Here is a 68,910-nt window from a genome sequence, read left to right on the forward strand (position 1 = left end):
ATTGATTTGTTGTGTTAATGTAGTTTGTATTGAAGTAAAAAATACTTAGGGGCGTTCTTTTTTCGGATTTTGAGAGGGGGAAAGTTAGTCAATGGGATTTTGGTTTCCATTGACCCTAGGTGGGAATTCCCACCTAGGGGGAAAGTTGCTAACACTTGAATGGGACAAAAATGCCCTTTTTAATAATTGATTTTTATGGCTAAAATGGTCATTGCATTATTTATATGAGAAATAAAAGAACATGGGTAAATGCACTTACCCGGATAAGTGTTTCCCAGGAAAAATTTACCCAAGTAATTGCATTTACCCGGATAAGTAACTTACCGAAATGCGAACGGGCCTTAGATGAATTATACCTATATGCATTTAAGTTAGTTTATATACTAATTTAATTTAGATTAATAGTGATTGGAGATAAAAAAATAAAATCAAAAGAATTTTCCCTATTTTGTTAGTAAATATATTATCTAATTCAATTGTTTGTAAAGAGATAGATTCCATTTTTCTATTAATAGTCAATTCGTAGTTGATTATCCAAATAACCATGCTAGTGATGTACACGTGTCTTGTTACCATCAAAGAGATAAAGCATTTGTTTGGAACCATTGTCGTTGCTCTAGAAAACGGCTCCACATCAGCACCACGTAGAACTAAGAAACGAGCATTTGTTTGGAACCGTTTTTTCATAAAAAAACAGTGTTTCAAGCCACACCTCAGAAATCGGGAAGGCATGGCTTGGATCAACGACAAATTTGGCGTTTCCTGGAGTTGTAGCTTGTTGATGCCAATAGGGCAGTGATGTGACACTGGATAATGAGTAGAAATGCAGAAAACGTTTCTTGGAGCATTGATACCAAATAGAAAAAGATGTTGTTGCTCTAGGAAACGTTCTACCTGGCAACAACAATTCAAAAAAAAAAAGGCACCAAGAAAAAAATACTTTCAACCCATACATCGGCAGAGAAAACGGTGCTACATCTGTAGCATCAATGTCAAACATATACAAAGAATACTTCGAAGAGCAACCGGTTTTGAAAACAAAAGGCAAGAATACAAAGATGGTCAAGACTAGAGAGAGGGAATCTATGCATCTTGACAAAGAGGAAAAAGAAAAGGAGAAAAAAGAAAAAGAAAAGCAAATAAGTAAAGAGAGAAACACATACATGATTCACATGATCAATTAAACTAATTCCTCTTGGTCGAACACCTTATCCATGCAGGCATGAGCTGATTATTTTTAAAGCCTGGCCCATTTAGTAAGTTTTTTTTTTTTTGTATTTAGTGTTATGCATCATTAAAAACTTCCCTCTAATGCCTTTTTCTTAAAATATTGGCTACGAGATTTGATTCCACATAAGCCTAGAACAAACTATATAAAAAAATTAAAAAAATATATATGATGTGAAAAAGACATGATATCCAAATAGTTCTGATGCCTTTTTCTTAAATTATTGGCTACGAGATTTGATTCCACAAAAGCCTAGTATAAACTATATAAAAAAAATAAAAAAATCTATGATGTGGAAAATACATGATATCCAGATAATTTCCACACAAAAAATTTGTTAAATAATACTTGATTGGATAACATATTTTTTCCATATCATATATCATAGTTGAACCCAAAAAAATAATATAACAATTAATACAAAGTCGTGGGCTTCATATTATCATTATTGTCAGGCACACAGAAACAGCATGGTCCGACTATGAAATAACGCAAACATCCGATGCATATATAATAATAAGCTACGAGAGGCAGAGGTGGAGCCACTCCTAATAGAGTAATTGCCCACCACTACCGTACCATTCAACCACGTAGCATACATAATATATTAATCAAAGACCACACCAAAATAAAACTAGGAATAGGAATAGGATGGACCCTCTTCGTCTTCGATCGCCACATGCCATCCATATATTATTTAATAAGGCAGAGGACAGAGGAAAAGCCCAGCCCCAGATGCAGTTGACTAGATGTTGTGGATTGGCTGTTCAGTGACTTCAGTCGGTGCAGCAACGGTACAGGATGTACTTTTCCATGGGACGGGTGCACTCGGAACAAGGCACCGTCTCCGGGATTCTCCCGACGGTCCCCGGGAGGATGAGGCGATTGCAGTGGTGCTCCGTTGGGTGGCTACGGAGATGATCATTGAGCGCCGGTATTACCCCGCCTTTGGTTGGGATGTGCACCTTCCAGTCGTTGTACTGTGAGATGGAGGAATAAATTTGGTCGCCTTTAGATCTGCTCATCTCCGCCGTTCCCCTACTGATTATTGCCCATCCTTGGTCGCTGCTGTCGAAGCTCAGCATGTTCATGATCTCGTGCATTATGTGGTCACTTTCGGAGGTCTTGCTGCTGGGCAGATGTTGTTGTATCTTGTTGTCATTGTCGGTGGTGGTCTTGCTGGGCAACTGTGTCTTTGAGTAATACATGCTCTGCAACCGTGCCCAGAAGAACCAGATCAGTGTACGTTCTGTCCAATAGTTACCGAGATTTTTCGCCTTGATGAAATCAATTATCCTCGACAATGGTAGCCTTGGCTTGCTCTTCCCCACGTACACGAACTCTAAGGGAATATTTTCTTCTTGTGCAACGTATCGTGCTGCTGCCACAAATTTCTCAATCCATTCCAGATCCTCACCTCCATACAAACATACGTATCGCCCTTCCGCTACCTGAGGAAGTAAATCAAATATAGCGATCAGATAATTATTTATTTTAGTTATGATATATAATAAAAACATGATTCAATATATTACCCAATTGAGAATGGTGGGATCAATCCCGTCCACCACAAAATCAAGCCTCCAAGTTTGTTCCTTCCACAAGCTTTCCTCCTTGGCGGTGGTGAAAGGGAAGGCCAAACTTCCCCAGATCCATATCATGTGGATGGCATTGGGACAGACAACCCTACCTTGTGGATCCAACGCCACTAGGATAGGCTTCTTGCTGAAGTGCCACACCTCCTTGATGTACCTGATGACAGCCTGATCGATCAATGAGGGGTGGTTTACAGAGTACCAAGGCATGATCGATTGTAGTCGCTCAAAGTCGGTTTGCCTGCTGCTTTCATTCCATGGGACCGACTTATCCAACACCGGAAGCCAAACCACTTCGAACTGGCTCTCTGGCCTGGATGGTTGGTGACGGGATTCCAGGTACACCGTCTCCAGAATGGAAAGCTCGTCGCGGGAAATATCAAGGTCCGATATAAGCAGTAGCATATTCTTCCTCCTCAGAATCTCAAGGCCAACCTATTATATATATATATATATATATTTTTTTTTTTTTTAATTTGCCATGAAATGTGATCAGTCACTGATATACAGTTCATGGGCTGGCTTAGAGAGAGAGAGAGAGAGAGAGAGAGACCTTTTTCTTGGTGGTACCATCAAAAATTGGTTGCATATCATCTTTGGAGTAAATGAGCGCTCTGAGTATTTTCATGTTGTCAATGTGGGGTGTCTCGAACAGGCGAACAAGCGTCTGAAAAGCTTCGATGTGTCTCTTCTCATCTGCACCATCATATTATATATACAATCATGATTTTATTTCATGCTTAATTAGTAAAACAAAACACCAGAAGGCATATTGTCTTCATATATAGCACGTAGTAGGATGTAATCACCTATGTGTTGGTAGCAAAAGTGGAGTTGCTTCCTGAAATGGTCTTTTATGTTGTTGATCTTGTGGGCCAAGCTGGACAACTCCCAAGCCTCAGCTGTCGATGGTATGTACCTAAATTGAAGTCCAGAAACCAGAATTTATTAAGTAGCTAGTGGGGAAAATGAAGGAAGCGCTGCATTGGCAAATTTATTAATTGAGGAAGGAAGTTAATATTGAAAGGGGTGATGAACTAAGTTAATATGGACATTGCATGTATGTATATATATATATATATATATATATATATTATAAAACATACTCATGACCCAAGCCAATGAGGCCATTGATCTGAGTTGCGCAGGCCACAACACCTCTGACCGTCCAATAAGCAGCGGTGGGTATAAGGCTCATAGCGACGGCCATGGGCGATGTGTCGGTGGAGATGTACTGGGTAGGTAGCTCCTTGAACTCGATCAAGCACTTGGTTAAGTCCAGCATGGCGTTGATGAGGTTCCTAAGCCCCTCGAACCGGGGTTTTAAAAGCTCCGAGTGCTCCAATATATCAGGGATTTGCTTAAGGAGAGCGATCGACTTGGCCAGCGGGTTTGTGGGGTAAAGCTGAGCCACCAGCCAGAACTCCCCATAGTTAACTGCGAAAGCTGCTAATGAGAGAACCACCTTTGCGTCCCATGAGTAACTTGCCAGTGTGCTGAATATGGCTAGCGCTGTCGCATGTGCATCTGTTCCACCGGAGCACTTGTACAATAGCTGTTACATTCATTCATTCATATTCTTCATTTCATTAGTACCACCCAGAAAATATTTTACTTATTTATTAACCAATCCATCGATCGATCAAATGTATTCAATGCTAACCTCGCAGGAAATCTTATGTATGGTGTACGCCAATGCTTCGAGCATGCCGGCGAAGCCAAGGTGGTGGGTCTTGTCCACCAATGTATCAATGTGGGTGTGCGTATCAGCCGCAACAACCTACAAACAATGCAATCTCATTTGTCATGGGAGATAATATAATCTCTGTATTGTAATCAAATCATCAAACAGATGGATGGTGGGAGAAGCGAGGAGGGAGAGTAGAGCAAATACACACATGTTGGACGATGCCGTCTACGACATTAGTGGTGGTAGTGGCGGTGGGTGGTGAACGATGAAAGATGTCCTCGACGATTTGGAGGAGAGGTTTGACATCAACCTCTCGACCATCGTGAGCATGGGTGCCCAGTATTTGCTTCATCATCGCATTGTCGTCCGATGTCGAGAACAGATTCCGCTCGCCCCTCGGCAGTTGGGCAGACAGGGAAGTGATCTTTGGAGCTGCTGCGTGGAACGGAGTGGTGGTTGACATTTTTTTTATGAAAAATGAAAGAATGGAGAACGAAAGATCACAGCAGTAAAGAAGGATAGAAGGAGATAAATGAGTCTTGTTTTGGGTGTGGTGGTTTCAGGTCTTGCCAAATGGGCTGCTTATATAGCCACAAAATTTTGGAATAAAGCGTTGGCTTATTTGTATTAACTTCTTTGCTTCCAACGTGCTTTAACTGTAAAGCTGTGTGGATTAGGAATTTAGGCCCACCATTTGCTGGGCCCCCTCAATCTATACTCTTTACAGTTCAAAAGCATTTGCCTTCGTCTCTCGAGGCTCGAGCTAGCGCCGGACCCAAGCCCAAGCCCCAAGTTGATCTATCTCAATCTGTCTCGTCTGTTCGCACTTCGCAGCATATATTGCCCAGATAGTCCCCATCGTCTACGGTTGTCTATCTCCACACAGCAGCCTTGCTCGACCCTTTTCTTTCTTTCTTTCATTTTTTTTTTCCCTTTTATCAGAATTTAAATTGATATCGTTTAGTAGTTTCCTTTTTTATTTTCTCCAGCTCCCACAGGTTCAACGTTTTGGATGTATGCATATTTGATTACCTGAAAAGGGCATAATCACACGTTGAAAAAGTTACCGGCACGGCGAATGATGAGATGCCGAAAGTTGGAAAAACACTTCATCACTTTACTCTCGCTTATTCCTTACTTGTGACTACAGTTGCCTACCTACACGGCTACACCTACTGCATCACTCGTGGGTGACCGGCTCTGCTCCTAACACAGTATTATTTACGGGAGATGCCCTGTATGAGGAGCAGATCCCATTCGTGAGACTTCAAAAACCGTTTTGGATGATGACCACCCCGATCTAACCGTTGAATTTCATCGTTCAATTTGATCAAATAAATCATATTTTTTTATTATATCAAAACAATAAATGATTTCAGATTATCTTGTGGAGTAACTCTACATTAAAAAAATAGCGACCCTAAAGCAATTGAGAATTCTTTGAACCAATTTGGCTGCCAGCACCCGGCCAGTCATAGTCTAGTTTTTCCTGACACACATCTGAATATGCAAAGAAAAAGAAACAGCAGTGACGAAAAGAATGAAAGACTGGGAGAAACAGTTGCTTGCTTCAAACGCTGCAATTAAAAAGGTCATTTGCTTTTCAAATAGCATTGTCAGATCTTCATGTCTCAAGGAAATTTTTGCCTATTCAATTAGTAGTATAATTTTAATTTTCTTCTTGATATTTTCCCCTTTTTCCTTCAAGTAAAGAGGACTAATTTGGGCACTTCCTCTTCTTGAGATCCCTATGTGAAAGAGATAAATAAACCATTCTTTGTATTTTGTAATTATAAGCAAGGTTTTAAAAATCGACATGGAATCCGAACTATTTTAGCCATTGGTTTTTGGGTCGATGGTTTGATTGTCCGATTCGAACAAATGGTTCATTCCAATTGAAAAAAATAAAAAAAAATGGCCAAAAATCATTAAATGGGTTAACAGTTTGACCACCCAAGTCAGTGGATTACTGATCAAGTCAACGGTTTTTTGTCAAAGAATAGAGCAAGGTTTAGTCGAACGCTTTAGCTGTTCAGCAGGTTGTGGAACCAATGATAAAGTCCCATGCCAAAATTAAATACATGGGGCCCATGAATTTATTACTGGCGTGGAACCTCGTTATTGATTCTACAGTCCAATGGACCGCTAAAGCTTTCAGCTAATCTGAACTCCAAAAAGAGGGTGAAACGGAATTGATTGCTTGAACGATTTCAGGACCGAATGGTCTGACCATCCAGTTCAATAACGATTTGAAAACTTGATTATAAGGGTCTAAATATGTTGTTGCTTTTGTCTTTTCAAACTAAAACTGCATTTTCTTGTCTCATGGTTAGGGGTGTGCCCAAATCACTAAATAGTACATAATACCACATTATTTAGTATAATTATTTATAAATAAAATCACATAAAGTATAGGTTTAAAGAAAGAAAACTTAACCTTAATTCTCGGCTCAGTTAAAAAAAAACGTATTAAAAAGAAAAACTTCTCTATTCCTATTTACAAAAGGGCCATTACATGCGATAAGCGTGTAACTTTATTTTTATGACCAAAGGAGGAAAAGCAAAAGAAATGAGAGGAATGGTCCAAAGCTCTTGGCTTTAGAAAATTCCAAAGCGTTTTACGATAATATTCCACAATCTACCTTATTAAATAAAGTCCCAGAATGATTAAATAGGCATACAGAGAGATCAAGAACAAATCTTAAATGGACAATGTACATCGCGTTCTGGTGGGGGCTTGGAAAATTTGCTTCTGAAAGTCGCACCCCGAGACCGGGGACAACAGCCAAAGAAACGGTCCATTAAGAGAAAGATAAGAATAGGACTGTTAATGAATCAGGTTTAAGTTGGATATAATTTGAATTAAATTCAATTTGAACAGATTAGATGATCCAATAAGATATTAAATTGGATCAGTCCAGTCTAAAACAATTTCGGTATCTGTAATAGACTCATATTGGACCGGATCTGGATGCACCAATATCTGGTCCATTGGTGGACCTAATGGCCCATTCTAAGCCCGAACACCGTTTAGCATAATCTACCGATGGTTGGTAATGGTATTACCGTAATACCGTATTGCCAAACCGAGCCAAACTAATGTAGATGGGGCAGTCAGCCTTAATTCTTCCGGGATTGGCATCATTTCCCGAGACCATAGAGGAGAGTTTGTTTTTGCTCATCGGATTTGAAGATCACTCACTTTGTTATCCAAGGGGAACACTCAAAAGATCACAAACCTCCTGAGTCCTGAGATTGAAGCTCCGTGGCGAATTCACACAATCATCACCGATTGCAGGACTCTTCACATTAACCCCTATATCATCATCTCTCATATGACGGCCCATTAGCTGGCGAAGCATACTTATAATGTCTCTAGAACAATTTCTTGGTCTTCACCCCCTGAATTTTTAAACAATTGAGCAGGTGCAACTCGGGTTGTCGTGTTGGTGCGAGTTATTTTACACTGCTTTGCTCTCTCAGTCTTCAAGCCTGGCCCATTAAACTTTGACAAAAGCCCAACCCGACCCGTCCAAATTGTACACTTAAAGAGCTTTTGGTTTGTGTCGGTGCGGGTTCAGTTTACTAGTGTTTGGCAAGGATACATTTGTGCATTAACAATGACAGAAAACACAGTTTTTAAGGCATGCTTGCATCTAAAATGAGATGAAATTTTACATCAAAATGTACATTTGCCCTCAAGATTGATCGAATATTAAAAAGGCATATTTCTGCATTGGGATTCATTTTTACATTCAGTACAATTAAAATTCGTTTGGTAAGAAAGTAGATTTATCACTGCAAAACTAAACCAACTTTACATTTATATGAACCAGAATGTATTCTATATATTTACATTTACACTCTTCCCAAACAGAGTCTAACGCTCTGCTATTTTTTGGATAAGGTAGCTCCGGTTACCAAATAAGCCTGAACCGATCCAAGCCAAACTAGGCCAAGTTTTATAGATATGAATGCAAAGTTCATCTAATAATGGCCACTCAAATTGGACTCGTCTATTTATAGATGAATGCAAAGCTTTAGCTAACTAGTCCTTTGACCACTCAACTTGTATTCATCTATAGAGCTTTAGTTTTCACAACTAGTCCTTTCATTCATCTATAAATAGAGTATACAGAGACCCATTTGTAGTTGCATGGATAAATCTTATATGTAGGGGTGGATTCAAATTGAACCTGGTTATTTGAACTTGGCTTAGCAGTAAAAAACATGGTGTTTGAATTCAAGATTAGCTTGAAGACATTCAACTCAACTCAATTACTAACATGTTTAATCTCTGCTCAGCTCGAACTCTACAATGAGCCAAGCATCATATAAAAATTAAAATATTTTATATATAAAAATTATTTTATTATTATTATTATTATATAATTAAAATCTTTCAGAAAAATTAAAAATATTATATATGATATAAGCTTGATTAGCAAAAAAAAAAACCTTATATATTGAGTTCAAGCTCGATTTGAAACTCAGTTTAGATCGAAATTGGGTTTCTAGCAGGCCAGAAACCCTCATCCCATTCTCAATTGGAAAAACCATGGTTTTTAAAACCAAATCGGTCAGGGGTTTGGTTACCAAGTCGAACGGTCCGACCGTTCAAACCAAACACTCAGCCCGTTCTGACAAAAAAATAAAAAAATAAAAAAAAATGGTCAAAACCGTTTGAACGATTAACTGCCCGGTTCAGCGGTTCGCTGACCAAAATCAACAATTTTGAGGGAAAATCTAATTTTTGAAGAAAACGGAACCAGTCACCTGACCAGTTCCCAGTTTTTCCGATCCAACCATCTGATCCGGTCTAATTTTAAAAACCATGGGAAACCCCATCGCCGGCTCAATGATGAACACCATCCATTGTATCTGACGAAATAAATAAAAGACACCGCAAAGGTTGCATCAATGGGCTTGAACTTAGAACTTGAATAGACTGGGTAATAGAAACTAGACCAATTAATCTCTTATTGGTCTACCCGATCTCTCCAAAATGATTTTGATTTGAATAGGGTCCAACTAAACCAAAACCACCATTCGCGCCCCTATGTTCATCGTCTGTCCAATGCGTGCAGTGTGATGCCACATCATACAGCCGAGATAAACGTTTTTTGCATTTTTTAATATTTTTCTAATTAAAAAATTATAAAACCTTTGGACAAAAATTAGAAGACCACGGTTGTGACATCATATATATTGTGCATCTTGAGCAGGAATTCATGCCTCGAGTGGGCAGTGAAGTGTTTTTCTTGAAACACTGCTCCAAACACTTCTTGTAGTGCTCCTTAGTCAACCTCTTGACGATGTCCAACTCATAAGAGATCCCATGATTAATCAGCAAACATTACAAAATATCAAGCATAGCCAACACTCATTTTATAGGCGATAGTGTATGTGTATGCGTATGTGCGTGGACCTCTAAGCTTAGTGTATTGGTTTTTCGTTGTGGTTGATTCTTGGGGAGGCTAATGGGAGTTAATATTTTAAATATAAGATTTAATTAGAGGAATTTAAACCAGAAGAAAAAGTGGTTGTTCAAATTACATCTTTATTCTTACAATAGGGATTAAATTAAAAAATTAAGACTATATTTGTTTGAGGTGTAAAAACAAATTTACACCGAATGTAGAGTGAGAATCGGTTTGATGAGAATGTAAAATGGGAACCGGTTGTTGGCCCTATTTACACTCATCGTGTTTGGAGGATCAAGTTATTTAAACGTTTCACCGCCTACCCCTGTCTACCCTTGCATCTTGTCAGTGCCTACCCCTGCCTACCTAACTAAAACGTTTCATAGACCCATCATGACCCTGCCTACCCCTGCATCGTGTCACTGTGCCGGTGAAGGAGAGAGAAAAGAAAAGTCAGAGAGAGATAAGGGAAGAAAAAGAGCTTGAGCTGAGCTGATTCAAGAATCACGACAATGACAATGGCGATTTCTCATGGATTTCTTTTGATAATTGGCGTTTTCATCACTGTTGTGATTATATCGTCCTTCAACGTTGATTCTCTGTGCTCTAAGATGGTGGACACGCTGGTGGAACCCAGTTTACCATTGCAGCGTTGAGAAGAGGTGTGAGTTCTGATGCATTGCTGTTTGGTACAGATGGAAATTTCTTACACCGGTGAAGAATTGAAGCTTGCGGCATGGAGGCTAAGCAGAGAAGAGGTACAGATCTGCAACACCGATGGTGGACTGATCGGAGAAGGGGAAAAGGGGGAGACTTGTAGAAGTTGGAGTAGTAGGTATGAACAGGCGGGAGTGAAATGGGGGAAGAAGAACAAGGGGAGAGAGAGAGAGAGAGAGAGAGTTTTGAGAAGATGGAGTTTTACATTGATTTTATCTCGATGGTAAATTTCCACTGATTTTTTATGTAAATTTTACTTAAAGTGGAGTTTTACACTCATCTAAGATATAAAATAACATCTCATCCAAACGTTAATAAAATTGAACTGGAGTATAAAATTTACCTCGATTCACACACATTTACGTCTTAAACAAACACAGCCTAAGGTATTTTAGTCAAATAAAGGCTCCATTTGGATAGTAGACAACAATGGTACCGAACACATACTTATCAGATTTCCTCTTCACACCCATATAAACACGTTGCAGCCACACATAAATGTTTTCAGTCATTGGTGTGTGGGGTGGGGGTGGGGAGGTTTCTCAATGCCAGTGCCGTGAGTTGGGAGTGAGGATGCATGGTTATCTGAGGAGGAAATCTGTATTCGGTTTTCTAACTGATTGTTTTTGTTAGATATATGACTTGAAGCTCAAACCATGCCCAAACCTTCCAACCCTTCTGGAATGTAATAATTAATTGAATGCTTAAAAATATGTTGAGTTCACTGTGGAACAATTTGTCTATGACCAAAGGCAGTTTCTCTTTTTTCTATCATTTTCTCTCCCATGGGAGGCCTACGATGGGGTTGAATTTTACGTAGAAATTTCCTTCTGTCGTGTGAAAATAGGATTAATAATTATTTCGGTCTGCTGGGTCGAGCCTCCCCACCTTGGGTTTTAGTTATTTTTTTGGTTGGATGTTTATATATTCATGTTCGTCCATAAAGGGACTGATTTTAGCTCGTCCAAACCGGTCCATATTTGCCAAAGACCTCGTGTAACATTATGCTGATTCAGTCCTACTCTCCTAGTTACTAGATAGTACATACTCCCATGACTGGGAGAAAAAACGGTGGACACATGCTGGACTGAACAGAATGCGTCCTATGAGCGTTTCAGAGCACATCCCAATCCCAACCGTGTATTGGGAATATCTCCCAATAACAAGTAGTTCTGTGGGGCACCAATGTGATCTCCCCCGTTGACCTGGCTTTCAAGTTTCAATTCACTTTAGAATTGGATGGATTTTAAAATAAGGTCCGACTGTGTAGAGAAATTCTGATTTTAAGGGCTGGGATCTTACGAGACAAGGCGGAGCCAGATACATGAAGGCTCTATCATTAGATTGGTTGGATGGAACAACTAGAGACTACACACTAGAGAGGGATGATTAACATTAGCATACTCCCTTCTCCCTTCTATGAGAACATTAAATAAAATGACGTACACCGGGGGACAAGTCCATACAATTACAAATACTAGCGTGGGAAAAGCAAATTAAGGTTGCGCCTCTGTTTTCATACCATTTCATTAATTTGGATTTCTGAAAGCTTCACATCACACCCATCAAACACATGTTATAAGCACAATTAGTTGTATAGTTATGGTTACAAGTAATTAGAAGACAAGACACATCCACTACTACTTTTTCCTTTACAGATGTCAATGTTGAATAACTCCAAAATGACATCTGTGTATACATATTACAGAGCCATCCAGTTCCAGGTCGAGTCAGTCGGTCCCAATCCCATTGCACCGAAACAGAATGTTCATCATCTTCATTGGACGCTGGCATTGTTCACAAACGACAGTCATCCCTTCAGTGGAGCCTTCAGTGTAGGGAATGATATTAGAGCGGTCACAATGCTCTGTAAAATGGAATGGATCAACAGCATTTCTTATTGCACCGAAGATCCCCAGCTTCTCTATCTTTTCCCCCCACACATGAAAAGACTTCAGGCATTCCATGGTCTCGCTTCCTTGAAGCTTTATGACGTCTGTGCCTGGCCCTTCCCCGATCACCACCCAGCTGTTCCCATTCGCATCGAGACTAAACAAGGACTCAACCTCTCTTAGAATATGATCAACATCAGGAGACCTTTCTAGTCTCAGTTTTGATCTTCTTATACTCTCCAGACGAATCCAAAAGAAGTTCATCTTTGGGCAGGAGAGATAACCGCCAACGCCAAGTCTTTCTGTACCAATGATGTCTAAAATACTTGTTACATGGTCACTGAAATTCCTCTTACCAACATAAACCAGCTCTACCTGCACACCTGAACTCTTCATCTCCTTTATCGTGCTAGTGAATTCTCTAATCCACTCTATGTCATCGCTTCCATAAAGAAAAAGGGTTCTTCCTTCTTCTACCTGAGATCATTTGAATTCTATGAGAATAAATACAAACTCTCTCTCTCTCTCTCTCTCTCTCTCTCTCTCTCTCTCTCTCTGAATGCTGATAAAAGTTGGATTAGAAACATACCCTCTTTGATATTAGGGGGTCGATTTCCCCCATGATCAGTTGCAATGACCAACTTGCTTCCTCCCAGAGCTCCAGTTCCCTCTCCGTTGAGAAAGGATATGCAACGGGACCCCAGATATATATCATATCGATTGCATTTGAAGAGGAGACCCTCCCTTTGGAATCCAACACCATAATCAATGGTTTCTCTGCAAAACGCCACTGTTGCTTTATGTAGTTCACCACTGCCGAGCTAAGCAACCACGGCTGACGTATAGAATACCACGGCAAGGAATCTGATAAATGAAGGAAATCCTTTTCTTCTGCATCTGTCCACTTGTTGGAGGATGGAACAGGCACCCATACGATCTCATAACACCCCTTGAACTTCTTGTGCTGAGGATGACTCTGCGTCTGCTGCACAAGCAAGAGTAATTCCTCTAGTGGGAGGATCTTTGGTTGTGAGACCAAGAGTACAACTTCCTTGTTTACTAATTCAGACACCCCAAGCTGTACATAACCACAATGAAGAAGATGGCATTAGGAATTAAAATACATATGATTTAACTTGTATTAGAATACGGATTTGATTTTGGCAATAGAAAATTAAATGTCACATTGCTTTGGCTAGTTAATTACTCTGTTTAATTGATTCATAGAAACTGGAAATTTCCTTGGGAAAGAAAAATAATTTAGATGGACAGAAATGGACCGATGCTGCGCATGCAGTTTGAGTCTCTGGTCAAAACAGGAGAATAGAAAAATTGGACACTGGATTTAGACAAACCTTTGTTTGTGATGAGCCATTCTTCAGTGGAAACTCATCCTTCAGAGAAAATAAAAAGCCAAGTACCTCCTGGTTGTCGATATGGATCTCCTTAAAAAGATGCAAAAGCTTCTGACAGGTCTTTGTGTCTGTACAAGATCATGAAGTTTTCTATGCTTATCAGTACATATAAAAACTTGATTCTACCAAGCACCTATACAATTGACATTGATTACAGGATCAACTCTAAGGAGACTGGCCACTTATAAGGGGTGATGCTGGGCTAGTAATTAAATCATGGATCCACAGTACTGAGTACTGACCTATCTGTTGACGACACAAATCCACATGCTTTCTAAGGTTATCTCGTATGTCGCTCACTCTATAGACCAAACTAGAGAGTTCCCACGTTGCAATAACTGTTGAAGTTGAGTCCCTGAAGAGAGAAAAAACCATACATTGTTCAGGCATGCTGCATTATATTAATGGGGAGCTAGCTTCTCCAATTTCCATGGCTAGATTAATTGCATTAGCTAGCTAGTATATAGTATTAATTAATTAAATTACAACAGGAGTTATGCCAACGAGTTAGTACTTAAGCTATTGAAACGAAATCAACAATAAAATAAAATGGTAATTAAAACCCATATATCTCTGGATAGGTTGAGAGGAGTGAAGGGAAAGAACATGCACTTGCTCAACTCTCATGGCCATCAAGTCAATGAATTGAGAAAAGCACGCGATGGCACTTCTGATGACCCAGTAGGCTGCTATATAAATCTGAGATTTCGAAGTGCTCATTTCCTTGGGCTCTAACTCCACATGCCCAAGTGGGAGACCTTCAAAGTCGACGATGCACCTTGTTAAGTCTACCATGGTTTTAACAAGCAAACTCAATGCTATGAAACGTGGCTTCAAGGCCTCCACGTTTTCAGGCAGTTGCTTAAGCATTGCAACTGACACAGCCAATGGATCGCGAGGGCAGAGTTGCATATTGAGCCACAATTCCCCATAGCTTGTCGCGATTGCTGCTATAACTAGAGCCACCTTCATGCCCCACAAAAATTTCCCTAATAATTCGAATATGTTCAAGATCCTCGTCTGCAAATTTTCATCTCCATAACACTCGTATAGCATCTGTCATTGATAATATCGGCATGCAGTTAGTTTTCTTCTTATATAAGACAACACAATTGTCTGTCTGTGTGAGTGAGAGCCAGAGAACCTGGTATGTGATCTTGCACACCACTTGTCCCAATACTTCATGCGAGCCATTTTCTTCGTTGTTGCATCTAGTTTTCGCTGCAATTCCATCTGGGTGTTGCCCAGAGACCTGAAACATGCATTAGGATGTTAATTGACAGATCGATCGCGATCGTAGTGTATAACAACAGTGCATTGCAATTCAAATAATATATAAACAAACATTCACTTTAAACAATTAATGCAAAGTATTGAGCACTGAATGGTAGACGAGAATTGAATCAAGAAAGATAGCAGAAAGAGAAGAGGAGGTCGAAATAGCAGTACATTTGATGTGGTCGCAAAACAGATGATATTCTCCACAGCATGAAGCAATGGCTCTGGATCGACACAACCATCGGGATCATGTGTGAGGAGGATATTCTTCACCAGGACACCATCTTCTGATAATGACGAAGAACACAGAAGAGATTCACTCCAGACCGAAGGCATCGCCAAATTGAGATTAGCTAATAAAATAATGGAAAGCGTTTGCTTGAGAGAGGAGGGGGGTCTATGCGAGGCTTCTTTTTAATATGGAGAAACAAAAAGAGAATAAAGCGAACCCACGGATTCATTTCTACACCCCAGAAATCTGAGCCCACAGTACAGGTGGGATAAATCCTGGCTCCGGAGGAGATTATATATTGTGGTGACCATTTAGATTTTTTGTTCTCCATGACTCTGGTCAAACACAGCGTGTGTATCAGAAGCAGCTCAAATATTATATATATATATATATATATATGATATTTAATATATATAATATAATAACATATATAATAGAATTATAGAAAATAATATATATAATAAAAGTATTATAATTCTTAAATTTTAAAATATTAAATAAAAAATATTTATATATATAAATTTATATTTTTATAAAATATTTTTTCTTAAAATTGAGTTCAAATTTATGAATTCACCACTAATCGTGATGTTAACAGAAAAAGAAAAGAAAAAATTACATCTATAGATCTGGGGGGTCAGGTTATTGGACCACATGGGCCATTAAGGCATTTTGCCACGCTCTGACATATAAAAAAAAAAAAAAAGGAAAAAGGGCATTTCTCAGTCAAGTAAGGAAGCAAGCTTAAACGACCCCACCAATTACAATTGAATTGCTAATTAGCCTACTTAATTGAGTTTTATGGTACGGTTGTATAGGCACAATGTAGATGCTGTTTAACTTTAGATTTTTTTAGTGTAGTTTATGCTTTTACTTTCATACTTTAATAAAGTACGGAAAAGGCCTAAAACGGATGAAAGTTGATATTTTGGAAAATGACTGTTCAGTTTACTAGTCACATCGCTCAGAGGTGCTAAATTTACGGGCAAGATGCGATTTATAAGGGATTACTAAACTGTAATTTTAAAATTCTGCAGTGAGTCAGTGTACGAAATTCACAAGTCGCGTGAACTCTCCAATAGAGGGCATACACGTCGCCCCTCTGAACCGAGCTTAAAAAACAAAAGTGGAAAATATCATTTTGAACGATTTGAACTCTCCCTCCCATTCTCCCATATCCAAGTCTGGCGAGTGAGAAAAGACCATGGACGATTTTCTTGCGCAAATAACATCAAATGGAGAGGAATCAAAAGAAATCAACCGATGGTAAGCTTTTAGCGAGAAGAATCAGAGGTTTTGTAGTGTGCAATGTTGGGCATCCAATGAAATGCTAATAGGTGGTAACCATTAGGGGTAGTAATTTTTCACCCAGCCCGCTGAACCCACCCAACCCACCCAATCCACCCATTTAATTGGTGGATTGAAAATGGGTTGATCACCCATTGGGTCTATTTAAATGGGTCAGGTTGGGTTGTGGGTTGGGTTGTGGATAACTATTGGGTTAATCACTAAAGATATAAGTATTAATTCTTTAACTATTTTTTTTAATTTCTTCACTTGAACGAAATAATTTTATAATTAATGTATTACTTTTCTATTAATTATTGATTAAAATTAGTTTTTTTTCTCAAATCAACACACTTCACCCAAATCGACATAAATCGAAGTCAACTTGACCCAAGTTTGGATCAGATCAACTTCGTCTAAATATGAACAGACCTGATCACCTTAGTTTGGTTCATTTAGGTCAGTCAGCCCAGTCCAAACCCAACCTGACTCAGGTAGGCCAATCCGGGTCCACCCAATTCTGAAACCAATCCAATCTGGTCCGATCGGATTGATATAGATCTAAATAGTTCAACCACCCTTGTTGTGATTAACTCGAAGACAATCCAATTAGATGGTTCAAGTTGGTCTAACCGGTTTGAACTTCAATGATTCTATCAAACCCAAAACCTGAACATAACCAAATGGATTCGTCACTTATGTAAAAACAACATGCATGTAATGTGACTTGAACTTTCACCACTTGTGTAAATAGCATCTACTATTACCACCAAGCTATGACCAACTTATTTGTTAAGAGGGAGTTAGTTTTTTTGTTTTATGTACATAAATATAAGATTAATGGATTATGCCGGATTGAATTGGATTAAAGCGGATTTGGGTTGAACCCAACCCATTTAATTTTATATATCTAGGTCATTCCAAACCAAACCCAACCCGCTCAATTGCCACTGCTAATAACCACATATCCGAAACTAGAAACGACACAGAAGCAAGAAGAATTGGAGGAAATGTCTCCGGGTTCCCTTTAAGCTTATCCTTCCCTAATTTGAATTCAATCATCAGTTAATAGGCTTCTTTCCCCATGTATATGCTACAAGATCCTACTCGAGAGTTACTTGAATAGACATTGGAAGAATACAAGAGGACCTGTAACCAAGCCTAAGAATGAAGAACCCCTTGGCGCCGCAACCCACCAATGTAGGTTTGCATGAATGCTGCATTTCAACCCCACTGCATATATAAATTTCATGGATCAGACAAACGAACACAAAGAGTCAAACACCTATCATATGAGATGATACAGGAAGTTGGAAATGGTGTAAAATCAGTAGTCTCAGAGATCTAAACCAGAAACTTAAAATGCTCACTTGCAAGAGGGCCATGTTTTCTGGGTTGAACTTGCATTCACCATGTTTTCTAGTGTAAGGGTATGTCTCCTCCTCTTTCAAGCCACCGACCTCCATCAAATACTTGTAAGCATCGGTCATTAGGCCTCCATCTTCGATAGGTTTGATGTTTGAGTTCGATTTAAGGTACCAGGAGCTTCGATAGGTCGATGAAACAGTGAGAACGCCGGTTGAATGCACATTAGAGGTTATTTTCTTGTTGCCGGTTGAATGCAAGCCGTCGGGGGTCGATGAAACAGTGAGAACGCCGGTTGAATGCACATTAGAGGTTATTTTCTTGTTGCCGGTTGAATGCAAGCCGTCGGGGGTCGATGAAACAGTGAGGATGCCACCGATGGTCTCTGTAGAGAGGAAGAAGATATGAATAACAAGGTTCTAGGTCAAGGAGAAGGAGAAGAAGCTTACTAGAGGTTTTTTTCTTGCCGCCGGTTGAATGTCTCACTATTGGAGGTCGGTGAAACAATGAAGACGCCGCCGCTGTTCTTGTGTTCTTGAGCTAGGGCTCGGGAACGGGTGAAAATGGGGGAGAGAGGGAGTTCAAACGAAGGGGAAAGAGGTTTCGATTGGTTTTATTTTTTCCTGCCCGGTTGAACCGGTCTGACAAGGGAAACAGTGTTACTTATATAGAGGAGAGATGAAGGGGGGACGTGCATGCCCCCTATTGGAGGGTTCACGAGCCCTCTGAACCTAAGGGTCCACTAAATCCAGACTCATATTTTGATACTTTGTACCTTTGGGCCCTCTAATCTATATCTATATATTAAATTGCATGTACTCAATTGGCACATTCTTGTGTTGTAATTGCTTTGGAAGCGCACCTTGTTGTGTTATAATTGTTTCTGAGCTCACCTTGGTGCTTTCTCTTATTTGGTGACAAAGCACCCTCGAGGCATGCGAGGTGCATCTGACGTGGTTTTGAGTAGGTCTCTATCATTTTGGTTAAGGTAAGTCATCGCCTATGTGGTGTCGATGTGTCATGTGACGATTCTGGGATTGCTACATGGCGCGTCACTAGAGGGTGAAATCTGCCCTCATCAATTGCCCCCCACTCTCGAGTTAAGGTTAGATCGACGAAGGGAGTAGTTCGTTGCACGTCTTTGGCCTGAAGTGATAGTTCAACTAATTTTTCTCTCTTTTATTTTTTTTTTATTTTTTGCACTGACCCAATTTGCTCACCTGAACTAGAAGAGTATAAGGGCTAAATGCGGCACTAGGCAGTTTGCCATCTTGACCACTGGGTGCAAGAGCAAACTCATCAACATGAGGAGATGTGTAACGGGCACTCTGAGGACATCTGTCAAACTAGGGATGTAGCCATCGAGGAGTTTCGTCATTCGCCCAAGTACAAGAGCGGAGTTTGTTGTGCCCGCCCTCAAGAAGGGCTTCAAATTATTCTATGCTTCCTTAGGTCGCTCCACTCATAGACTTCTACGCTGTGTCCCTCAAACTGGTCCTCAAGGGGGTGGCTGACGAGGTCGATGCGGAGCCTGAAACCAAAGTGGAGGATAGCGGAGAGGGCAACGAGAATGATGCCAGCGAGGGTGCTATCGATGAGGATAAGGACGATATTGCATGTTTGAGTGAACTGAGGTGTGCTAAGCGCGAGTCAATCATCTGTTGTCGTCGTGTTTCGAATAGGTTGGCTTAAGGGAGCCTTAATGCTAAACGCAATTTGGCTTCCCATTCGTAGATTTTTACCGAAGTGCGCATATCGCGAGTCAGATCATCTAGGCTGCCAAAGCGAGTCTCAGTCAAGTCGTTGAAATTTTAATAGGCCAGTTCACTCTTAGTACCTCGACCTATAGACATCTCGTCGCCTCGGCAAGGTATCTCTATAGTTTGTTGGTCGTTATCTTGGCTCAACCTACAGGGGCCGCCTCACAAATCTATTGATTGTTAGCTCTCGTAGGTAGCATGGAGGGCTTGACCTACGGAGGCGGCCTCACAGTTAGGGCTGGGAGATTCTATTTGAGCGAGACCACTAGAACTTGTTCGGGCTGATCATTCTGATTCTACCCCTTGCGGGGGTTCTTTCGATCCAAGTGTTGTTGTTGTTACTTGAGGATGCCACTACTTGAGGCTCAAAGAATGGGTGTGAACTTAGCTTTTGTGTAGCGTGTTCCCACAAGGGTTGCTAATTGATGATGTGCAATCCGATGCTCCCTATTGGTGAACATCTCAGACGCTGAACTGAGTAGGTCACCTAGCTAAGCTGCAAAGAAAGAGATCAGTGTCCGAGTTGCTTTACCTGGGGTGGGCACTCCGATGCTTAAGTCAACAAAGAGTTTTGAGAGAGCTAGAGAGCTGTAAGAGCTAAATCACACGTACCTCTTATGATTGAAGGAGACACCTTTATATAGGCACATGTAGTTGTGATCGTAACACATCCGAGACCTCTGAGCAGAGGTGGCCATAGCATGCTCAAGATCCTCGAGAAGTCGTCAGCCATGCTCGAGAGCAGTTTCTTACTCGAAAATGGAATTCGCGTAGATTAACTCCGAAGCGGGTAGCGTGGAGAGATGGGCCTAATGGTTGAGCGATGTGATCCCATAGGAGTTGAGCACGATGTTTCACTTTGAAGTGACCGGTTGCCACGTCAAGAAGGTCGCCAACTAGGTCTCAGTCAGGTCAGTAGGGTCTCGAGGGAGGTCACCCCTAATGCTGAGGTCCCTAGCTCGACCGTGATGAGGTCGTTACATGAGTCTTCATTAGGTTGGCGGAGGTATGTCGTCTCTTCTGCCAACCTAGTCCTATCGAGGTCATACGGTGTCAAGCCAACGAAGGCTGGTTGCCAACTAAGTCTTCGTTAGGTTGGCGGAGGTAGGTCTCCTCTTCTGCCGACCTAGTCTTGTCAATATATTATGCTGTCAGGTCTCTGTTAGGCCGGCGGAGGTAGGTTGGCAATTGGGTCTCTGTCAAGTCGGCAGAAGTGTAGGAAGGTTGACCACCATGTCATGCAGGTTGCTATCTGGACCTTAGTTTGGTCAGTGAGACCTTGGCGGGAGGTCTCCCTTCATGCCGAGGTCTCAAGCTCGGTCCTAAGGTGACTGTCTTGATCTTCATGAGGTGTCTATAGGTCGGCCATGGTGAGGTGGTGACGAAGCACCCTCAAGGCCTACGAGGCACATCCAGTGTAGTTTCAAGTAGGTCTTCGTCATTTTGGCTAAAGCAAGTCGTCACCTATGTAGTGTCAGGGTGTCATGTGACTATTTTGAGATTGCCAGCATGTCTAAAAAGCCAAATCTGCTCACATCAAATGGAAAGGGAGAGGATCTCTTGGCTTGACCTTGAAGTAATGACTAGGTTACCCAAGAGGTAAGAGGTTCAGATATAATTGGATCTGAATCCAAATCCAAATAGGAAAACCTCTCACAATATCCTCGTTGGATCTACTAGCTTAGGCCCATCACCGATCCATTTAAATTGAGCGTGTAACTGTGTAACGGAGGATCCACAATTGCTCCAAGTTTAATCTATATTTTCATCAACTAATTTATAGAGGATCCATCCTAAAATATGTAAGTTCGATGATGATCCAAATTAGCGAAATAAGGGACTATAGGGAAAAAAAGAAGAAGCTAAATATGGGTATCAAAGCAGGATGAATCTCTGTCTGAACTGAACTGTAGTTGCTTGGATTGGATTGGATCAGTTCAGATAATCCAAAGTACTTATTGGATTGGATTGGATCTAATTCATCCATAATGAATTTATATTAGATTGGATGGTCCAGATTGAACAAATTGAATGGTCCAGACATGCATTAAATTGGATTAATCCAAAATAATCTAAAATATTAATAGGATTGGATTGCATCTGATTCATTTATAATGGATTCATAATGAACCAGTATCCGGTTCCTTGACAGCCCTAGGCACAATGGTGGAACTCTTAGAAAATTTTTCGGGAGATAGTGTATAATTGATTATTAGATGGGATAAAATCATAGATAAAAAACTATCCCGATAGGCGATTATTAATCGAAACTAATTTCTATAACTATCTATGTTAGAACAACTTAAAACTTCATTTTTAATAACACAATCTTAATAAAAATAACAGTAAATTAGTAAATTATCTATATGTCAAATTGCCAATAAATCAAATATTTTTAACAAAAATTATTTTATATATTATTTATATACTTTTACAAAAATATAAAATAAAAGTAAGAAGCAGAACCGGCGCAATTATTAATCGGGCCAAAATTACAGAATGAGAAAGATATAATTGATTTGATCAGCGTAGAACCGACCAATTGACAGCTCAGACCAGACTCAAAGTCTTGAGAGAGAATCTGATAGCATTATTCATTTATTTGTTATATCATCCTAAATCAAATAATGGAGTGACACTTGTAACTTGTAAGAAAATCGGATTCGGTGTTCACAAAATTATACTCACACCATATTGATATTCATAGCTATTTGTAACTCTGCATAAATGCATTAAAAATATCTCTAATGAATAAAAACATTAATATTCTAGGACTGAATCCAATATCACTTGTATCCGTAAGAGAGTGTTTGGGGGAATGGCACGAGAAAAATATTGAGATGATCCGTGGGCGTCTTGACGTGAGGCCAGTACAAGCATCGTTCTCGTTTCAGCACGTGTGATGTGTAAAATGGGCGAAATAGCGGCATACTCTCCGGTATGTATGTGTTCGGTTTAAAGTTAAACCGTGCTACGATGCTAGTCGACGGGCTGATGAAGCCGGACTGAGTCGACTGACAGCCGGAAGAAAAAAAGAAAAGGAGAATCTGCGAAAAGACAATTTCTAGGATGCGATAACTCGTAAGGGTATGATTATGATATCGGTTCGGAAGAACTTTGAGTCTTTCAGAATCCCTGAATTTGAATTTTGATGAATACCAGTTTGATCGGTTGCCACATATGATACCGGTTGATCACTTGATTGGTCATTAGTTTTTTCAGGTATCATGCCGTTTTTCTCTTCTCTGTAGCGTATGGTTGCCGCTACTCTGCGCCTCCCTCTGCTTTTGCGAAAATAGTCGCCTAATCAGTAGCCTTCACCTTCGTTACTCTCTCCTTGTCGGCGCTCTCCCTGCTTACACGAAAACTCCCTCCCCTTATGTCAACCGAACCCTAGGCTCTTGCTCTTCACGGACGATTCTCTTTTCTTCAATGGAGGTATATATGTTGCTCATTTCTCTCCTAATCATTTCTTTTTGTTTTTCATCCAATTTGATTCTGAGGTATGTTGATTGAACCTGCATTGTATTTTTTTTTTGTTTGTTTGTTTCGATTTACAAGATTTATGAATGGAGGTTTAAAGAAGTGTATTGGATTTGCTATTCCAATTTATCTTTTTTCTTTGATTTTTTTTTTTTTATTTTTTAGAGAAAGATGAGCTTGACCTTCAATGGCTGAGAACTCGTCGCATGTTTGTTACTGATTTTTGTGCGAAGATTAGTAGAGAAAGTATGCTTGATTAAAGCAGCTAATGCGTAATTTTCAGGAAACCTCCCACTTTTTTACAAGACCGATTCTGCTATTTGTTTTTCATTTCATTTTGGTGAGCTGTATAAGTGAAAGTGATTATGGCCTCGAACGAGGAGGGAAAGAGGGAGCGATATGTGCTGAGGTACTGGTTCTTCTTCATCCTGCTTCCAGTCTTGCTGTGGTTCTTTCCAAAGGAAGCTGTTTCAGTTGGAAGATGGCACACCCCTGTCCCCGTTGAAGTTTACTCATGCTTATAGAACGAAATGAACATATCTCATTAGTTTTGGTGCTACTTGCATCGATTTCATTGTTGCCCATCACTCACCCAGTGGAAACCTTCTTTGCCTGCCTTCTATCTTTTCCTTCCTAAGTGTACTTCTTCCTTGCATCAAACTCTCTCTGTAGGCTAATCTTTTCATTTGTGCGCATGTGCTTCTTAGTTATTTATTGTCTTGTTAAGCCTCGCATTTAATGAAGTCGTTCTATGATAACTTGACAGCGATTGTGGACCAGTGGCGGCACCGAACAGAACAAAGCATTGGTAGAGCAGTTGCAGCACTATGGAGTAATTAGATCAACCAAGGTAGCCGAAGTGATGGAGAAAATTGATAGGGGATCATTTGTACCTGATGGGAACCCTCCTTATGTCGACAGCCCCATGCAGATCGGTTACAACGCCACTATATCTGCTCCCCATATGCATGCTACATGCCTTGAACTCTTGAAGGAGAATTTGCAGCCGGGCATGCATGTATTAGATGTTGGTTCAGGTATTCTTCTTTCTTCATGTCTTACTTCCTACCTTGTTATGCAAGATTTGGTGTATCAAGTTTCCATTTTGATCTGCCTCACGGAGAAGTAGGTACAAGTTGCTTCTATTTACTTTGTCTGAATCATTGTAGGCTGATCATTATAAGATATCAAGTAGTAAAAATTAATACGTTTGTTTACACCTTTCAAAAACCATTATAGGACAAGCTTTGGGATGGTACCAAAACATTGAGTATGGATTCCTTCAAAGTAAAGTTTTCAGTCATGTAGAAAGACATTGATCTATGTATTATTTCTCAAATGTTAACGAATAAGAAATTTTGTGGAAGGAAAAAGAGGTACTGGTTGCTTCTATTTACTTTGTCTGAATCATTGTAGACTGATCATTATAAGATATCAAGTAGTAAAAGTTAATACGTTTGTTTACACCTTTCAAAAACCATTATAGGACAAGCTTTGGGATGGTACCAAAACATTGAGTATGGATTCCTTCAAAGTAAAGTTTTCCGTCATGTAGAAAGACATTGATCTATGTATTATTTCTCAAATGTTTACCAATAAGAAATTTTGTGGAAGGAAAAAGAGGTACAAGTTGCTTCTATTTACTTCGTCTGAATCATTGTAGACTGATCATTATAAGATATCAAGTAGTAAAAGTTAATACGTTTGTTTACACCTTTCAAAGACCATTATGGGACAAGCTTTGGGATGGTACCAAAACATTGAGTATGGATTCCTTCAAAGTAAAGTTTTCCGTCATGTAGAAAGACATTGATCTATGTATTATTTCTCAAATGTTTACGAATAAGAAATTTTGTGGAAGGAAAAAGAGGGAACATTAAAATCATGTTTACTTTTACTAATTTTGAGGTCCCATTTGGATTTTAATAAATTTGTCCCAGAATCCCTGTTAGCTTCCTATTGCAATAGTATCAAGAGCCCCCCACCCACCCACAATCCTTTCTTTATACCTTTGGTTATGGGAATTGAACTTGGTTGTCTTCTAGAATTTGTGTGACTAAGGGATAACTTGGAGTGTTGGAAGCATTAAAAAGTTGCAATTTGATTAGTTGATTTGCCTAGAACATTTCTGACAATAGTTAAATGGATAGAGGTTGTTAGTTTAAATGTCCATTGGGGAAAGAAATGCAATTTCTATGAAATTGAATCGTGTAATTGTCCATCCAGATTTCATTCTTAATCACCAAAGTATTCAGTTTATTGAAAAAGGGCCTTCTACTTTATTTTATTCAAGCAATTAACCTTTGGCCTTGCTTGCTCATTAGCATTTCTTTTTGTGCATTTCATGTCCTCTATTTAATTTATTTGGAAATATAATTTTTATAGTTTTATTAAACTACCTTAAGATGCAACTTTTCCATGTTATTCCATGCATACAAAGATTAATCATTAATGTTTGAACCAGTTAGTAGAAATTCTATATTGAATATTCGGAAGTGATTATCATGAGTAAATAAGATGCATGTCTCTTCCAGGAAGCAAAAATTAATGAAAAAAACTAAAAACAAAAATAAAACTAGATATATATGACTATTTTTTGAATTCCAAACCAGCAGTGATTAGCATTTGGTAGTACATTTCCAAGATGACACTTATCCCCTTGTCTACTACAAATGGAATCCCAAGCTCTTAGTTGTTGATGAGGGCGGATTTAGCTCTCCAATAACCTCATCACACATGGCATCCCGAAACAGTTGGATGACACCCAGATGCCACCTAAGAGATGATTTGGAGTCCTAGATCGTAGTTCGTCTTCGCCCCGACCTGGCAACCTACCTTTATCGTTGACCTGTTGACCTCGACCACAACTTAGGTTGGCTTGCAACACCTTATCCAAGGTTGACCTGTAGCACCTCGTCACTGGCCGAAGTGACCTCGACGCGAGGCACGACCTCTCTCGAGGGCTTGTCGACCTAACTGAGGACCAGACGGTGACCTGCGAGATGTGTTCACCTACAAATTCGGCATGCATACCCCGACACTCCCAGGTTTCTCTAAAGTTGGTCCACATACCGAACGTTCCGGAGGATGGTCAACGTGCATAGCAGTTACCTCCGAGGATTTCGGACCGGTAAGGCATGACCTCCCGGAAATCTCAGATGTGATGCGCGAAGCCTACACCAAACAATGCCTATATAAAGGCACCAACGGCAACGACACAGGGTACGCGCAATTATTTGCTCACTAGCTTACTAGCATACAAACTTTTAGCTCGCACAACCCAGTACTGACTTAAGCATCGGAGCAACCTTGTTGGTTTAGCCACCCCGGGCCCTCTGATCCTCTGTCCTGCAGCTTGGTCCATCTCGCTACACGACTAAGGTTCAGGTCATCTTCCAGCTAGGAGCTTCCAGATCGCACATCATCTTGCCTTTTAAAAATTTAAGTTTTCGCTCTCTAATTTTCATTTTTTATGAACTAAAAAAGCATTTTTGAGCAGCACCAACGTCTAGAACGAATATCAATTACTGGGGTGAAGAACATCTGTCATGAACCTTGAGAACTCCCCTGTGACAATCAGACAAATTTAGGCCAAACCCAGCATTCCCAGTGCCCCAGATAAATATACCGCTACTGCATGTGAACGCCCCTCTCCCCACGATACAGCTATCTGCAGCTCCTGTCGGGATTGAAGCGTGGAAATTCTATGAGATGAAGCATGAATTTCCATATCTGAGCATGGGAGAAGCTTGATGTAGATAGCAGCAAAACGACCTCAACACATCCTCAATAGCAATCAGGCAGGACAAGGCCTCATCAGCCCTGTTTCGCGAGGTCGCCTCTACAAGTCAAGCTCTTCGTGGCTCCCGCAAGAGCCGGCGGCCAACGAACTACATGGACGCCCTTGCAGGTCGAGCCTTCCAAGGTTCCCGTGCGAGCTAGTGACCTAAAGTCAGTAGTGCTGCCCCCGCAGGCCGAGCTCTCAGTGACTTTTTGTAGGAGTGTATGACCGGCGTCACTATGAGGCTAATGCATGCAGTCGTGGCCCCAAACTGCCGACTCACGCCAACAACAACTTTATGTATCAACAACCCTCACAAGGGGGGGGGGCAGAACATGTACGTTGTGGTCTCGCAAGCACTCACCCAGGAAGATAATCCCACGGGATGACATAGAAACAATCATTTGAGAAGTTACTACAGAATGACCACCCGCTTAGGTGGAGAGGTCAGGCCGCACATCGGCTAAATAATATTATGGGGAGTGGACTATGAGTCGCTCCCAGAGCCCAAGGGCCACGGGCACCGAACAAATAGTGACCTCGGCACTAAACATGAATAAGACCCAGTCGCCTCTTCGGCTTGGGCAACTTAAGACCCAACCGCCTCTTTGGCATGGGCAACATAAGATCCAGTTGCCTCTTTGGCACAGGCGGAATAAAAAAGCAATTTGTGTTTAGCCCCATCGGTGTGCAGACAGGTCGGGTACATACTGTTCCACCTCAGCCTCATCGGTGTGTAGAAGAAGAAAGAGAAAAGGAAGGACAAAAAAAGAAGCAAAGGAAGGAAGACTAATTCAGTACAAGAAAGAGAAACAAAGGAAAGACTAGACCATGACAGACGCAAACTTGGTCGATCTCTTCACAGTAGACCTCCACCTCGGTTTTAGGCTCCGCATCGAATTCACTAGCTACTCTTTTGAGAACCAGCTTGAGGGACATTGCGTCGAAGTCTATCTAGGTGGAGCAACCTGATAAAGCAGTCACGCAGAACCCCTTCTTGAGGACAGCATGATGAGCTTTGCTCTTGAAGTACTTAGTCGGATTGCAGAACCCCTTGATGGTCACACCCCTAATAAGGTAGATGTCTAAGGGGTACCTGTTCCACCTCTCCTCGGGCGGATGAATTTGCTCTTGTGCCCCGATAATCAAGACTGCGAGGTCCTGCGTAAGGCTGCAAACACTTGGACTCTTCCGACTTGAGGAGCAAATTGGATTGAAGCCAACGACTACGAGCTCATCAAACAGTCATTCCGGGCCAAAGGAACAATCTACTCCCTTCGTCGAGTTGCCCTCATCTCGGGAGTGGGGGGCAATTGATGAGGGCGGATTTGGCCCTCCAATAACCTCATGACACATGGCATCCCGAAATAGTTGGACGACGCCTAGATGCCACCTAAGCGATGATTTGGAGTCCCATATCGTAGTTTGTCTTCGCCCCGACCTGGTGACCTACCTTTATTGCTGACTTGGCGACATCGACCAAAACTTAGGTTGGCTTGTAGCACCTCGTCCAGGGCCGACCTGCAGCACCTCGTCACCGACTGAAGTGACCTCGAAGCGAGGCACGACCTCTCTCGAGGGCTTGCCGACCTAACTGAGGACTAGACGGTGACCTGCGAGATGTGCTCGCCGACAAATTCGGCATGCATACCCCGACACTCCCAGGTTTCTTTGAAGTTGGCCCACGTACCGAATGTTCCGGAGGATGGTCAACGTGCATAGCAGTTACCTCCGAGGATTTTGAACCGGTAAGGCACGACCTCCCGGAAATCTCAGATGCGGTGCACGAAGCCTACACCAAATAATGCCTATATAAAGGCACCAACCGCAATGACACAGGGTACGCGCGATTATTTGCTCACTAGCTTACTAGCATACAAACTTTTAGCTCACACAACCCAGTACTGACTTAAGCATCGGAGCGACCTTGCTGGGCTAGCCACCCTGGGTTCTCTGATCCTCTGTCCTGCAGCTTGGTCCATCTCGCTACACGACTAAGGTCCAGGTCATCTTCCAGCTAGGAGCTTCCAGATCGCGCATCATCATTTGTGACCCATCAAAGTGTTCTTTTCTAAGTTAATTCCCGTCTCAATCTGCTGTGCTGCATTCACTTTCGGCTTGTAATACTTAGTAGGGCATATTGATAATTCATGGTCATCATATCTATCATCAGGTACCCTTATGAGGATAGCTACACTATTGTTTTGTTGTGTTTTTTCTGACTGTGATTTGTATGTAGGGACGGGCTATTTGACTGCATGTTTTGCATTGATGGTTGGACCACAAGGTCGTGTAGTTGGTATAGAACACATTCCTGAGTTGGGAGCATCTTCCATTGAGAACATCCAAAAGACCCCAGCAGCTTCAGTGTTGAAAGAGGGTTCACTCTCTATACATGTGGGAGGTATGATCAGCAAACCTTATGTCTCTATAAATCATGTTGTGTTCAATATGAATAAGTGGATCTTTAGAGATCCTGCTACAGAAGAATGGTTATAGACTGCTGTCACTAAACATTATAAAGAGAAGGCCTTTAGGTCCATTATGTGATGTCCCACTATGTAAGTTGATTGTTTCTCTTATTGAGATGATCATGATCGTCATCTGATTGTACAGAAAAGTTTGATTGGTTTTGAGGTACAGACTAAACATTACCAAACATTTTAGGAGAGGTCTCCTGTTTCATTTTGTGTTTGTTTCACGACTTTTTCGTCTTTTGGGTGGTAATCTTTTCCATCCACAAGTTCCTTGGTGGTAATGTCGCTGATTGTAGATGCTGCTGTGCTGGCTATGTTTGGAAACTCTCCTCATCAGTGCCTACTAACATGAATATCTGGCTGCACATAAAATGAAGAAATACACAATAAGCAGTATGGTGGTGGCCATCATTTATTGGCTTATCCGAAAGTCCAGCGCAGATGACATGTTGCAGAAAACCAAAATTATTGAGTTCATTAAGAACATTACAATTTATCTGCAACCAATATGAAAAGGGACTTTTCATGATTCTAACTGCTAATAAGACAAAACTTTTGTTGTGATATATGTCAATAAGAATCTTATGGTGAACAATTGAATGGTCACAGATGGGAGGCTAGGTTGGCCAGAGTCTTCACCCTATGATGCTATCCATGTCGGAGCGGCAGCAACAGAAATACCCCAACCACTTATAGACCAGCTAAAGCCTGGAGGCAGAATGGTAATTCCTGTTGGGAACATTTTCCAGGATTTGGAGGTAGTAGACAAGAATCTGGATGGTTCCATTAGCATTCATAGTGAAACTTCTGTCCGTTATGTTCCACTGACAAGTCGGGATGCCCAGTTACGAGGTTATTGATGGAGGCAGCTTATTTGTTACATGGTGACATGCAGTTCTAAATGATGTCTTCTTATGGTGACTTCACTATTGCTGAGATTTCAGTAGCATTTGTATAGTTAAGGATGTCTTAAACTGGAACCATTTCTTACCTTGGAGAATTGGTATGCATGTTCTCCTTGTGTTTATCCTCTTTAAATTCTCTTGGCAAAAAGGAAGACATTCCTATATGCATCTATTTGGGCAATTGGGCCCAGAGGCCCAAAAATACTGTGCAAGTTCATTGATTGTAATTTCCTATATTCACCATCTCCTGTGAAGTGTTGAAAATCATCACTGAAGTCATTGTAATTTAAGACAGTTTAAAACTTTGACCAGGGAACCTGTGGCATACCGTATACCCAGTTGAGAAGATTATTTTGATGGATTTGATCACTTATCTATATTAGCTCTGAGTATTCATCAAAATCTTCTACTGGCGCGGCAATGGGGCAAAGTTGGAACGGTATGTTTATGATACCGTTCTGGACTTACGGTGGCGGTTATGACCACCTTTAAAAGTTAATGGATATCTTGCTGTCAAAACCCAAGTTTCCCAATCCAAACCTAATCAAAATTATATTTAACTCCATTAGGAGGATGGATTTACTTGCTGGATCCGTTTGGTTTGCAGTTGGAAATGGAATCGGTATTGGAATGGTGTATTCCCTTAGTATATTTCAATATTTGGCTCAGACAGGAATTGGAATCATCTGGCATGGAATTTCATTCTCAAGGGAGGGGGAGGGGGATGGGGAGGGAATGGTCATTTTCTCAAGTTGGGGAATGCTATTCTACCATGAATTGGAATGGGGTTCAGATTCCACCCAACCAAACAGTTTGGCTCTATCCGATTCCAATTTCAGACCTCTATTCCCACGAACCAAATAAGTCCTTGGTATTATTTGATAGAAATGATTAAAACAATTAGAGGATGCCTTTTCCAATTCATACTTGCAAATTCCTGAAAACCGTGAATTGCAACTGGGTGAACCATCTCATTCTCACATCTCCTCTTGAATTTGAATGTTGCACAATCCATATTGGAGGCAAAACGGGGAAAACCCTTCACCTCACGAATAAGAACAAGTTGGCTTCTTACGAGACCTTAAAACTTGCAGCACCAGTGATCAGTGATTTAACCTAGGCTAAGGCCCAGCCCGACCTGTACCCTAAGATTAAATTGTGGGCTTTTGGGCCTAATGGAGTAATGAATTTGGACCCATAGTATTTAATAACAAAAATTTAGTTATTTAAGTTTTTTTAAAATTAGTCCAAATTAAATTAGGCTAGTTTATTGGGCCTATGGCACAAAAAATAAGACATGAACCCTATTTAATTTCTAGACTAATGTGGGACATGAAACAACACTAAAACATCATATTGACATATATAAAATATCAATAGTTGGAATTGGTGACAAGTGGAATCTTAATGCCTCTTTTGTTTTGTTGGCGTTTTAATTTCTGTCTACTTTTTGTAGAAACTTGAAAAATAAAGGTTGCGTCATGGTAAAGATTTTGAGGCAGATCCATTAAACGAAGGTTCATTCAAATACCATTTTTAAAATTCTGAGCAGAAACTTCCTAGAATTCAAGTTCCCTGTGAAACAAACACCGGAGAAGTTGTAACTTGTAAGCTCCTATACATTTCTACCGTCTCCGCTGGGCAACAGTCGCAAAGTGGAATTCAAATTCAATTGTACCTTGCGGAGTGCGGAACCGCTGTGTTTTACATGCATCGAAGTCATTTAAACTTTGTGGAAACTTGCAGCTTATGTGGTTATCAACTTATCATTGATTAGCTCAATCAAATAGGGAAAATTTACTCAGGCACCATTTGACAGCAAAATCTTCACTCAGATTATGGATGAGACTTTTTCTTCAAATTCAAACACCGTCTCCTACCCCTGTCTCTGGTATTTAATAAGGATAACGCGTTAGTTGGTAGATGTCTTTCTTAATTAGGAGTCTGAAGGATTATAGTTTTAGTCTCGAGAATTGGGTGGTATTCCCGTGAGGGAGAGAAGGGGGTTCGTTCCCACTTCTGGAAGATTATGATCCATATAATTTTGATGAAATTGTGTTTTTTTTTTTAAGCAAAGAAGCAGATTCATTCCATACTATCACTGTACATGAGTATGGGTTTGTGAGTTGTAGGATATAATTACTTGGCTTTCACAAGCAAAAATGAAATCGTTAGCCTTATAAATTAATCCCAGTGTAGTTGCTCTTTGCAGAAGTTTGGCTTCATTCTGTTATTGAGGAGATCTATAAGCTGCTTAGAGTCAGATAAGACTACTATGCATTTGATGTTTAATTTATGAAATTAGACTATAGAAAATCGTTTCAATTTGTAGTTGGTTGACATTTAATCAGTTAGATGACGTTTGAAGATTGGGAGAAAGAGAAACCAAATGCAGTTTTCTGATTCGGTAAAGCAGTTGGTTGACATTTAATCAGTTAGTTGACGTTTGAAGATTAGGAGAAAGAGAAGCCAAATGCAGTTTTCTGATTCGGTAAAGATGTTGTTTGATGATTTATTTCCAACTGTAAAAACATCTACAAGGTTATGGCTCTGGAGGGAGGAACCTTTATATATATATATATATATATATATATATATATATATATATATATATATATATATATATATATATATTTATTTATTTATTTATTGTAGTACCTCTTGATGAAGGAAGATTTGGCCTGACCTCGTAGTTATACAACACGTGGCAAATGCAACAGTTCGGCGCAAAAGCAAGCCTAAGGCGCGAGCACCAAAGGGAGGAACTAGCGGTCCGAACTCCCTACCAACAGTCCGAACTCCCTACTAGGAGCCCGAACTCTCCCTTAGGCCCCAAGCCACTCGAAGGACAGTAACCCGAACTGGCCTGCCCTATGGCAGTTCGGGACACTCCAAACTGGCCTGCCTTGTGGTAGTTCGGGACACACTCTCCGAATTGGCCTGCCTCATGGAAGTTCGGGACACACCTCCAAGCTGGCTTGCCTTGTGGCAGTTCGGGACACTCTCCGAACTAGCCTGCCTTATGGCAGTTTGGGACACACCTCCGAACTCAAGACTTCACCTCGCTCACCACTCCAGCACTTCACCTCCAGGACATCGAACTGAATAAACCGTACCATGCCTGACACCGAGAAAGTTCGTATCCAAGGGCGGCACACCTGACTGACTTGGGATCTAATGCTTGACAGCCGCACTTCAAACGGCCACCTGCCACCGCCGTATCCATTTACAAAGACGGCTCCGACAAGGAGCAGTGGCGGTTCTATCCCAGCAGAAGGGATGATACCCGAACTGGCAGAAACACAGAAGTGATCGTATCCGACCTGGTAGAAGCCTCTGAGTGAGTGCACGAAGTGGTTATAAAAGGCCCCCTACCCCCAACAACAAGGTATGTGAACTTCGCTCCATCTAGTCTTTACCTTGCCTTTGAGAGAATACTAACTTGAGCTTCGGAGCTATCTCACCGAGTTCCCCTCGGAGTTCCCTCATCTTCTCCGTTTCAGGCTCCCCGTTGCTCTTGTCAGAGGCAAGATCGTTGACAGCTAGGACCGGCCGGATTGCACACCATCAATAGGCGCCGTCTGTGGGAATCGCTTCTAAAAGCCTCCCTCTAAAACTTTCGTAACCTCTTCTTCTTCCAAAAAACTCCAACACCCATGGTTTCCTCCAACAATGCCGGGCGTGGCACAGAAACGACCACCACCGGGGAGCAACTCCAAGTTCCTGTGGTGTGCATCGGGCAGTTCACCATCCCTCTTTCAGTGGATGGGATCCCAGCTTGAATGCGCCACAAGTAGTGGTGCCCCTGAACCTTCCTGCCTTGAACACCCCTCTTCCACTCCCTATCGAAACAATCTTCGCTGAACCAACTGTTGTCCCACTGGCGACCCGCCAGAACCAGCTAGATGACTTAATGCAATGCATGCGGGCAATGCAAGCCCAAATGCAACAATTCCAACAGCACCAGGTACAACACCACCTCTCCCAACACCATTATCAGTAGCAGTTCCCTCAGCTACCCCTAAATCAGTCACTGCTCCCCCCCCGACACCTTGTTCCGAAGCCGGTTAAGGCCTCCCCTCAAGGTGGACGCCCTCACCGAGGAGAAGCTTCCCAACTCCAGAACCCCCCTAATAGCCAGGCCTCATCCCCGGGCCGAAAGCAAAGAAAAATTACCCCCACCTCGTAGCTCGCAGGTGGGTCGGGAACCTCACCCACAAAGTCAGCACCTCGATGCTCCAAGCCTGAGTTCCCACTCATGGAGAACTGGTTCAGCGCCCTAACAGCAGACCAACATTTCGGGCCCATCGATCTCGGCAACACTGAGGCCAGCAGTATCAGCACTAGGCCCGCTCAACGAAGGCACCGACGAAGGCGTTGACGAAGGCACCGAACTGCTACCCATGTCCTACCCAAGCTTAGAGGCAAGGAAGAGACGAGCTCGGATGAGGTAAAAACTGTCCCAATTCTCTCAGTTCCTTCCCCCCTTGCCTCAGAACTCCTGGTAGTCCCCATGCCCAGAGACTTCAAGCTTCCATCTTTGGACAAGTATGATGGGTCCTTTGACCCCAAAGATCACATCGACGCTTTCCAGTCACAAATGCACCTCGCTAGAGCCAGCGCATCATGCAAGTGCGTGGCCTTCACCACCACCATCAAGGGGTGGCCCGCACCTGGTACCAGAACCTAGCCCCCGGGTCAATAAGAAGTTGGGCCCAGTTCGTGCAGATCTTCACCGCACACTTCGTTACCAGCAAGCGGTGCCCCAGAACCGAGGAAAGTATCTTCGGGGTAGTCTAGAGGGAAGGGGAATCCATCCGGAGCTACCTCAAGTGGTTCAATGAAGCATGCTTGCAGATACCGCGATTAGACCCCGCGGTACAGCTTACGGCCAAGAGAGGGGTAACGCACAAGGAGTTCAAATGGCACATGGTGGCTAGCCAGCCAGCGACTGTGGCCGATTTCCTCAAGCTCGCGAACAAGTTCATGAGAACAGAGGAAGAAATCAACCAAAGAACCGAAGGTGGGGTCGAGAAAAGAAAAAGGGAAGGTGAGCCCTCCAACCTAGGCGATAGAAGAAGCCTGGCCCGAGAGGCGAAGCCAAGCCAGCCGTCCCGAGCTCCCTTAGCAGTTCGGACGGATTACACGCTGTTGAACACAAGGCGGACCGAGATCTTGATGACGATCAAGGACGCCCCCTACGTAAACTTGCCACCTCGCCTAAAGAGTAATCCAAACGAGAGAAATAAAAACCTATGTTGTAGTTTTCATAGAGATCACGGTCATAGTACCGAACAATGTAATAATCTCCGAGACGAGATAGAGGGACTCATCCGTTGTGGATACTTGAGAAATTTTGTACAACATAATGACAATAATAATAAAGCAGGTCGGCAAGGGGAGCACGGAAAGGATACCCCCGAGTCCAGCAACAGACCGGGCGAAGTCTTGCAGCAACCTCCTTCAAAAGAGAGGCCAGTTTGGGGAACCATCCATGTGATAGTGGGTGGTTCGGTGGTAGCAGGTTGCACTTCGGCAGCATCATGGACGTCAGTTTGCGAGGCAGCCCGAATAGAGCAGAACCCTCCAAAGAGGCCGAAGACGGAAGAACCGATATTTTTCACGAAAGACGACACGCGAGGTGTCCACTATCCCCACAATGACACGCTCGTCATAAAACTAAGGATCAGCGACTTCAAAGTCTAGCGTGTACTTGTGGACTCAGGTAGTTCGGCGGACATCCTCTTCAAATCGGTGTTTGACCAGCTACAGTTGCAAAGAAGCGAATTGAAGCCCGCAAACACTCCTCTGGTGGGCTTCAGTGTAGAGGAAGTCAGGCCCCTCGAGAAGATAACAGTACCTATGGAAGTCGGCACATGGCCTTGCGCGGTCAGACTCAACCACAATTTCCTGGTGGTCGCGACCCCCTCCCATACAATGCCATAATAGGGCAGCCGATCACGCATATTCAGCGGGCAGTGGTCTCCACCTACTATCTGGCAATAAAGTTCCCCACGGACTTCGGTGTGGGGGTAGTGCGGGGTGACCAGCTTGAGTCCCGCAAGTGTTATGTTTCCACCTTGAAGGGAAAAACCAAGGCAGCCGATGACCTCGAACTGGAGCGGCCTACGGAGCAAGGCGAGGAACGAGCTTCACCCATAGAGGAAACGGTCGCGATCCTTACCTCGACTACAGATCCGGCTCGAACGCTACAGATCGGTGCTTCCGCCAAAGAGCCTCTATGAACTGAACTGGTAAGTTTCCTACTTCAAAATTTAGATATTTTTGCATGGTCCGTTGCGGATATGCCCGGTATTGACCCTGGCCTTATAACTCACAAACTTAACACTGACCCTGAAGTCAAACCCATTAGACAGAAGAAACGAAGCTTAGCCCCGGAGCGTTGGAGGGTGGTCGACGAAGAGGTCGAAAAGCTCATCGCAGCGGACTTCATAAGGGAAGTTCATTACCCGAGCTGGGTAGCCAACCCAATGCTGGTGAAAAAAGCAAATGGCAAGTGGTGCATTTGCGTCGACTACACCGACCTAAACTGAGCTTGCCCAAAAGACAGCTTCCCCCTGCCCCGAATTGACTGCCTAGTGGACACGACCTTGGGACATGAGCTGCTAAGCTTCTTGGACGCCTACTCAGGCTATAACCAAATCAAGATGGACCAACCCGATGAGGAAAAAACTAGCTTCATAACCGAGTTCGGCCTGTACTGTTACAAGGTCATGCCCTTCGGACTAAAGAATGCTGGGGCGACCTTCCAAAGACTTGTAAATAAGCTTTTTCAGCCCTTAATTGGCACGAAAAGAGAATGTTATGTAGACGACATGGTCGTCAAGACACAGTTCTCGCAGGAATTAATAAAAGACTTAGATTTTGTCTTCCAAATTCTGCGTCAATATAGCATGAGACTGAACCCAAACGAGTGTGTCTTTGGTGTCACCTCGGGTAAGTTCCTAGGGTACATTGTCAACCGGCGCGGTATTGAGGTCAATCCGGACAAGATAAAGGCCATCCTAGATATGAGACCACCCCAAAAAGTAAAAGAGGTCCAGAGGAGGGCAAGGTCTTAGAACTGTACCTCTCGGCGAGCGACGAGGTGGTCAGTTCGGTACTAATAAAGGAAGTAATCGGGTCCAGCGGCCTGTCTATTATGTTAGTAAAATTCTGCATGGAGCAGAGACGAGATACCTGCAGATAGAAAAGCTAGCGTACGCACTGGTGACTGCAGCTTGGAAACTCCGCCCATATTTCCAGGCTCACACCAACGTCGTCTTGACTGACAAACCTCTGAGACAAGTCTTACTCAACCCCGAGGTTTTCGGTCGGCTGACAAAGTGGGCCATCGAGCTCAGCGAGTACGACCTTCAGTATAAGCCACGGACTGCCATTAAGGCCCAAGCCTTAGCAGATTTTATCGCCGAGTGCACATTCAGCCTCGAAGCCCCTGGACCGGTTGAGCCCGAGATCCCCAGTTCGAGTGAACCCAGAGCTCCCAAGCCAATAGAGTCTGAACCCCGTGAAGTAGCAGCCAGTGTGGCATCTGTCTTGGTTAGGTCGAGTGCGAACTGGGATGAGGAGCCCTGGATCCTTCATGTAGATGGTTCCTCGAACCAGTATGGCAGCGGGGCTGGAATAGTCTTATGCGGCCCAGGTGGCACAAAATTGGAATACGCACTACACTTTGAGTTCGCGGCATCCAAAAGCGAGGCAGAGTACAAGGCACTGATAGCAGGGTTGAACCTAGCGCAAAAGGTAAGAGCAAAGCACATAGTCATCTGCACTGATTCCCAGCTCATGGTCAACCAGGTTACGGGCGAGTACGAAGCACGCGAGCTCTCCATGATCGCATACTTGGCGAAAGTAAAAGAGGCTCTGCTCAACTTTCAGTCACACTTCATCAGGCAAATCCCGAGGTCTGAGAACACTGAGGCTGACGCCCCGTCCTGATTAGCCAGCACGAGTCACAACACCATTAGAACCGTGTACATAGAGGACTTACCTCGGCCTAGCATTCTCGGTGGGGCAGAGGAGGTCGCTCCCGTCCTTGAAGCAGAGCCGAGCTGGATTGACCCACTCGCGAGCTTCTTGCTAGATGGAACCCTCCCTGCGGACCACAATGCAGACAAGAGGGTGTAGCGCCAATCAGCCAAATATGTCATGATAGACGAACGGTTGTATCGACGGTCCTACACGCTCCCCTACTTGCGTTGCTTGCGACCTACCGAAGCTGAGCTAGTACTCCGCGACACTCATGAAGGTCTGTGCGGAGGCCACCTGGGGGGCAGAGCCCTCGCCCAAAAGGCACTTCGACGAGGATACTACTGGCCAACGATGAAAGCAGAAGCCATCGAGCTCGTTAGAAAATGCGACAAGTGTCAGAAGCATGCCAATATCCACCATTAGCCTGCTTCCGACCTCAAATACCTCACCAGCCCATGGCCCATTGCGCAATGGAGCATCGACCTCCTGGGGCCATTCCCGCCAGCAACAGGTGGGAGAAAGTTCCTAGTGGTGGCAGTAGATTACTTCACAAAATGGATAGAAGTTGAACCTCTGGCAATAGTTACAGCCGGAACATACAAAACTTCTTTTGGAAGAACATAGTATGTCACTTCGGGCTACCTCGGGTACTGATCTCCGACAATGGCAAATAGTCCGAGGATATCAAGTTCCAAGAATGGTGCCAAAATATGGGAATTTGTCAGAACTTCACATCGGTCGCACACCCACAGGCAAACGGCCAGACAGAAGTAATGAACAGGGTCATCCTCCGCGGATTGAAAGCACAACTAGACCGAGCTAAAGGTTTGTGGGCGGACGAGCTACCAAGTGTTCTATGGGCTCATCAAACTACAGAAAAAACCACCACGGGATAGACCCCCTTTAACCTCACCTACGACACTGAAGCGGTAATCCCAGTGGAAATCGAAATACCTACACTGCGACTAGAAGCATATGGCGATTAGACAAACGAAGACGAGTTACGTACCAACCTCGACCTACTGGACGAGGTAAGAGACCTCGCGCACATCCGGACAACGGCCTACCAGCAGCAAGTAGCTCGGTACTACAACGCCAGAGTAAAGAAGCGAAGCTTCTGAGTCCGTGACCTGGTTCTCTGTAAGATTATGGTGCCCAAACCCGGCATGGGCAAACTTGGACCAAATTGGGAAGGGCCCTACGTAGTAAAGAGAGCGCTCGAAGGGGCATACGAGCTCGAAACCTTAGAAGGCAAACAAGTACCCCGAGCATGGAACATCGTTAACTTAAGGCGATACTACCTATAGACCGCCAAGCGAAGTGGACGAAATCGCTACAAGAGCCTAAGGGCCAGGATGTCGAGCTAACGGAGGAACCTCGGCATAGGCAAGCAAAGAAAAGTCATCCAAAAGACTAAGGCGAAGCATAGACTGAGTATTAAACACCGAAACAGGTCGCATGAGTGCAATAACCCGGGCAAGAAACAGACCGGGCATATTATCAGTTCGGCAAAAATATCAGTTCGGGAGAAAGAACAACACTTGACCAAAAGAAAAGTCCATTCCATTGCAAGATAAGGAAGAGTACATTTGAAAAAAAAATCACAAGCCCGGAGCTACTTCTTCCTCATCAGAAGGCACTTCAACGACACCCGAAGGTCCTGCCTCGCCCTCGGAATCCGGCTCGCCATCAGCAGTGTTGGCCATCTCCTGAGTTATACACGAAGTGGATATGGCACTAATATCGAGCTCAGGGTACGTGTTCCGGATCATCTATCGGCTTAGTCTGAATCCCCTTTTGTAAGAATCCACCATCAGGTCGTCAAAGCGCGGCGAGGCAATGTAGTCATCAATGGCCTTCTTCTTGGCATCTTTGATGCCTTGGCAAAAGATCTGTGTTTTTTCCCTTATGTCCTCCTGAAGGTATTCGACCTGATGCTGCAGGTCCAGCCTCAGGTCCGCCATATGCTTCACAATCACCCCCATGGCCTCGACATCCCTCTGAGACCTCGCCTGCCTGGCCATAGCAGCGCGAGCAGCTCATCGGCAGCATGAGTAGCCGCCTCAGCAGCTTGGGTAGTCGCCTCGGTAGCACGAAGGGCCTCTTTGGCAGCTCGCGCCTGCCTCGAGCTCCTCTCCACCTGGGCTGCTAAGGCGTGAATAGAAGAGTTCACCTACCAAAAGGAACAAGTGATTAAGAGAGACAGCAAGAAGGTTAAAAACAAAGAGGACCGACAAGAAATTTGACTCACCACCATAGCTTGAGTTGCGGCACGATAGGTGATCTGGTTCAGGGGAAGATCGGTCCACGCCGCTATCTCCTTGGGGAAAGTGGCCTCCCTACTCTTTTGAAGAGTGTAGTTCAGCGACAGCACGTTCCTGAACTCCCCTTGAGCTCCTGAGCCCGAGGGCCAAGCTCGCGTATGAGCGGACCCAGAGTAAGCGGGAGCACTAGAGTAGGCGGGAGCACCAGTGTGAGTTGTCTCGGTATAAGGGGCCCCTGCCGCTTCCTCCATCGGATCCACGTCGGGCTCCTTGGATGGATCCTCTGACGTGTAGTCTAGAGCATGAGGCTCCGCATCCTGGGGCAGCTCGGCACGAGTTTGCTTGGCGACCCACTTCCTCCTCTTCATGCCTTGGAACAGGTGCCCACCGTGAGTCCTCTCTGAGTCCATCTCACCTGCAAAAAGAGTTCGGCATCAGAAAAAACGAAAGAACAAAGCGAAACAAGAAAAACCTCTAAGCAAGGAACCTACCCAAACTCAGGCCGGCCGCAATGAGCTTGGCCTCCGTCAGGTACCGATTGCATTTTAGCCCTAGCCGTGCCCATTGCTTGAGGCCCTTCACCGTCGCCTTATCAAGAGTAACACCGGAGTCAGGAGCGGCCATCCCCCACCCAGTCTGAAAAGGCCACCCTAGTACACTTCGCACCCCAAAGTAGTCTCGCTTCCACGTCGGGACCTTGTTGGGAAGTTCGTACAAGAGCTTAAAACCTGGGCGAGGAGACAGGTAATACGCCCGCCTACCCCCAAGAAGAGAACCCGCTTGTTTCCTAAGCATTAAGATAGAGGAGAATACCTCTAAGTCTAAAGGAAAGCCCTGTTAGCAAAAAATGGAGATTGTCCCCACCAAGTTACGAATGGAGTTCGGGTGAAGCTGGGCGACGGTAACGCCGAAGTGGTTTATGACCTCGACAAGAAGAGGGTGGAAAGGCAGTCGCAGCCCCGCAGCGAGCTGCTCCCAGAATATCATGATCTCTTTAGGTTCGTGTTCCCAAGGATAATGAAATAGGCGTACTCCCCAAGCAAGTTGTAATAAGTAATAAGGGATTGGAGCCCCTTAGGCGTCATGGTCAAAGGACCAAACCTGTCTAACATCCGACCTCGGTGAGAGGTAGATGCCAGATTGCCCGAAGCGGCTCGGCCTACAGGCTCAAACTTTTCCTCAAGTTCTACCTCAGGTTTGCTAGAGTCATCAGAGGATGCAACTCGGTTCGTAGAACCTGCATCTGACCCACTTGAAGAATCGTCTGAGCTATCCAAGCTAGACATGGAGGAGAAAAGATGGATTCCAAGAAAGTACTCACCCGAAAAAAGGTTTGAACAAGACTTCGGAAACTGGAACAAGCAAAAAACCTTGAACGCGAATTGAAAACCTGGACTCGAGCTCAAAAAACAAGTGACAAAGCAACTGGGTTCCCCTACTATTTATACCCACAGTAACCAAGAACCAACAGTGCAGATCAGAGCCAATCCGACGGCCTGCATTCGCGCTAACTGCACGTCCCCTGAGACCGAGACGTGATTGACTAATGTCTTTCTGAAACTGATGAAATGCCGGTGCACGTCTTTCTAAAACTGACGAGATGATGGCGCACGTCTTTTCTGAAACTGACAGAACGGCCAGTGCACGTCTCCTCGCCTTTCAAACGGTAGTGGCGCGTCTTTTCAAATTCAAAAAGACCCGCTGTCACGTCTCCCAGTGGCACGCTTTTTTGAAATTTGAAATAAACGCGTGCCACCACGTCTGTCAGCATTTGTAAGCAAGTGGGCGCGTCTCCTGGCTTTTGGGTGCTCGAGAAACCCAAAGAACCCCGACAATGCATCTCACGCTATCAAGATTCGAAGAACGGGGCAAATCCACCTACCACCTCGCGAACTCCCCGCGCCAGGGCAAGACCCTTAGCATGAGGAGTGGGGGGCAATTGATGAAGGAAGATTTGGCCCGACCTCGTAGTTATGCAACCTGTGGCAAAGGCAACAGCTCGACGCAAAAGCACGCCTAAGGCACGAGCACCAAAGGGAGGAACCAACGGTCCGAACTCCCTACCAACAGTCCGAACTCCCTACTAGGAGCCCGAACTCTCAACTAGGAGCCCGGACTCTCCCTTAGGCCCCAAGGACAGTAACCCGAACTGGCCTGCCCTATGGCAGTTCGAGACACTCCAAACTGGCCTGCCTTGTGGCAGTTCGGGACACACTCTCCGAACTGGCCTGCCTCATGGCAGTTCAGGACACACCTCCAAACTGGCCTGCCTTGTAGCAGTTCGGGACACACTCTCCGAACTGGCCTACCTTATGGCAGTTCGGGACACACCTCCGAACTCAAGACTTCACCTCGCTCACCACTCCAGCACTTCGCCTTCAGGACATCGAACTGAACAAACTGTACAATGCCTGACACCGAGAAAGTTCGTATCCAAGGGCGGCGCACCTGATTGACTTGGGATCTGACGCTTGATAGCCGCACTTCAAATGGCCACCTGCCACCGCCACCTTCCACCGCCGTCTCCAGTTACAGAGACGGCTCTGATAAGGTGCAGTGGCGGTTCTGTCCCAACAGAAGGGATGATACCCGAACTGGCAGAAACACAGAAGTGATCATATCCGACTTGACAGAAGCCTCGGAGTGAGTGCACGAAGTAGTTATAAAAGGCCCCCTACTCCCAGCAACAAGGTATGTGAACTTCGCGCCATCTGGTCTTTACCTTGCCTTTGAGAGAATACTAACTTGAGCTTTGGAGCTATCTCATTGGGTTTCCCCCAGAGTTCCCTCATCTTTTCCGTTTCAGGCTCCCCATTGCTCCCGTCAAAAACAAGATCGTTGATAGCTAGGACCGACTAGATTGCACACCATCACCTCTCATCTCAAATTAGATGGTGGGTTCCCTTGTGCTTCACCTTTTATCAGTGGATTATTCCTATTAAGAAAATAATAATAAATCAATGAAGCTATGAGGCACATGGAGGGCTTAGCTAGTAATAACCAATCTTAAATGATGGCAGCGTGTTCATGGTGTTCTTGAGACCAGAATCCCAAAATGGCACTGTGCCTGACGCCTTAGCCTTTTTTTTGTCTTCCTTTTTTTCGATTTAAACACCCAAATCACAGAGGGGATTTATATTGTGATGAAGCATGTTCATGTGAGATGCTTACACAATTGTGGAGTGATGACAATCAAAAGTGGTCCATCAAAAAATTAAATGAAAGAACATTCAATTACAATCCTGAGGATTTTTCTTAACAACCTATATTCCCCATGTGGGTGGAAAGCTGGATGCCCTTTTAAGTTTTCTAACCATAACTTTAGACTTCTTGGAGAGAAATTAAATATCAAAATTCAAGCAGCTTGGTAAAAAAAATAATGATTGTACGGCGAAAATAGCAATAGTTTGGCCAAACGTCTCTCAATTATACATCTTCATGCTGGGCCATATTGTTCTTTGTCAAGTTTGGACATGATTTATTTTAGGCATGTGGGCTCAACTTTCGCAAAAAAACCTATATATATATATATATATATATATATATATATATATATATATATATATATATATATATCATCTTCTCTCAAGTCATAATGAGACTTTTTTGGTATTTTTAAGTTTTGAGATCGTTTAATATAAATAAATCAATTGGTTTTGTTGTTGAATAAAAAAATTCTTTTTACTCAATTTCCAGGCCAAATTTCAGGCTTTATACGAGGGCTGGGCTCAGGCTCAGGCCTGAACATGTTCTATTAATATAGAAGTAAAACCAGGCCCAAGAAGATACATATTAGGAAAATCTTTTGGTTTATTCACTGGATGTGCCCCTTTAATTTAAAAAAAGAAATGAAACTTGCTCTGTTCAGAACTCATAAGCATGAAGCTTATATATTATAGTCTATGGTAAGGAACATGATGGTTCAACCTCAAAACCACTAAAATTGAATGGATTAACAAGATTCTAGTGAATCTAGACAAATCTAGGAAAAGGGGAAAAGCACAACCTCGAAGCACAATCTAACTTCCAAGAAGACAGTCCTTTGAAACTTGAAGCTCTGTGACCTTTATTAGCTATCCAATAATCCAATCCGCTGCTTGATTTCCTTCTCTATGAATGTGGTTATATAAAATGTTCTTCATGAAACAGCATCCCCATTCAACAAAATGTTTATATTTGCCTCTTACCCAGCCCAACCCCTGTCTACTCACAATAGTGCTTAATATACACTTGCCTTATTAAGCTAAAAAAATTATTACTTTTTATTAATGTTTAAATTGCTGAAACTGTCATCTGAAGTTTGGTAATTGCAATCATCTCCCATTGACTTTTTGAGATAGTGGACCCTTTTTGTTAAAATCTTTTAACAAGAGGCACAAAAATGTCCAAGATACCCATGCTGTTACCGTCGATGCTGGTTTCTACAGTAAAACAACATAAATTTTATGAACAACAAAAAAATGAGGGTTTAAAGTTGCAATTTTACGTATGAATGGGCAAATTTGAAAAATAAATCAACTTTTAGGAAAGAGATTGGAAGTACTTAGAGTAAGATTGATATGAATAAAAAAAAAAGGAAAATAAACATTTTGGTCAAAAGTAACTATATGGATATCTTGGACATTTCCGTGCCTCTTGTTAGAGGATTCTAACAAAAGGGATCTACTTGCAAATGGGTCAAAAAGTTTAGGAGAGATGATTACCAACTTTAGGGGAGGTTTCAGCAACAGTCAAAAACTTTAAGGTTGTGTTTGAAATCAGTGTAAAACATCGTTGATGTAAGTAAAAATACACCAATGTTGTTTTACACTGAACCATGAAAGTGGCCGTTGCTTTTTGAAAATAGCGATAGGTGGAAGAGTGTAAAGTTTTACATCTATAAAACCAATGTAGTTTTTACATCAATTATCGATATAAAACTTTTGAGCTGATGAGGTTTTACATCAATTATCGACGTAAAACTTCTCTCCATCCAAGCGCACACAAAACTGAATCGGAGTGGAGTTTTACGTCAATAATAATTATACCCTCTTTCTAAATGCCTACAAAGCCGAACCGATGTAAATTCTACATCGGTTCTTGATTTACATATGTAGCCTTAGGGTTAAAATTTTTGCTAAAATTAAATAAAAACCTTAACAATTATTTAATAAAAATTATCTAAAATCTTCTTCTTTTTATTTGATAGCTTGAGAGACTAGGATCTCATCAAATGGTAACAAAATATATAAAACTACTACTCTATTCATCATTCCTATTCCTAGAATACTCCTTACCACCAACCTACATATGAGGGGTGCATTAAACGGATGGTTATGACCAACTTTTACATCCTTGCAAAATTATTAGACAATAAAATTAATTAAGTTTGGCTTTTGGCATTTACCATTGGACAGCCAAATCAACGTGATTACACTTTTTTTTTTCCTTCTACACTATTCAAGACTTGACCCCGGAGAAGTTACCAATCAGCCAGTTGAAACCCTAAAGATCAATCTGATTGTTTCTTATCATTAATTCATTCCAATAATATAATGCAATAGTTTGTCTTTGGACAAATAACTGGTCAAATCATATTAATTAATGGCCCTACAAATAGTTGGTCTATAATATTAGCTAGTTGTGGAACACCTTTTTGCTTGTTGGGGAGAGATGGTTAGCATGTAATAGGGGTATTTTTGCCACATTAGAATAGATAGCATAGTATTAAGGGAAAATGACCAATCAACCCAGATCAAAATTTTATAGCCCCAAAGTACAGGGGGAATGCATCCTGACCATGAATTAATGCTAAATTCATGGGTAGGAAATGGTTTATAGAGGAGAGAGGGCTAGTAATAGAGGAGGGGGGAGGGGGCTGGAATTCAGAATTAAATGGGTATAGTCATTTTTATCATTTAAAAACTATTTGGTTTGTGATGAGAAGAGAATGTGACAAAAAAATATATATATCTATACTATACAAAGAAGATACTTGTTTTAGGTTTAAAAGGTAAATCCAAATACCATACATCATATATGATTAATACTTACTTGCATAGAGCAGAGTACAGACTCTTACACTTGTCGACCAAGATCCTTTGCCCACCTTATATGTACCCCCTCAATGCCCTCCCATTCAGGGATGGACTCATGGACACATTTCATCTCACACATTTTACATTTGGCATGGTCAACTCAAATACAAGATTAAATAAAACCAAAATTCCTTTAAAAAGAAAGCAACTATCCCCATCTTCTCCACCACAGTTGAATGTGAACTCAAATACCAATTATTGCAATTCACCAAATTGAAATTGATCCAGTACCAGCTATTAACCAGTTGACTGGTTTTGGTTTTTGACCAGTTTGGTTCTTCATTTTTTTGATTTTCTATATTTATAACATATATTATAAATAAATAATATATGTGCATTATATATTTATATTTATTTGTAATATATGTTATAAAGATTAAAAAAAAAGTGAAGAACCAAATCGATCAATTAATCACCGGTTTTTTTCTATGTTAATCAAAAACTGAATCGATCTTTCAGTTTTTCAAAAACAATCGGTTCAGTTAGTCGCATTTTTCAATTTGATTTTCTCAATTCGATTGGGTTTTATCAATTCAGTTGCTCTACCCAAAATAAAGTCACCATTACCATTTAAAAAAAAAAAAAAGGAAAGATTTAGCAAGTATTGCATTAATTTCCTCACATCTGTTAGTCAATCGATAATAAAATAATAAAATTCCCTATATATAATATATAAAACTAAAACAAGAAAGAGTAAATATTTCAGTTATTCCTCCGATTGAAATGGGCCCTTATTTTTGACTAGAAAACAAGGGAAAAAAATGAATTGGGCCCTTAATTCCTAATTGCTCTACTTCTTCGCTAAGTCAAGAGTTCGGATGAAAAAAGAAAGAATATTTCCTTATTTTTTACTGGAAGACAAAGAAATCAAGAATATTTCCATTTGAAAGGAATGGGTGACAGAGAGGTAGACTCTAGACTCTTTCCAAATTGAATAATATCATTCATTTCGGATAGCTTCCTTATTGCCTAACTTGGCGAACGCTTTAAATGGCGAAAAAACTGAACCTTTTCCTTATCTACATGTTCCATGTTCCATGTTCCATGCATATGCATGTACGTACGTGGAAAATGGATATATCATCTGCCAAAGGAACCCTCTTAATTATCAATCTTTCCCCTTCTCTAGCTTTAGCTTGGAATCATTACAATTACATCGTCTCATGTTTGTATCTTCAACTGTCAAAAATATATTTATATATCTACGCTGAGACTGAGCTCATGATCATATATACAACCCCAGTCATTGAGGCAAAATGGCCCTGTTAAAAGAACTTGATTAAGGCTGCTGGGTTCACTTAATATCACTAGGGACTAGAGAGGATCGATAATAATATACGTCTTCCTTGAAATTAATATTTGTCCCACAGTTGTAGAGATCGTTGACTGGGGTTCAATAACTCACTTGCCTACACAATCGGAGGCACCCATCGCTCTACATTGACTGCTCGGGCTCTTTTGATATGGCTTTCTGCGTCAGAGGTGAGTTGTGATGATAGAGTTGTGGTGGTTGAGCACTTTGTTTTAAAAAAATTACTTTGACTTATTTTGTAGGGGTTTTTACGGTTCAATCTTTCCTATAAATCCTAGCTCAATCGTATTGTTCAGGGTAGGTGCCAGTTCGGAATTGATCATGGTTTTCAAAATTGGACCAGATCAGACGGTCGGATCGGAAAAGCTGAGAACTGGTCACCGGTTCCATTTTTTTTTTCAAAACCGTTGATTTTGGTCAGCAAATCGCTGAACCAGCCTGTTAATCATTGGAACGGTTTTGACCGTTTTTCAAATTTTTAATTTTTTATCAGAACGGGCCAACCATTCAACCCGGTAACTGGACCCCTGACTGGTTTAGTCACCAGATCGATTTTAAAAACCATAAAATTGATGCCAATTTACGAACGGGTACGAGTGTTATAGGTGAAATTGTTTATAAATTTGAATTGTTATAAGTATTCAGTTGAAATCAGAATTCTGAGAGGGAGTGCAGCCTAAAAATCTCTATTTTGTATTACAGTCGTATTGCTTCTAAATTTTACCAAACACCGTTTCTGACATTCCTGTGTAGAGTCCCATCTCATATTGTTAACTTATACCCCAAAATCCTTCCAAACAGGAATTGAAGTCAGGCTCATGAAAAGGGGACGGGATCTATTTGGCACATTATAACATGTTCAATTATCTGAGCACTTGATAAATATTCTAACAATTGTCAGAAGTAATTTTTTAACGTTTTACAAAGGTAACTTGGAGTTATTTTATGGGTTAAGTGTCAAAATTATTTCATAGTATTTATTGAATATGTTTATTGATATTGTTCGATTCGATGTGTTTTGACCCACTAATATAGTTAAATGGTCTTGTTAATTGGACGAAGCTGCACACCGAGATTTGCAACCACCAAAAAAAACCGAAAGCCCAAGAAGTTGCTCTCCAAATAAGCACTCTGATGCTCAAATCAATAAGATAATAGGCTTGATCAGAATAATCAATGCTAATTCCAAGCCGAGGAGATGATGTGCTGAATGAATGGAGAGTTATCAAGATGAGGTTATCCGTCGAGATATTCAAAAGATACCCCTTTCTTCAACTGAATTAGCTTCCCTTATCCATATAAAACACTCCTTTTGATCGTACTCTTCCATCTTCCATCATGCGATTTCAGACGAGATTGCTAACACAATCCAAAGAGAACATCTATAAAATCCGTCACATGGCATCCTCGGCCAGCTCGAATACCATCCAAACACTTACAACGTTGTGCCCACCTAATTCTAATCCATTCTGCATAAAAAGATGGATACCGCTGAAGTCAGAACCCCGAACGAGACTGACATCCAGTAATCTTATTCTTGCATTCCATTCTTACGCATCATGTTAGTCTTTATCTAAATGCCGCCCCATCTTCCCATCGAGTCTGAGCGAGCGAGTTGATTACTATAGCTATATTCTATATTATTTTGCTGTTATTATTGTTGCAGTGGACCTACAATAATAAGCACAACGGTCACCAACTCACCTAATTAAAGTCTTGAATAGGATTTCATTAATTGACATTTTCTCCAAACACATACTCAATCGAATCACTAAACAATGAACTGAAGAGGAAATGGCTAGCAATTGTCACCGTGTAGAGCTGTTGGACGTTGCACCACGTGCAGTAAGGTTGCACTGTCATGTTGGTAGATGTGGAGCCTGACTATACAATCTATAATAAATATTTGTATAGAAAACAAAACACGCATACACAATAGTCTCACTTTTGTTCTTTTATCTTCTTTTTTCTTTATTTTTGCACGTGTGTTTTTTACCCAAGAACTTATAAAGGTGGATGGAAGTAAGGTTTTTAAAATTGGACCTGTTTTGGGGACCAGTTCCCGGGTTAAACTATCTGACTGTTTAGTTTGAATAGATGATTCATTCTTATTTAAAAAATTAAAAAAAAAGACTAAAAAATATTGTCTGAGACTATGGTTTGACCGCCTAAGTTAACAGATCGTTGACCAAATCAACGATTTTTGACAAAAAAGCAATTTTAGAGTGAAATGATCCTAACCTCTTAGGTTTTCTGGTCCATTCCGTTTTTGAATACCATGGATGGAAGGGCATGACCAACTTAAACTTCATTAATAAAGTTATAAGGAATCAACTATTTCGGGTATACAAAGCAGTAAGGCTATGCTTTTCTATCCAATCAAACATAGCTAAAGGAAATGAACTCCCAGGATCTCTTACAAACAAAAATTTTGTGCATATAACATGGGGTGATATATTATAAATATCTGTTAAATAATAAATACATAACTAACTAAGTGTTCTGAATATACCGAAGGTTGCTTGTAGTTGCAGAATGTGTGTACAATTTTTACTTGTAAGAAATCTGATCGCCTCTAAGATATCTTAATTAAGTTGAAAGAATGGGTACTTCAATAATTAAGTATAGAAGCTTTCACATTTACTAGTGACCTGATTCGACCATTGCTTGTGTTAAATTTGCGAGATCTTCCGCTGGTTGATCATTTACTCCGTAAGTGTGAAATTCTTTTATGGATAAGAGTATTAAGCCTGCATAATAATGAGGAAGACTCACCGTTGTAGTAAAGTCCACGGAGGTTGTTGGATGGCATTGAGAAAACCCGATTGAGTTCAAGTGGCTCCCAAATATGCCAAAAGCATCACTCATCTGACTAACATCTCCGTATATTTTCAGGATTGGGCAGAGGTTTTATTTAAAGGTGTCAATGGACCAGTTTTGGATTGGATTTGTCTAGTTCAAAATTAATTTGGATGGTTTAGACAGACCAATAAGACATATTGGATTAGACCAATTCAGTGTAAAATGTTTATTAGATTGGATTGAATGTAGTCCATTCATAATAAATTTATATTGGATTGGGTTGGATTAAGCCAATATCTGATCCATTGATAAAAAATAAGAATATAGATGCCAATAGACCGAGTTTGAATTAAAACCAATCTAAATCAAAATGAATTTGAACACATTAGATGGTCCAGACATTGAATTGGACCAATCCAAAATATTCATTGGATTGCATTGGACCTGTCAATTTATAATAGACTCACATTGGACCGGATCGGGTTGGACCAAATCCAGTCCAATTGACACCCTAGAGAGATCGTTGAGCTATATGAACCCTTTTTTGTCATTCATTGATCATATCTATGATTAAATTAATATCTATTAATACTGTTCCCATACAATTGAAATCGGCTTCAGTCAGTGTAAGGCCAGTTCAAATACCCCTTACAGCCTTGCATTGAAAATAACTCTGTATTTATTTATGTACTTTATTTGATGAGGAGATATTCCCAATGCTAAGATTGGAAGAGACTTTTCAAACGGTGTGAATATGGATTTACACTGACTGAAGCCGATGCTCTGGAAGGCTGCTTAGATTTTTTTGATTGGGGTCTAAAACACTGAATTTTTTTTGGATCCAGGGAACTTATTTCAGCTGCTCACATGGTAGCCAAAAAGACTAAAAACAATGATAATTTTTTGGTATTGAGAGATTGCTCCCATATGGCTGGAATGTTTTTAGTCTTTTTTTTACCCAAATTTTAAAGTATCAATATGTATTAGTCCGTATCAATAGATACATATCATTTTGGGAGCTCTTTGATACACTCCTACAGAAGATGTATCAGGGTTCTAACCGGTTCAGGCAGTGGAGGAGCATTAAACCAGTACCCTTGAACCAATTTTGAAAAAAAATAAAAAGCACTATCGATATATATATAAATATATATATGCATGTAACTGTAAATTATTATCTGTCTTATTACTGTAATATTATTTGTACTAAGTAAATTATTATCTCGTTATAAACAGTAATTATTAGCTGCCTACACGATAATTGATAAGATGGTTAACTTTTCTTCGCCGTGTCAAACATCACCAGTTACTAAAACTCTATTAATTAATTGCATAAGGGAGGCGTAAATTCATCATCTACCGCTAAAAGGGATTGTACCTAGAGGTGTAAACACGGCACGGCCGGGCGGCCTACACAAAATGCAGGCTGTGTCGCCTTTCCTGGTAAAAAATTTGGGGTTCAGTCCGGTACGGTCTACGGCCCAGGCCTATACGGGTTCATACCGTGCCGTGGGCCGGGTTGGTTCGTGGGCTGAGCTTTTGGCTAGGTGGGCCGTGCATCGGACCCATGAACAAGTCTATTGACAGATGATGAAATAACTAAAACATGAAAAAAAAACTAAAATGTATATTGATATACATTAGTTTTAAAATAATCAATATAATTTATCTTAATATTTATGAATACATAAATCTTAATAATTAATTCTAATATTTATTGGTAAGTATATACTAAGAAAAAGAGAAACTTTACTTAAAAATAAAAATGCATAAATGTATAGCAAGCAAGTGGGCGTGGGTTAGTGATGATTGGTGTACCTTTAGTTCTTAAAGTTTAGCGGCTAGGGTTCGAATCTTCTTATTGCTAATTTGCAATTTTATACTAACAAAACGAATTTAATGAGAAAGAGGGTTATTAATTAACGCAATTAATGAGAAGAGAATTCCAATTAGGCGCTAAAATTGAAATTCAAATTTAAAATTACGCATTAATTATATGAATAATTAACTAATCAATGAGAGAGAAATTTATTTAAAAATAGGAGTAAGTATAAAATTAATGAGAGGTAATTCGTAATTTTATACTAACAAAACGAATTTAATGAGAAAGAGGGTTATTAATTAACGAAATTAATGAGAAGAGAATTCCAATTAGGCGCTAAAATTGAAATTCAAATTTAAAATTACGCATTAATTATATGAATAATTAACTAATCAATGAGAGAGAAATTTATTTAAAAATAGGAGTAAGTATAAAATTAATGAGAGGTAATTCGGCCTTAAATATAATTTAATGAAAATAATGAGAGAGAAGGGGACTTGTATCAGGCTGTATTTGGGAATCGGCCGATACAGACCGATACATACGACAAGAAATGCTACAAATAATTTCTATGCGTTCCGTGTATTGGACTTGTACCGGAACCAAGGTTCAAAATTTTGTTACGTATGGGCCGATATGTATCGTATCTTTGAGGTTCCGTGTATTGGACTTGTACCGGAACCAAACCTTTAGTACTGTTCCTTTTCGCCGCTCCGAAAATGTATCGTATCCGTATCGGTAACATTTCGGTGAGTATCAGCCTATTTCGGTGTTGTATCAATTGCGTATCGGCCGATACATTGCAATTTTACTGTTGCGAAAAACCAACATACCATTCTTGGAGATTGAAAACCTTTAAAGGTTTTTGTCTTTCTTCTCAAAACCCTTTAAAAACCTTCATACCATTCTTGGAGATTGAAATCTAGCCAAACCCCACCAAAACATCCACAAATTCCAAAGATCCAACAAGTTTTTCAAAATTGTTAAAAAATTAGCGAAAATATGTTTGTTTTTTCAATTCTTTTATAATCTCAGCCAATGTTTTTGTGTTTTTTTTTAGTTTGGATACTTAGAAACATCTTGTGTATGTTGATATGTTATTCTTGTGCAAAAAATCTCATTTATTTTGCTCCTATATGTAAATCTTTGTGACTATTTGAAAATTTTCTAGCATATTAAAAATCTGAAAGAAATGAAAATTTTAGGTTTTTTTTTTTAATGTGATCTACCTCTAAATATTGATTATGTTGTAGATCTATGGATGATCTATCATGAGCATAGATCAATTTACATTTCTTCTAAATAATTGATTTTTTTATTTTTTATTTTTAAAATAATATATAATATATAGAAAATTTCTTCAGTTTTTTTGTGATCTAACCCTATAGGTCGAGTATGTTGTAGATCTATGGATGATCTATCATGAGCATAGATCAATTTACATTTCTTCTAAATAATTGATTTTTTTATTTTTTTATTTTTAAAATAATATATAATATATAGAAAATTTCTTCAGTTTTTTTGTGATCTAACCCTATAGGTTGAGTATGTTGTAGAGCTAAGATTGACATAAATATATTGAAATATCATATGAAAATTTTAATTTGTTTTTTATTTTTATTTTTACATTATAAATATTTATTTATTTCTCTAATTTTTTGCTATGATAAAATTCTAATAATAAATATTTGCAATAAATATATGGATGATCTATATTGTTCATAAAACCATTCAATTTTTTTGTTACATATTTACTTTTTAAGTTTTAGTTTAATTTTTAGAATAAAATATGCAAAATAATTATTTCGATACAAATAAATAATTATTTAGGTTTTAGAATGAAATATGAAAAATAAGTATTTCATCTATTATGTCCATAAATTCATTCAAAATTTCTGTTACATATTTACTTTTTTTTAATCTAATTTAATTTTTAGAATAGAACATAAAAATAATTATTTGAATAAAAATAAATAATTATTTATTTTTTAGAATAAAACATGTAAAATAATTATTTACTTTAGAATAAAAATAATAGATGTCCATGAAGCCATTCAAAAAAATATTTGTTTAATTTTTAGAATAAAACATGCAAAATAATTATTTGAGTAAAAATAAATAATCATTTAAAAAATACAGAAAAATGTTTGATTCAATAATTACAAATTTTTATATAATTATTTGATTCAATGATTGTTAATTGCTTAAATGGATTATATAACACTTGGAAAAATGTTTAAAACAATTAAAAATATTTTTTAGTAATATGTAAAAATATTTAAAAAATACAAAATAAAAGGCATTGATATATTTCACATGATAATCTATAATTTGAATGTGAATATAATTGTGGCCTCAAAAATATGAAAACAGTTATTATTTGTTTAATTGGATATTTGTATTAGATAATAATTGAAAAAATATTTAAAAATAAATAAAAATTTTCATAGTAACAATTGAAAATTAATTTACTAACACATTAACACTTAAAATTGGATAATTTATATAATAATTGAACTTTTATGTGATTCATGACTTCATGTAAAGTTTTAACTTTTAAACATCATAATGGGATTCAAATGTTGAATTTGTAAATTATAATAGATTTAAAATTTGAAGTTGGAACTTGGAAGATTGAAACTGAGTTAAGTATTTTATTAGATAGTATGTTTTTATTCCCATTTGTTGATTATAATATGTTTTTTTTTTTATAAAAATCCATTAAAGCACTTGATTTTTATGTATAAATAGCTCATTTAAGTCTTATACTTAGTGATATTGATGTTTATTTATGATTTATAGAGTATTTATAGAATTTCTATGTATTTTCATGCGTATTTTAATTTTTCGTCCATATCCATGCATATTCAAGACGTATCATGATACATCTCTTAAATTTGCCTTTCCGATACGCATAGCATTTCTGATACTTTGGACTTTGACCAAAACAATACCTATCAGCCAATACAGTCCGATACCTTGCGAAATTTTGAACTTTGCCGGCACCTAATTCGCATTCAAGCAGAGTTGAACATCACATATAATAGTAACGGGATGGTTAGACACTTCACTCATCTCAATCCCCCGTCGTTACAGTTCTGAGCACCGAAGGCAATAGTCGACCCATACACTCTAATTTCCTTTGTTTTCTTGCTGAGTTCGTCTTTCGTATTTGGGTGTGAGCTCCATTCTACATTTTCCTTTATTTCTAACATCACTTTTATTTATTTTTGGATATTTTAAATTTTAATTTTACTATAAAATGATTAGTTACCGGTTACTAAAGTAAATCCAATAATTGCTGTAAACGTGGCATTATTAGATATTTTCAATACGATATAGCTTTTCATATCGTAATTGAACCCATGTCATAGTAGAGCTTCATCGTCCTTCCAAAAGCTTTTCACTTTGGGGTTCCCCTCAATGAGATGCAAAGAGGAAATATCACCTCAGTTTCTTTAAATTTAGGGCTTTAGGTCACCTCAAACCCTAAAATCTCATGATAGAATTTAGCGAGACGTTTCACATCTGTTGTTTGTTGTTTCCCTCTCTATGTGGTGAATAGAAAATGTTTAGGCCCAAGTCCCAAGTTCGAACACTGGCCGGGCCAAACTACCCGGCCCATGAACAGGGGCAAAATTGGAATTCTGACAAAATATGAGGTACATGTGATAAACGGCCCGCCCCTAAAGCGTTTCAGTAAAAGAGGCGTATTGATGTGAAGCACTTAAGCAGGAGTAGGAGTGTAGGACCACCCAACAGAATATGAGAATATATATACCCTCATCAACCAAGGTTGGCTTTCATTGGGTGTGGGTTCAAGACCTTTCAATCTTTCATACGTGCATACATGGGCTTTACAAGAGTCCTGGGATGGGCATTCTGTTAATAAGAAGATTGATCCAACGGTCGACACTGACCGATCAACTTCCAAAGCCCAACCACCCAATAAACCCGTCTCCCATTTCCCGAAACCAAAATTGGTGTGCACAGTAGTACATACATAGGGAATATGTCTTCTTCCCTTCGGTACTTGGTATGTTTTAAATTCATGCAATGCGACCCCATGCACGGCTCGTTCTGGTTGCCCTGCTTTCACCTCTCAGCGTCAGCGCTCGTCCGACTCCGTGTAGCTAAGAATTTTAGGGTGTGGTAATTAACCGTCGTTCTCCCTTTTTATTTTTTTTTCAACTTTCAAGTCGTCAGTTGGTGGCAATTAATTAATTGGCGCAATCTCTTATACTTCTTTCAAAACCCATGTTCCGGAGTCGCGAGTAAACAGTACTATTAAATTTATTTAATTACTTGGCGATTAAAAGTGAACGTATTTAGTTATACTGGATTCCACTCATAACTTTCTCTCGAATCTCAATTCCTTGTTCTTATTTCACACTTTCACTATTGGAGGTGGTTGAGACATCGAACAATTAATGGCGGAACGCTCTCTAACAACATGTAATGTAATTGTGTAGGGCCGTAGGTGCCCACTCAGAGTTAATACAACATAAATCAAGTCAATGAAGAAGCTCAAGCTCCAGATTCTCTATTCTCTACTCGATCTAATACTTGCACACGATTACTATAAATTGAGAAATTTGCAGTCCATTTCCCCATCATCATCATCATCATCATCATCATCTACTTACACTCCTTCATTCTTCCAAGTTCCATCCCTAGCTACGGTACCTACCTGCAGATTAATTAAAAAAGAGAGATGGGATCATCACGAACAGGGAAGTTTGTTCTGTCTCAGGGTCAGCTAACAACAAAATGGCTGATTGCTCAAGTAAGGGTTTCTGATGTAGCCGTGGCACTTTTGGGTTTATTCATCTTCACAGCTTTGGCTCGGAGACTCACCAACAAGGGTCCAATGTTGTGGCCAGTTCTGGGCATTATTCCCACCTTGTTCTTCCACATCAACCAACTCTATGACTGGGGTACCCAAACTCTGATCAAATGTGGTGGCACGTTTCACTTCAGAGGAATGTGGATGGGCGGTGCGCATGGGATCGTGACCGTTAATCCTTCTAACATCGAGTACATGCTCAAGACAAGGTTCAGGAACTTCCCTAAAGGGAAGTACTACCGCGAGAGGTTCTCTGATTTGCTCGGTGACGGCATCTTTAACGCCGACGATGAACTTTGGAAGGAGCAAAGACGGGCCGCGACGTCGGAGATGCACTCGAGCCGCTTCGTCCAGTACTCTCTCCGAACCATACAGGGCTTGGTGCACCAAAAGCTATTGAAATTGTTAAACAAGCTTGCGGTATCCGGCGACAGCGTGGATGTCCAGGACGTATTTCTCCGATTCACATTCGACAATATCTGCACCGCCGCATTCGGGGTCGACCCGGATTGCTTGGCCATCGACCTTCCCGAGGTCCCTTTTGCAAAAGCTTTCGAGCTTGCCACCGAGTCCACTCTGTTCAGGTTTATAGTCCCTCCTTTCGTATGGAAGTTCATGAAGCTGTTGGGAATAGGCTCGGAGAAGAAACTCAAGGAGGCCGTTCAAATAGTTCACAAGTTCGGGGAGAAGACGGTGACCGGTCGGAGGGTAGAACTCTGCAAGCTCGGCAGCTTAAACGATCGTTCTGATCTATTGTCCAGACTCATCGAAGTCGAAGATCCAGAACAAAAGGGCAAGAAGAAATTCTCGGACAAGTTTCTTGAGGATTTCTGCATAAGTTTTATCCTAGCAGGGCGAGATACAAGCTCAGTGGCACTGACGTGGTTCTTCTGGCTGTTGCACAAACACCCACGAGTCGAAGAACGCATCATCGACGAGATAAAAGAGATCGTCGGGCAAAGGAAGTCCAAGAAGGAGAAAGACGAGGACGTAATTTTCTCCATCGACGAGCTAAAAAAGATGGTGTATCTTCAAGCAGCGCTATCGGAATCGCTCAGGCTGTACCCTTCGGTGCCGATGGACTTCAAGGAGGTTCAAGAAGACGACGTTTTTCCGGATGGAGCCTTTGTGAAGAAGGGTGCTCGGGTGGTCTACCTCATCTACTCGATGGGTCGAATGGAGGACATATGGGGGAAGGACTGCAAGGAGTTTAAGCCGGAGAGGTGGATGAAAAACGGGGAGCTGGTGAGCGAGAACCAGTTCAAGTATGCGGTGTTTAATGCCGGACCCCGACTGTGTGTGGGAAAGAAGTTTGCTTACATGCAGATGAAAATGGTGGCAGCTTCAATCCTGCTCAGGTTCTCGGTTAAGGTGGTTGAAGGCCAGACAATTGTTCCAAAATTAACCACCACGCTTTACATGAAGAATGGGTTGTTGGTTACTTTCGAGCCTAGGCTTCTTCATCTTCTTCCATAGATCCATAACCTTTATTATTTGCTTTAGCTAGCGCGAGCTCTAAGTATACAAAGCAATATATTTAAAATGTTAGAAATTTATACTAAAGTCATGTAAGTGTAGGTGGTGATTTGGTTTTACCTGTAAAAAATATATTTGCTTAATTAGTAGGGTTGATTTGAACTGAAATGGCAAATGGGGTAAAAGGCAAATAAATCTTCTTCAGTCGGCTTTTATTGTTCAGTCGGATTATGTCGCAACAAATGCTGCCTGTGTATTTGAAATGTCAATAAGCAATTGTGCATTCGTCAACACATATCTGATCTCTATATGTTTTTTAAATAATTTTATGTATATATAAGCTTATCTCTTGTTTCTTTATTGTAATATGTGGTTTTAGCATTCCATAAAACAACGAAATCAAGGCTTTACGTGTATTGCTGATTGCTGTGGACCTTGAATTAGATGAAGTGATCGTTATGCATGGCGGGGCCACAGCTATACAATAAAGGCCCTGGGTCTCTATTTTACCCTGCGCTCTAAAGTGGCAAAATCGAACTCATTGTATCACTCATACATTCTACGGACCCTTCGCTGCCGGTCCTGGGACTAACACCTCCCTAAACAGCAGTTAATTCTTTTATTTTTTGGTAGGTAATTTGAGTTTAGTCCACCTCAACACTTCGTAATGCAATCGTCTACAATTCGGGTAATTAGTGTCAAGTGGGGAACATATTTTTAATTCACCAGGATGCTATAAAGGGGTGGAGTAGGGATACATACATTTGGAGAATTAATAAATGAATTCTGAGGTGAAGTGGACCATAAAAAGATTTTTTTTTCTTTAGAGAAGGTGGAAGATGCAAAAAAAAATGAGGGAAAGAAAAAGATGTACCCTACTCGGTTGAAGGTTGTTGGTTTTAAGCCCAGTAATTAGTCATTGGTTAGGGTTTAGATGAGAGCGGAAGGGGAGAATGTGAGTTGCTCATAATTCTATATGGAACTATTTATATTAATTATTAAGTATGTAGGTGTTTTGAATGTGGTAGTTTTACATGATAATAATAATAGTAATAATTAAATTAGATGTATTTATGATATTTTTATTAATCAAATTCAAAAATAGTTAAATTATGATAGTAATTAAATTGGATATATTATTATCATCTAGAATTGAAAAAAAAATCTACTAATTTTTTATAAATTATAATTCATGGGAGAGACCGGATCTGCTCCTCACACAGGGCGTCTCACACCGACTTCAGATGCATATCTTACCATGCATTGGAAACATCCCCCTTACTTATAAATTATATTTCATGGGAGATGTTCCTAATGCACGGTGGATGTGCCTTTGAGGCACCCTTATGTTAGGGTTTCATTCCGTGATACTTAGTTCAGCCAGGTGTATATGGTTTTGTCTGCAGCTAATCAGCTCTTCCTAAAAAAAGGCAGTGCGTCTTGTTCCATGGACCCACTTAAATTGGAATCAAGATTGAAGAGGTCGGGGATGGTTGCAAATGTGATGAAGTCACTGACGGAGCTAAGCTGTCCTGCAGGTATCAACCCACCATCCTTCTACGTAACGATCAATGGTAACGAAGAGATGTGCGGACCTTCATTCTCGGACTCGGCACCGAGTGTGAAAATAAGAGAACATTGTGCACCGGCAACTCTTCCAATTGCGCGCCGAACACCGTTTCTGCCGCTGTAGTAGGCCCAGACAAAACTGGCAGAGATCGAACCCCTCTCACTTCCCCTCCATCTTCCCTTGCAGCATGGATCCATTCCAAGAGGGACGGAGGGTGATTCTTACCCTTATTTAATAAAAAACAGAAACTCTAGGTTCCAAGAGGAATGTAGAAAACTCACGTGTGGTGATTCTTATTTGGTTTACAGAAGAGGGATGGAGGGTAATATTGTATTTTTATAAAAAAACTTATAAATTGAGTGGTGCCACATGTGTACGGATTTTAATGGAAATATTAACCGATGCTAATGGCAAGGGTAGAGTTAGTCAATTGTTAAAAAACCTAAAGGTACTATAAGACAATAGTTAACTGTAAGGATAGAGTTAGTCAATTAGTAAAACAATAAAGGTAGTTTAAGAAATTTGCCCAAATTTTGGATACATTTTGCACATGTAAATTTTACATGATGATAATAATAGTGATAATTAAATTAGACACATTTATGATATTTTTATTAATCAAATTTAAAATAATTAAATAATGATAGTAACTAAATTGGAAACACCATTGAAATTTTTGGATACATTATGATCATCTAGAATTTTAAAAAAATAAATGCTACCAATTTTTTATATTTATTTATATTTTAAAATTTTTATTACCTAACTATGACTTCATAGGTTGAACAATTTGATTCGGATGGTTGAATTCCTTAGCCACCACTTGGATAAATAATAGTTTTGTTTTTGAGTTATTTTAAATTATATGAATTTATATAATTAAAAATATTAACATAAATTTAATTAGTAGCATTTATTAGTGAAAAATAAATTATATATAATATTTAATAAGAGAAAATAGGATTTAATGCCTTAAGTGTAAGACTTAATGAGAGGGGTTTAAATGAGGTAGAAAGCAATAATTGAAGATGAGCATTTTAATAGCCATTTAAATTGTAATAAAATTACTTTTATACTATTTCTCAAACAAATAAGTAGTGGATAATTTTAGTCCAAAAAATCTTTCACTCTACATCCACACTTTTATATATAGTATAGATAAATACCAATGATCTAAGGATCTATTTGTTTTATGAGAATAAGAGTTTAAATCGAAATCAAAATTCAAATGTTTGGTTGAGGGGAATGGGATTTTGGTTTCCATTCTTGGTGGAATGACATACCTCCATTTAAGGGAATGACTATTCCAGCCTCTTTCCTTGGGAATGAGATTTTCATTCCAATAGGATAAGTGTCTTAAATACCCCCCTGCCAAGCCCTATTTCTCTTTATTTGATGCCAACTCTCCTTAGGAATTGTGCATATCTTATGGATTCCAAGTCCTATCTAAACCAAGTAGGATAAGGAATAGGCAATTCCGACTCCAATTCCAAGGAATTTTGATTCCAATTCAAAATCTTTTTACTTGGAAATGAAAACATTTTCTGTTATATATGACAAAATCTATAGTGAATTAGCTGCATCATGCAGCAATAAACATGACCTAGTGTTAAAATGATACTCACAATTGATATCTTTAACTACAAAAAGAAAAAACAAACTGATATCTTTAACATTAATTGTTTAAAGTCTTGATGGTAAGTATGCATCTTGTGAAATGTAAAAGTACATTTTATGAAATATGAACAAATGAAAAGTAAAGTATATCATATGATGTGATTGGTTGAAAACTTGATTTAACATATATAAAATATTGAATGTACTATATATTGAACTATTCTATTACTGCGCATAAAGTGGAGTCTTGTACATGTAGGGACAGGGAAAAGGAGATTATATTAAAGAATAAAATCTTATTCAAGAACTTCACCTAACAGTTTAATCTTTTAAGTTGAATGATTTTTTGAGAATTAGCGATAATTTCTAAGAAGGGATATAACCTGACCCCTAAAAGAATACACTAGATCAACAAATGAAAAGAATGTCTAAAATAGACTACATTAATTATACCAAGTTTTGAAACCTTCATTTATTCTTGAAGACCTCCTATGGAATGATGTTGCTTGTGTTGCAAGAGGAAAAGTCTCCTGTTTCACATTGAACCATGGTTTTCAAAATTAGATTGGACTGGAAAAACTGGGAATTGGTTAGGTGATTGGTTCTGTTTTTCCCCAAAATCGGATTTTTGCCAAAAATATTGATTTGGTAAGCAAATTACTGACCCGAGCAGTTGAACCATTCAAACCATTCAACGGTTTTAACCATTTTTTTTTTAATTTTTTTGTCAGAATGGGCCGACCATCCAGTTCAAACTGTCAAACCGTTTGACCCAGGAACCAGACCCCTGACCAGTTCGTTGTCCGGGTCAATTTTAAAAACCTTGCATTGAACTTACAAGTCTTCTTCTTGTTTCCGACTGCTACCCAACCTTGGTTCGTTTTTCTTTTTTTTGGTAATTGGGGATTTATGTCATATAAATGATGACCAAAATACATTATTCAAACTTTTGCCAAATAACTAATGTGATTTCGACCAAACCATAATGAAACCAGGAGATTCATATATATATTAGGACAATTACTGAGGGATCAAAAGAAAGTACTGGGACCATTGGATGTATGCGAATCCATTACTAATCAACCTACCAACAGCCCGATACGCATTGCTTGTGATTCCCATATATATCTTCTCAACACTAGCAATAATCAAGGTACATTGCTAAAAGATGTTAATTAAGGCATCATTATAAATTTTCAGTTCACTCTTTTAGACTTTTATTTTTATTTTTATTTTATTAGTTGTTTTTCAGTTAGGCTCAGTCTGGAAGGAGTATAAAACCTTGCATTTTATATTATTTTGTATATATTTGTACTGTACATATTTTAGGAGACTGATAAAATACATCGAAACACACACTTTACTCTGCGTTTAGAAATGATGCAAATAGAGTGTAAATCACGGTTCAGGTAAATTTGCACTCTGGTTCACTTTTGCCTGTTTTTGGCAACATTACATATTTATGCATTGACAAATGACAGATCAATGCATATTTACATTGATAATAAGATGTAAAAGTACGTCAATAAAAAAAAAGTAAATTTGCATTCAAGTGGGCTATTGATAATATATATATGCTTTATTGGAATTCATGTTTGCATCCATTACAGCTAAAAGTCTATTTGGTAAGAAGGTAAATTTGTCAGTGCAAAATTAACCCAATTTTATAATTTATATGAACCATTTTATACTCTACATATTTGCATATTTTTCAAACACAACCTTAGGAATCATAGATATATCTATAATTAATGACAACCTTCTTCTCAGATCTTGGTGGTCAAGCATCAACACATTATATCAATCTCAGAGATCAAAATTTCTAATCAAATGGTTCTTTATATCTACTCAAATGGGACTCCACTACCCCCATGTATCATAACATATACTCCCACTTATAAAACTGCCTCAACCCCCGCTCTGTATGAGTTAACCCTCCCTTTAGACGAGTTCAGTATGTAGTAGGTTCCAACTTTCAACGACTTGGTGTAAAATTTTACAAGTCTATATACATGTATAATGGAACAACTCTTACAAACTGATTGCTCAGTGCAGCTGAATACAGAAAGAGAAAACAAGTGCAGCAGATCCCGCCTCTTGTAAGGGAACCCGGATTTCCTACTCACTTTCTCTACCCACAGTATATTGCAGCCGCACATCTCACAATACAAAATGAGAATGCTTGGCTGCAATTCAAGACGGGTAGAGAAAAGTGAGCCAGAAATCCAATTTATATGCAAGAAACTAGGAAACTGGAACCTTTTCTTTCAAGCCAAATACAACCTAAGAGTCTTTCAAACATGTACCTATCATGTGCATGGCTTTGTTATACACACTCTGAAGAGCATCAGAGCAAAAGGCTATTCCCTTTAGGTTTGTAGTTTGGTTAACTCAATCCTCACTCCTTTATGTGAAGATGCAAGTTTAGGAAGAGGAATAGAGTTTGTTAACGGCTACGTCAACCCAACAAACCAAACAGATCCAATAGTGTCTACGTCTGCCTTTTGACTCCCAATTATTAGGAGTTGGTTATGGGTTTGCATTAGTTCTACCTATTAAAACTTGAATAACTTCATATAAGATCGAATTAAGGGTCAGTTTGAAAATATAAATAGGTAGAGTGCAAAATTTTTTATTTTGTATATATTTACACTGAATATATTTGCATTTAAATACAAATATAATGGGCCAGACCCAAAACATGATAATAGGGTCAGTTCTAGCCTTCTAGGTCTAGTACTAGGTCTTATGGGGTTAGGACCGGGTCTACCCCGACCCAGCCCAGAATTGTTACCCGATTCATGTTGAATTTTGCTGCAGGCTATATACTACCCATACCCATGTTGCACTTCACTTCAATATATAATTTTAACAGGTGGTAGGTAAGGTGGTGTTGCTCCCATCTAACTTAACAACCGCTCAGGACTCCATTGTCTTACATGCAAAATAACTAATATTGCATATTAGTTATTGATATACGGTTAGATTGTTCATTAAAAGAATGGATAGTGGCAAAAGAGTCCACCTTTTAATTATGCAGCATCAGTATTTTACTTTTCGGTAAAAAGTTGCATCTGTTTGCTTTTCGGTAAGTTATTTATTCCGGTAAATGTATTTATTTATGTTTTTTTTATTTTTTATGTAAATAAAATAATGATAATTTTAATCAGAAAAATTCATTATTAAAAGAGTTTTTTTTTTCATCTAAGTGTTGGTAATTTTTCTCCAGATGAGAAAGTTATTTATCTACTTGGAAAACCCGAATAAGTGATACCCATAAAAATATACTCTCCCTGATCCCTACATAAATCTGAAAAAAGAATATAGATTTCTTAGTTAATGAAATTATGCCAAATTTTCTCCTCTCAAAATCCAAAAAACGGTTGCTCCCTTAATTATTTGATAGGGACCAATCCACTCCAAGCACAATAGCCTCTAAATGTTGATATATCTAAGCTGAGGAATTAGTCAAAGCTAAAACGAGGGCTAATTAAGGCACACCCTGATTTTGATAATGGGGCCCTTGTTAATAGAAAAGAAGATATATATTTATTAGGAAAATAACTTTTGGTTTATTCACTGGATGTGCCCCTTTAATTAAAAAAAAATGAAATGAAACGTGCTCTGTTCAGAACTCATAAACATGAAACTTATATATTAAAGTCTATGGTAAGGAACATGATGGTTCAACCTCAAAATCATGGTTTTCAAAATCAGACTGGATTGGATAGTCGAACCAGAAAAAGCAGGAATTGGTCAGGTGACCGGTTTTATTTTTCCTTAAAACTGGGATTTCTCAAAAAATCATTGATTTTAGTCAGCAAACCGCTGACCTGGGCAGTTAATAATTAGAACGGTTTTGACTGTTTTTTATTTTTTGTATTTTTTTTATCAGAATAGGCCGACCATTTAGTTCAAACGGTAGGACCATTCAATTCAATAACCAGACCCCTGACCGATTTGGTCTCCGAATCAATTTTAAAAACCATGCTCAAAACCACTAAAATTGAATGGATTAACAAGATTCTAGTGAATCTAGACAAATCTAAGAAAAGGGGAAAAGCACAACCTCGAAGCAGAATCTTTTATTATCTATCCAATCCGCCGCTTGATTTCCTTTTCTATGAATGTGGTTATATAAAATGTTTATATTTGCCTCTAGTTTTATTTTCTTGTGCTCATCCTCCATGAAACAGCATCCCCATGTTGTCATGAAGGGTTGAATCTCGAACTTGAAGCTCCTCAATAGTAGTTTTAGAGCCTCCCTCAATATGATAACGCAAACCACTCTTAGAGCCTTGGATGGGTTTCATTGAAAACGCCGGATCTGCTATCCACCAGTTGTTTTGACATTGGGAATACTACCGCAAATATTGAATACATCTTTTTTATGAATGATTAGGGAGATATTCCCAATATACAATTATAATTACTGGTGAAAAGAGATGTAGGAATAACTCGTGGGTAGCAGATCTGAGCCCTTCATTGAAACGGATGGATTTCAGTATAATATGGAGTCCAGAGCATTGGATATTGCTAGCCCAATCAATTTTAAGGACACAACCAGGCCACATGATGGCTCGGTAGCCCATTGGAAAGTGGCAAATGTTTTCACACTCTGGACTTAAATTCTGGAAGTGGAACATCCTGTTCAAAAAAAAAGCAAAAATCATCCATTCTAGGATCATTGATAGATGACCATTCATGAGTTGAAAGGATGGTGATAATGGTTGATAAAAACATAAACAAATCACGAAGTACGCAAATTAATTAGCTGAGAGAAACATCATCTAGGAATAGGAGCGAAACATTAGGTAGCTTTAGAGTATTTTTTCCATGTCAATACTTAATAGCATGGTTTTTAAAAACGAACCGGTCAGGCGTTCGGTTATCGGTTTGAACAGTCTGATTGTTCAATCTGAATGGCTGGCACGTTCTGACAAAAAAATAAAAAAATAAAAAATTGAAAAACAGTCAAAATTGTTCGAACGGTTCAAACGGTTAACTGGCCGGTTTAGTGGTTTATTGACCAAAATCAACGGTTTTAGGGGAAAACGCGGTTTTGGAGGAAAACGGAACCGGTCAGGTGACCGATTCCCGTTTTTCCAATCTGACCATCCGGTCCGATCCGGTTTTGCAAACAGTAGGATATGAGTTTGGTTATTAGCTTTTTACCCAAATAGCCTATGTTCTTCCATTTAGCGTCTCCATCTTACAATCACCAACATCAACATTGAGCATATTAGTTTAAAGAAACGAAGCCTCATAATTGCAATATTAATTTGGTAGATGCACAATGAAGAAAGGATGCGATCCCTCTTGGGTGGTGTTCAATAAATCTGAAATCTGAAATCTAAAAAGAGATAGTTGTTTTTTAACATTTTAGAGGCTTTGAATAAAGAAAGTTGCTTGTGTTGGATCAAACATTCAGCATCTAAAATTCACTAATTTTACTATTTTACCCCTAAATCAGACTATTCAGTTGCAATGGCGAGAGAAGAAGAAGGAAGGAGAGAGAGAAGGCCAAAACTCACTGCCACTAATTTGCCGGAGGAATTGCAGCAACGAGAAAAGAAGAAGAAAGGGGAGAGAGAGAGAGAGAGAGAGAAGGCCGGAACTCACTATCGCTAGTTCGTCAAAGGAGTTGCAGCGACGAGAAAAGAAGAAGAAGAAGAAGAAGAAGCAGAGAGAGAGAGAGAGAGATCTGAGGATATTTTAGACTTTCAGCCAAGTCTAAAACGCATCTAAACACGTTCAATGTCTGACCCGTGTCTTATTATTTCACATCTGAAAATAATTTTTAGACCCAAATTCAGATACACTTCCAAACACCTGACATTTAAAAAACAACATTTTCAGACTTTAAAAGTCTGAAAAATATTATCAAACGCCACCTTAGTCTTGGTGACAATACAATAATAGTCTAAATAAGTCTTAAAGTTTGTTTAGATGCCAAACTTTTCCAAAACCAGGGAATTTTAAATTTATTCTGTAGACCCCTAACTTTTGACCTTTTCTTTTCTTTTCTTTTCTTTTTTTTTTTTTTTCAAACAAACAATTTTAGCTTTGCGTGATGTGATCGGTAATGCTTTCATCTCTTGAAAACGTTTAAAAAGCAAACTTAAACAAGTACAATTTCATGAATCTTGTCGCTTTGTTTAGACAATCAACTTAACTACTTAGTGACCATCTTGAGTTCTTGCCCGTTGGAATGCCGAATTTGAAACCTCCAAGGGGCTGTTTGGGATGTTCTCATGCGTGACACGGTGTACCTCGCTCAGTTCTTTGCTTTTCTTTTCAGTTAAAAAGGCTCAAAAGAATATCGCTCGCAAATTTTTTACCCCAAATACAAGGTACGCATTATGTGCAGAAATCATCCAAACAGCCTAGACTGTTATAGCCAAATCATCCAAACAGCCTAGACTGTTATAGCCAAAGTTTTCTTTGTTATATATATTGTATGTGTACATGTGATAGAGAAGAACTACTAATGAGCCAAGGTGGTTGGGCTTATCCACGAGTAGGGTTCACATTTCACTTGCATAGAGCCCAACCTCCTTTCCAAATAAGCCTGAGCTCAAATTGGGTGGATTACTTTAATTTA

General features: G+C 40.1%; 3 protein-coding genes, 1 long non-coding RNA gene and 1 pseudogene across 10 annotated transcripts; 2 read left to right on the plus strand and 3 right to left on the minus strand.

Moving 5' to 3' along the window:
• Window positions 1-1,561: 1,561 nt before the first annotated feature.
• On the minus strand, window positions 1,562-5,323 carry LOC148862643 (protein SIEVE ELEMENT OCCLUSION B-like). The gene is made up of 7 exons (XM_088981581.1): window positions 4,722-5,323; window positions 4,487-4,603; window positions 3,930-4,378; window positions 3,633-3,742; window positions 3,377-3,519; window positions 2,764-3,258; window positions 1,562-2,679 (listed from the first exon to the last, which is right to left on the minus strand). Exons 1-7 carry the CDS (start codon window positions 4,974-4,976, stop codon window positions 2,005-2,007), a joined length of 2,244 nt encoding a protein of 747 aa, XP_088837707.1. The 5' UTR covers window positions 4,977-5,323; the 3' UTR covers window positions 1,562-2,004.
• A 6,863-nt stretch (window positions 5,324-12,186) lies between these two features.
• On the minus strand, window positions 12,187-15,694 carry LOC148862644 (sieve element occlusion protein). Its single transcript, XM_088975335.1, has 7 exons — window positions 15,410-15,694; window positions 15,105-15,212; window positions 14,571-15,016; window positions 14,203-14,315; window positions 13,901-14,028; window positions 13,135-13,623; window positions 12,187-13,022 (listed from the first exon to the last, which is right to left on the minus strand). Exons 1-7 carry the CDS (start codon window positions 15,572-15,574, stop codon window positions 12,384-12,386), a joined length of 2,088 nt encoding a protein of 695 aa, XP_088831461.1. The 5' UTR covers window positions 15,575-15,694; the 3' UTR covers window positions 12,187-12,383.
• Window positions 15,695-17,758: 2,064 nt separating this feature from the next.
• Window positions 17,759-18,771, minus strand: LOC148862645 (uncharacterized). Of its 2 annotated transcripts, XR_016109378.1 has the most exons (3): window positions 18,572-18,763; window positions 18,128-18,507; window positions 17,759-17,990 (listed from the first exon to the last, which is right to left on the minus strand). It is a non-coding gene; the product is annotated as an uncharacterized LOC148862645 (long non-coding RNA). The 2 variants fall into 2 exon arrangements; XR_016109377.1 differs by having other exon boundaries at window positions 18,128-18,771.
• Window positions 18,772-22,635: 3,864 nt separating this feature from the next.
• LOC148862646 (protein-L-isoaspartate O-methyltransferase 1-like) lies at window positions 22,636-30,795 on the plus strand. 5 transcript variants are annotated; one of them, XM_088977167.1, is made up of 6 exons: window positions 22,665-22,969; window positions 23,105-23,320; window positions 23,649-23,774; window positions 24,132-24,402; window positions 29,386-29,550; window positions 30,233-30,795. In XM_088977167.1, exons 2-6 carry the CDS (start codon window positions 23,315-23,317, stop codon window positions 30,481-30,483), a joined length of 819 nt encoding a protein of 272 aa, XP_088833293.1. In that variant the 5' UTR covers window positions 22,665-22,969; window positions 23,105-23,314; the 3' UTR covers window positions 30,484-30,795. The 5 variants fall into 5 exon arrangements, with proteins under 5 accessions (XP_088833295.1, XP_088833293.1, XP_088833296.1 ...); XM_088977171.1 differs by having other exon boundaries at window positions 22,795-22,969; window positions 23,649-24,004; XM_088977168.1 differs by having other exon boundaries at window positions 22,800-22,969; window positions 23,096-23,320.
• A 26,520-nt stretch (window positions 30,796-57,315) lies between these two features.
• On the plus strand, window positions 57,316-59,341 carry LOC148862647 (cytochrome P450 86B1 pseudogene; annotated as a pseudogene). Its single transcript, XR_016109012.1, has one exon. The product of XR_016109012.1 is annotated as a cytochrome P450 86B1 pseudogene (transcript).
• Window positions 59,342-68,910: the final 9,569 nt, after the last annotated feature.

The sequence above is a fragment of the Nelumbo lutea genome, chromosome 3, assembly GCF_056320005.1.
Source record: "Nelumbo lutea isolate HS-2025 chromosome 3, American lotus-T2T, whole genome shotgun sequence".
NCBI lineage: Eukaryota > Viridiplantae > Streptophyta > Magnoliopsida > Proteales > Nelumbonaceae > Nelumbo > Nelumbo lutea.

Excerpts from the sequence above, each read along its gene's own strand:
- LOC148862643 (XM_088981581.1), bottom strand. The coding sequence starts at position 4,976 with ATGTCAACCACCACTCCGTTCCACGCAGCAGCTCCAAAGATCACTTCC. Across the intron at positions 4,604-4,721 it reads TAGACGGCATCGTCCAACAT|GTTGTTGCGGCTGATACGCA; the intron begins GTGTGTATTTGC and ends CATTGTTTGTAG. Across the intron at positions 3,743-3,929 it reads CTCATTGGCTTGGGTCATGA|GTACATACCATCGACAGCTG; the intron begins GTATGTTTTATA and ends ACTTCAATTTAG.
- LOC148862644 (XM_088975335.1), bottom strand. The coding sequence starts at position 15,574 with ATGCCTTCGGTCTGGAGTGAATCTCTTCTGTGTTCTTCGTCATTATCA. Across the intron at positions 15,017-15,104 it reads TGTGCAAGATCACATACCAG|ATGCTATACGAGTGTTATGG; the intron begins GTTCTCTGGCTC and ends TATCAATGACAG. Across the intron at positions 13,624-13,900 it reads ATGGCTCATCACAAACAAAG|CTTGGGGTGTCTGAATTAGT; the intron begins GTTTGTCTAAAT and ends GGTTATGTACAG.
- LOC148862646 (XM_088977167.1), top strand. Across the intron at positions 23,775-24,131 it reads AGGGAGCGATATGTGCTGAG|CGATTGTGGACCAGTGGCGG; the intron begins GTACTGGTTCTT and ends ATAACTTGACAG. Across the intron at positions 24,403-29,385 it reads TGTATTAGATGTTGGTTCAG|GGACGGGCTATTTGACTGCA; the intron begins GTATTCTTCTTT and ends ATTTGTATGTAG.